The sequence below is a fragment of the Rhopalosiphum maidis genome, chromosome 2 (genome assembly GCF_003676215.2).
Source record: "Rhopalosiphum maidis isolate BTI-1 chromosome 2, ASM367621v3, whole genome shotgun sequence".
NCBI lineage: Eukaryota > Metazoa > Arthropoda > Insecta > Hemiptera > Aphididae > Rhopalosiphum > Rhopalosiphum maidis.
In genome coordinates this window covers 73567285-73639373 of record NC_040878.1, presented here as the reverse complement: position 1 = coordinate 73639373, position 72089 = coordinate 73567285, and the positions used below count along the sequence as shown (strand labels likewise).

At 26.3% G+C, this 72089-nt stretch overlaps 7 protein-coding genes and 1 pseudogene across 9 annotated transcripts; 2 read left to right on the top strand and 6 right to left on the bottom strand.

Annotated features, from left to right (window-relative positions):
- Window positions 1-1966: 1966 nt before the first annotated feature.
- LOC113553819 lies at window positions 1967-4624 on the bottom strand (annotated as a pseudogene).
- Window positions 4625-4830: 206 nt separating this feature from the next.
- Window positions 4831-10373, top strand: LOC113553771 (nucleolar complex protein 4 homolog B-like). Its single transcript, XM_026957282.2, is given in 10 exon segments — window positions 4831-4966; window positions 5098-5248; window positions 5314-5515; window positions 5518-5550; window positions 5629-5823; window positions 5897-5957; window positions 6697-6807; window positions 8575-8732; window positions 8801-8994; window positions 9837-10373. Coding segments are annotated over 9 exon segments (1188 nt in total). The 5' UTR covers window positions 4831-4966; window positions 5098-5134; the 3' UTR covers window positions 9957-10373.
- Window positions 10374-14143: 3770 nt separating this feature from the next.
- Window positions 14144-17847, bottom strand: LOC113553048. Of its 2 annotated transcripts, none has more exons than XM_026956171.1 (5): window positions 17629-17847; window positions 15964-16046; window positions 15868-15895; window positions 15512-15789; window positions 14144-15280 (listed from the first exon to the last, which is right to left on the bottom strand). In XM_026956171.1, the coding sequence occupies exons 1-5, from the start codon at window positions 17806-17808 to the stop codon at window positions 14761-14763; spliced, it is 1089 nt and encodes a 362-aa protein (XP_026811972.1). In that variant the 5' UTR covers window positions 17809-17847; the 3' UTR covers window positions 14144-14760. The 2 variants fall into 2 exon arrangements, with proteins under 2 accessions (XP_026811972.1, XP_026811973.1); XM_026956172.1 differs by having other exon boundaries at window positions 17625-17764.
- An 8030-nt stretch (window positions 17848-25877) lies between these two features.
- LOC113554324 (tektin-B1-like) lies at window positions 25878-28452 on the bottom strand. The gene is made up of 6 exons (XM_026958112.1): window positions 27965-28452; window positions 27685-27901; window positions 27395-27609; window positions 26467-26689; window positions 26180-26403; window positions 25878-26100 (listed from the first exon to the last, which is right to left on the bottom strand). The coding sequence occupies exons 1-6, from the start codon at window positions 28165-28167 to the stop codon at window positions 25968-25970; spliced, it is 1215 nt and encodes a 404-aa protein (XP_026813913.1). The 5' UTR covers window positions 28168-28452; the 3' UTR covers window positions 25878-25967.
- Window positions 28453-31581: 3129 nt separating this feature from the next.
- LOC113553740 lies at window positions 31582-33047 on the bottom strand. The gene is made up of 2 exons (XM_026957238.1): window positions 32474-33047; window positions 31582-32377 (listed from the first exon to the last, which is right to left on the bottom strand). Exons 1-2 carry the CDS (start codon window positions 32864-32866, stop codon window positions 31829-31831), a joined length of 942 nt encoding a protein of 313 aa, XP_026813039.1. The 5' UTR covers window positions 32867-33047; the 3' UTR covers window positions 31582-31828.
- A 1840-nt stretch (window positions 33048-34887) lies between these two features.
- On the bottom strand, window positions 34888-40875 carry LOC113552690 (probable serine/threonine-protein kinase DDB_G0283337). The gene is made up of 3 exons (XM_026955531.1): window positions 40691-40875; window positions 40016-40106; window positions 34888-36778 (listed from the first exon to the last, which is right to left on the bottom strand). The coding sequence occupies exons 1-3, from the start codon at window positions 40702-40704 to the stop codon at window positions 35093-35095; spliced, it is 1791 nt and encodes a 596-aa protein (XP_026811332.1). The 5' UTR covers window positions 40705-40875; the 3' UTR covers window positions 34888-35092.
- Window positions 40876-48257: 7382 nt separating this feature from the next.
- On the top strand, window positions 48258-51755 carry LOC113552763 (SH2B adapter protein 2). Its single transcript, XM_026955677.1, has 8 exons — window positions 48258-48718; window positions 48798-49065; window positions 49753-49857; window positions 49980-50095; window positions 50181-50299; window positions 50389-50570; window positions 51004-51294; window positions 51528-51755. Exons 1-8 carry the CDS (start codon window positions 48474-48476, stop codon window positions 51657-51659), a joined length of 1458 nt encoding a protein of 485 aa, XP_026811478.1. The 5' UTR covers window positions 48258-48473; the 3' UTR covers window positions 51660-51755.
- Window positions 51756-54825: 3070 nt separating this feature from the next.
- LOC113552388 lies at window positions 54826-68552 on the bottom strand. Of its 2 annotated transcripts, none has more exons than XM_026955266.1 (13): window positions 68367-68552; window positions 62794-62884; window positions 62459-62525; window positions 61861-62010; window positions 61563-61774; window positions 60471-60619; window positions 60301-60409; window positions 60077-60235; window positions 59453-59575; window positions 59169-59385; window positions 58813-59094; window positions 58486-58707; window positions 54826-58404 (listed from the first exon to the last, which is right to left on the bottom strand). In XM_026955266.1, the coding sequence occupies exons 2-13, from the start codon at window positions 62794-62796 to the stop codon at window positions 55475-55477; spliced, it is 4623 nt and encodes a 1540-aa protein (XP_026811067.1). In that variant the 5' UTR covers window positions 62797-62884; window positions 68367-68552; the 3' UTR covers window positions 54826-55474. The 2 variants fall into 2 exon arrangements, with proteins under 2 accessions (XP_026811067.1, XP_026811069.1); XM_026955268.1 differs by having other exon boundaries at window positions 61861-62007.
- Between the last annotated feature and the right edge of the window lie 3537 nt (window positions 68553-72089).

Here is a 72089-nt window from a genome sequence, read left to right as displayed (position 1 = left end):
TCGCTTTATTATAATTAATAATACCTATTTTAAATACCATTTATAATCTTTATACAGCAAAGTTTCATAATATTTTGAAATTGACACTAATAATTATTTAAGAACATAATAATAACTGAAAATTAATCTACTTGAACAATTTACCTGGTTGCGTTATAATTTAATTTAAGCCAATCACCAAACATAGATACCCAAGTACAATCTTGTACCTATTTTTCTATGTCTTTTTAATAAGGCTTAAGACAAACTCGACAAATATGTAGTCATGCAGATATCCCTACTTTGATAGGCTGACTTTTTGTGGTCTTTTTTTTGAAGTATAAGATTTTTGATGGTGATATCATTACTTTTTGCTTCAGCATAGAGGCGTTGTATTTATTCTGTCTAAAAATACTGCTGTAATGTTGTAATACTGAAGGGAGTATATCTGTCTAGAATTTTTTATTGTGTTAATAAAAAAAAAGAAACGCGAAATGGTAAAACTAATGAATCAACGTACGCCGACCTTTTTAGATGTATACCTACTGGAGGTATATTCTAAACGGCGATTGAAATTCCTCTTACCTTGATACAAGTGTTCACTTATTATTTTTATTTGCCATATAGTAAATTATTATTATTTTTTTACTATTATTTCAAGCATTTAGAGCTGTGTTAATAATAAAAATGTAAATTTTAAAACTCTCCCATATAGAAACGGCTTCCTATTATGAGTTCTAATTTTTACATTATCCTATGCTATTCAAACTTAATTGATGTTTCAAATTTGTAAGTATATTTTAATAAACCATTGTATTCAAAATAATTTTTTGAGTACATCTAAATTTGCTCAACAATTTTAAATATTTAATTAAATTTAGTATTTTAGTTTATTTTCTTAAACACATTTAATTTTTTGATATTTTCTCTAAAAAAATGTATTATAATTGTATTTAAAATTACTTCTTTAAGTGCGATGTTCATTTTTCTATCTATGTAGTATCCAGCAGAGACACATAGTAATCTTTACTTTAGAAACTGTTTTCAAGCAAATAACACGGAAAATCAAGAATAATATGACAAATGACTTTTTGCAATTCTAAATTGATTATAACTCCAATAATTTTAAGTGAATCCATATAAAATATAATATAATATTATAAATTGCTTCATAGATTAGATTATACATTTCTGAAAAATATATTATATATGTATCAAACAAAGAATCTATAAAAGTCACAATGCAAGAATTACAATAATTTATATTATTATTTAATAATTTTAGGTTTCACCGTATTAATATATTATCATCAAATTAGTTTTTGTACAGGATGTAATTGTTCATTTCAATATACATCAAAATCTATTTAATAATAAATGAAGTGCATTAAATATATTCATCATATTCACATTAGCACCTTAAAACTTGTACTTGCTTTATAAAATTGTTATTCTTATTATGTATCCTATATCAAATATTAGCTATTAAATATATTTAATTTACAACTGTACTATGGACCTACCAAAATATAATTATTTGTTTATACTTAATAAATAAATATTTATAACTTAACATACAAAGCAGCAACATACTTGGACAGCTTTTGATCTTTGTATGTTAAATACTGCAAAGTATATGGTTATCATTATGCTGCATAAAAACCATTTAACATATATACAATTCACAAGTATAATGAAATACATTTTAAAATAACTGAATATATACATTTTTTTTATCTTTGAATAGTTATTTATATTTTACATATTTGTGTTATGATGTGTTAGATAAAATATTAAGTAATATTTAGTAATTGACTATGATAAAGTGAAATTTTAAATGGTAAATCTAATAAAAATAATAATAAATAATATCTGAAGAAAACTGAACTGTTTAAAATATTTTTATTTTTCACAATAAAAATCTTAAACACAAGTAATAATTTTTACACTTGTTGTATTTAACAGTTGTACAAATACATGTATTATCTATGATTAACAAGTACAACAAAATGTAAACACAATAAACATTAATACATTATACATAATATTATTTTCAACAGGGCACAGCCAACATTTACTTTAAAAATTCGTTCATAATTGTCATTAAATAAGTAGTAAAAAAAAAAAATAAAAGGACTTAAATATAATAAGGTATAACAACAACATAATATAAGCAACTAAAAATAATCAAACTCAACTTTAATCACTAGAGTTGCTTAGACATAATTTTTTCAATATCTACTATTTCTTTAGGGCAATCTTTACTTAACACCTCAATACTATTTTCAGTAATCAACACGTCATCTTCTATTCGTATACCCAATCCAAGGAATTCTTCATGAACTCTTACATTATTTTTACTTACATAAACACCTACAATAAATAATCGTAAACAGTTAAGTTAAACACTTTATGGAAGGTTTAAGAAAATATTAGAATATCAGAACTCACCTGGTTCCACTGTGATTATAAAACCCGGTTCTGTCTTAACACTTTTTTTTACTGTACCAATATCATGTACGTCCATTCCCAAATAATGACTAACATGATGAGGACACAATGCACGAGCCAACTAAAAATACCAATAATCTATTTTATTCCTGTATTTTACATTTTGTTGAAATAAAATAATTTATATCATTTTTAAATACTTACCATATTTAACTCTGAAGGATCAACATTTTTTTTAAATACATGGGCTGCTGCCAAGGCTTTTCCTAATTTAAAACACATGGCTTCATACAATGTATCTAATGATGGATGTTCTTGACACATGTCAATCAATTCTTTTTGAACACATAGAGTAGCTTCATATAAAGTCTTTGAGCGTCAGAAAACCATCCATTTGCTGGCCATGTCCGAGATATATCACTAGAGTATCCATGATATTCACAGCCTAATTAATCAAATATGGTTAATTAATGTTAATACCGTTAAAATTTAAATAAATTAACTATGGATATTAAAATTATAACTGTAACATAAACATTAAACATTATATGGTACATAATAAATTGTACATGAATATTAATTTAATCTTACCAGCATCTACAAGAATTAAATCTCCATCCTTAATTTTTTGTTTATTATCAATGTAATGCAAGGTATTAGCATTATTTCCAGTAGCAACCACTGGAGGATAAGCAAGATATTCAGCTCCACCCATTCGACATTCATAGTCTAATCTAGCATAGAGTTCATGTTCTGTAGACCCTGGTTTTGTTGACATCATTGCTTTGATAAACGCTTTAGAAGCTATTTGACAACTTTGTCGCATTAAACTTTGTTCGGCTAATGACTTATACAAGCGTAATTTGTGACAATGATCAACCAAACTATCATCCAACTGTAAAAAAAAATATTATGAAGTATAAAATTCAAAACACCCCATAGTTTGAACAAATAAATAATATTTAATTAAATAACAGAAAATAATAATAAAAGATAATGATCAGTTGTCAATTACCTAAGATAAACTCACATAAATTGAATTTTCTGCAGCAGCATTATTAACAGTCCTATCAACAATACTTTGTACTTTTTGTTTTTGATTGTACCATAGAACAGAATTATTATGACCTTTAAGTTCAGACATTATGAATTCTGAAAGCTGTGGTAATGTTTTGCCATCATCAACACCAAAAATTGATGGTGCACACTCAGCTTCTGCAAACAAAATATTCTAAACAGTTACATGAACTGTTAAGTATATTGCAATCACCTACTTGTACTAGGTCCATTCCACAATTCAGACTGAGGATCATAAGGCTTAAGGAATAGAGTTGATGTAAAGTTATCAACAGAATTACCACACAAAACCAAAGCACAGTCAGTTTCTTGGCATCCACTAAAATATAAAAATCCGTATTTTGTCTAAACGGATATGGAATATGGTCAGACATATATTGCCTAACAGCTGACGGTATAACAATTACATGGTAAACATCTTTTCTTGTACTCAATACAGATTCTATTAACTTGCGCCTTCTAATTATAAATTCTTCTTTTTGTATACCGGGGACAAGCTGAAATATATAATTTATTTAAACTATATTTTATTAGGTTCATTTTATACAGTGGTTTCTTTAAATACTCACTTCACCCTTCATCACTAAATGGGGATGAGATTCGTCCGTGGGTTGACCACAAATCAACGGTGTTTTCACTATATTTTTTATACTCATCTGGTGTATACATCTACTACTATTTGACCAAAATTCTGTTAATTTCCCTGCATCAAAATGTCAAACACATTAAGTCCATAACATTTAATGAAAGCGATTTATAGAAAAAAAAAATCTATTAAATTATCTCACCTGCATAATTACTCAAACACAATAATCGGGTACGAGGATACATTTTTATTAAATTTAATAAATACAATACAATATTAAAAACCGCTTAGAATTGACAAATTCAGACATTCAGTAAAAATTTTGTAAGAAATTCTTTTAAAAAAATCATATTGGCAGGTAATAGTGTATCCAAACCAGCGAAAATATTATCGTAGAACACTGAAGTATTTTTTATCAACGGTTACCGTTTTGACCACCTTATGATTTTACAATTTGTTATAAATAACAAAAATATGCTTCTTATATTATACTGGGCAGTAAAATAATACATATTCAAACATTTCAAACTAAATACTCAATAAACAATTAACAATCCAATTCTTGAATGTGAATCAATAATTTTTTTTAAATTTATAAAATTAACCTTTTATCATAAATTATTTATCTTTACCTTTATCCTACCCACGGTACCTTGATCCTACCACAGAATCCTACCATTGAATATAATAAGATAACACAATAATTATCATTTATTGATGAACTGGTAACTCTACCCAGGCAATACACGTGAGGTTCAAAATTTTTATTGGTTATATCATTTTATAGAAATGTACATTGATAACAAAATATTCAAAATAATAAATAGGTATTAATATTTAAATATTCTGTGTGTATCTTCGAACAACCAACAAGTAAGCGATAAGTATTGTTGTTACATAAATTATAGCATGTAATACATTTTTCAATGTATGGCTAAACCACGATTAAATATATACTTTTTTTTAGATATTTTTTAAATATAATATCTTAAATTTTGTTGCAGTTATAAACTAACAAAATTTCAACCAAGACTTTTAAGCATGGGGTCTGTTGCAGAATTCAAAAAATTATTCGAAAAATTTTTACAGGAAAATAAATGTCCTACTGGAGAAATAGTGAAAAAGAAATATTATTTTCCTGTTGATCAGTTAAAAGTGAGTATATTAAATAAAATTTATTCACTGAAAATTAATTATACCACTTCTAAATATTTTTGTAGACAATTTACACATCTATGCTTACAACTACTAATATACAATGGTCACAATTTCAACAATTATTAACAAATTATGTTGAATATTTGGACTTTTGTTATTACTCGTGGGAATGTTTTTCATCAATCGTACAACATTTAAATACAGACAAAACAAATGTATACATGTTTACAAATCTTTTAGGATTTATTAAAATTCCCACTGAAAAAAAGAAGATGACAAATTTTTATTTAAAAATAACAGTAGGTATATCGTATATATATATAAATATTGAAAAATAATTTAATTATACTTAATAAATTTCTGAATTTGTTTGATAGAACGTCCTCAATTCAAATATAATTTTGAACAATTGAAAACATGGGTTACGGTAGTTTGGGATGATATGAAACCTTTCATGTTATCAAATATTAAAATAAGACGAGAAATGTTAACATTGTTGATTGAAAAAATGTTAATGCACTTAAATAATCCGCTGGTAACTGCAGACTTTCTCATGGATTCATTGGATACTCGTATGTTTATATTTTTATACTATTTTTACTTTATTATATTATAGTGATAACAATTTGTTTGTTAATTTTATAGCTGGTCCCATTGCAATATTAGGCCTTCAAGGCATTTTTATTTTGGTCAAGGATTATAATTTGTAAGTAATACAGAAAATTATTTATTTTAAAATCAAAATATTTTCATATTTGTTTATATGAAATTTAAAATACATTTTACAAACTATAATTTTGTTAGTTCTTTAATGTATTTACTATTGATCATATACAGTCCATTGTTTAATAGATATATGAGCTATTTTTATTTTTAATGCATTTTATCCAAACTTCTAATAAAATATTGCCAATTTATTACAATGCCCATTTTGTTTTAAATTTTGAGCTGAGCAAAGAATATTATTCATTTTATAATGATGTGTTTGGTTTTTATCTTGTATATGTACACATTAACTAGCTTTAATATTCAACTTAAAAAAAGTTTATTTTTTGGGGGAGGGGGATGAAAAAAATATTCATAAATATCATATTATTCATTTGTAGGTAATTTATTTTTTGTTCCTGATATTTCGGGAGGAGGTTAAGCACCCAAACCCCGCCTGTTCATCTGTGATGGTGGTGTTGAATAGAAAATTGAATTAAGTTTGAACTTAACATTTTTGATTTATTTTAAGATATCATCTATATCTTTATATTATTAGACACCTAATGTACCAACTATAGCAGAATGGTGTTCACTCGCCTACCTTTTTTAATTTATAATTCTTTACTATGAAAGAATGCTAAAATAAAAGTAATCTCAATTTTGAAATAATATAACAAAAAGTTAAACCATTTATTATATTTTTATTTATTTTTTTTGTTATAATTGTTTCTAAATAGAGAATGTCCAAATATTTATGGGAAGCTTTACAACTTTTTTACAACAGATATGTTTAATTATCGATATAAAACCAGATTATTTTATTTGGCTGATATATTTCTTCGTTCAACGTAAGTAATATTATACCTAAACATTTTAACTAAACTAAGTTTTTTTACATTGGTAAATAGTAACAACAAAAGTATGTAAACGTTACTATTTAAAGATAAAAATATTGTGAAAAAAATGATGTAAAAACACAGATAATTTTTTATCTTTACGTTTTACAATAGATCAATTTATTTTCATATTGAAGTTAATAACCTAAAGTTGGTTTACCTTAATCTAAATTTGGTATATTGTATTGTTATATGTTTGTAAAATAAAGACAAAACATGCATGTGTAGTGTTCTCTTTAAGAATTAACTAATGCGATTTTAATATAAATAAATTACATACTATTAATCCTAATATTTAATTATTTTTATATTTGTTTTTACATTCAATTTACAAGTTGCAATATCAACAAAATAAAGTAAAATTTATGGTATTCGTTTAGTATGCATGACCTACCGGATCTATAATTAAATAACAAATAATTGAAAAACAGTCATATTAAAAATCATAAAATTAAGTTATTTTATTATTACAGATTACATTCAATATCAGTCAACAAAATATCAGTGTAAAAAATGTCATAAAATTTAAATTATGTTTAACAATACACTTTTTGTACATCACCTTAAAATTTTAATAAAATTGTATCTTGCCTGTTAATAGATCGGTACCATGCCTCAATTAAAAGACGTGGCAACATTTTTGCTGATGTTCCATTCATTTTTTGTAGGATTTTAGTTTTTAATATTCCCCATGAACATTCAATTGCTTATGTGTGAGCTCCAGTAGTTGGATCAACAAAATTTTTTGAATGGTTTACTGTTCTATGATCATAGCCTCTATTTTTTAAACAAGAATATGCTCTCCATTCTTCTGATATAATAATAGAACCCGGTAATATTTCTTTTCAATAATTGGAATTAAAGTTTCTCTGTTACGTTTTTCTACAACAAAAAACCTTCGTTCCAAATTATCTCTAATTTCGCTACATAATTCAAATACCCGAGGTCCTTCTAGTCTGTGACCATAATTTCTGCTTGATGTAGGCGAATTAACTAGATTTATTTGATTTTTTTGATCACTGTCAGAATTGGAGTCTGCCGAGTTATCTTGTACTTGGTCATGACGCCAATTACCTAGCAACAGTCTTCCTCGGTTATACTTTCTTTTCCCTCTCAATAATGATTCATCAATTTGTATCTTTATATTTTGTATTCCCATTTTTTGACGTTTTTCACCCATAGCTAATAGTTTATTTTTAATGTAAATCTTTGTTTCACCATGACATTTATAGCATAAATTAATTTCGTCATTCTGTGGTAATAGTTTATTTTTTTATAAAAATTCTAACACAATTTTTTCAAAAGAAATAATCGCATACAATTCAACTGCTAACATTTTAAAATTTTAAACACACGCGATTTAAGATTAATGCCTGAACATATACTGACAATATTGTTGATTAAATGAAAAATCTATTGGTAAAAACCACTTAAATAGTTATATAATATTAATAAAATAAAATTATACAGATAAGCAAGCATAGGTTGTCCATACCTATAATAATAGTATAAATAATCGTTTTGGTAGATCACTTATTAAACCCGGTAATACAGGTAGGTCACATACTAAACAAATACCAAATTTATGCAAAAGATTGCAGATTTTATTTTTTGAATTGTACCATTTTTATAAAGTATTAAAATAACTTATTATTTAATGCATTTGTATATTATTCTTTATTATCTAATTTCAGTTTTATTTTTATGTATTTATTATAGTCATTTACCCGAACTGCTGGTTGCTGCATTTGTCAAACGCATGGCTAGACTTTCATTGATTGCACCACCAACTGACATACAAATTATGGCAGCATTTATAGGAAATTTACTAATTAGACACCCACCGTTAAAAGTATTGATCCAAAGCGATTCTGTTGGTAATTTTGCACATTTAAAAGTACAATATATATTTCTTATTTAATAATAATAAAATTTTGTGTTTTAGTTGGTTCTGATCCTTATATTTTTGAAGAAAAAGATCCACTAAAATCAAATGCACTAAACAGCTCATTATGGGAACTTGTCTCTTTAAAACAACACATTCTACCAAAAGTGGGAAAATCTGTAAACTTTTTATTTAAAAAATTGCCACAAGTTGAATGGGACATGAGTGAATTATTAGATGACTCTTATGAAAGTGTAAGTAAAAACTAACTCTAAAGTATGTGATAACATTGTTAACTATACGAGATGTTTGTTTTTTAACACATTCGCTGTGGCTCAATTTTGTATACTCATACCCGGGTGCTGGTCTAATTTCCCAGTTTTTTTTTATGACGCTTATTGGAGTTTGAAAATTTGAGATACAGGAATTGCACATACATCATACATATTATAGAGTAATATACTATGAACAACAATGACGAAAAAAAAAATTCAAATGCAACGCTGATCAAATTAAAAGTAATTGAAAATAAATGAATAAATGACGCCTGAAGGCGTCATCCTGCAGCGAACGTGTTAAAAATTAATCTTGTCCCACAAAAAAAGTATAAGTATATTATACACACAATATTGTAGAACATATAAGAGGATGTTAGCATAATATTTGTTATCTCTCTCTAATCCACACGCAACATAGCAAATGCCAAATTGTACGTTCACAATAATGACTATACTCTGTCCTGACTAAAAGCGCACTGCCTTGGCAGCGGCAACGCTGTCTGTGGAGGGAATGCATGCGCGAGTTTCGACCTGTTTTTGTCGGCCGCCCGGTGCGCTCTTAGTCTGGACATAGTATATAACCATATGAATTTCTCAAATTAAAGTGAAATGACCTTTTAGAAAATTTAAACTTAAGAACATTATCTAGGACATCTCATAAGCTTTTTATTTTATTTTAAAGCAAGTTATGAATACCTGACAACTTAAGTTATACAATGTATACACTTTATTATTAAATTATAATTTGTAAATTTTACTATTTAAACAGTCTAATTTTAACAAATATATATTTATTTACTTTTTTTGTTTTATAATAGATTATTGATGAAGAATACAAGACGGACTTTCAAAAAGTGAGCTTAACATATGAAAAACCTGTTTCATTTTCTGTTCCACTATCCAATCATATGGATGATTTATGGACTTTAGATGATTAAATTAAACTATGTTATTTTGATGCGTGTATATTATTAAATATATGTTATAATTTTTCATAAAACTGTACCAATTAAGTTTCTTCACCACAGAGCTTAATTCAGAACGACTATTACCAAAAAAATAAATTTTACTGTATACAATTTTTGGAGGGTTTGAGGCAAACATGTAGTAATATTGATTTCGAGCAGACTTCGAAAAAAACTTATCTATTTTCAGAATAACAACCATATGACAAGACCCAGTGGTATACTAGTATGTTATAAATAAAATTCTTACATAGTAGGGGTAAACTGTCATGTAAGTGGACAGTGGAATATTCCTGATGTAAAAATGTAAAATAACAATATCTTAATCATTATAAATAATTTTTCAAAGTGAGTTAAATTTACTTTTCATTAAAAATTTAAAAATAATTACATTTGTCTGGATTATTTCTTAAATCCTCAAAATATGTCAAAAAGTGTCCTCTCAAGAAACTTGGTCAATAAAAGGATGTACCTAATAATGCCTGTCTTCGAAAAATTAATTCTATTAACTAAAAATACAAAAACTACTAGCTGTAGATACTAGTTGTACACTTCCATAACCATTGTATGTACATTCATTATTAAGTTCCTTTTAATTCACAAGTGTATTCTTAGGACTAAATTAAATTTAAATACTATTCTATAAGTTTATATTATAGTTGTGTACCAGAATCTACATTCAACCTCGCATAGTGTATTAGTGTATCGATATTCGATACAATTATTGCCGTACACTCGACAGCCGACACTCGTTTCTATAATATATCTATTTTCATTCTGACGTCATCGCACCATTCGACGGACGTGTGTACACTATAATTACGATGACGCAGCAGTACCGCACAGTGACACACGTGTACCAAGTCTAAATTTTGATTTCTACATTTAGTCAGAGTATAATTTACTTATATTACTCAATGCAATTAGTTTACAAATAATAGACTCCTATGTCCAACTTGATAAACAATTTATTTTGATTAAAGTACAAACAATACAATTTTATACCATGCGAAAAGCATTTATCTTAAAAAAAACATAAGAACCCTGTATATTACATACCTTAGACTTTATATCAAATTTCAAAATAAAAACAATGTGCGTTAATGTTCATAATACACTATCCTAGTATCGGCTTAAATCATGTAACAGATGTATGATCTAAGGCAGATTCATTATCGTATGGAAGCATTCAGTAGCATGGCTTTGAACCCACAGTGTCACACTGCCACCCGTTAGCATAGGCCATAGACCGTTGATTATAAATATTCTACAAAAAAAAAAATATGAATCATGAGAAATAATTTAGTACCTTTTTACTAGTTTTGTAGTATTTAGTGGCTTATCCAGGGGGTAAGTTAGGTGGTTGTTAATTCCCTCCCGCAAAAGTTGTACCTATATCAATTATGTACAAATTAAGTGAAATAAAAAAATAATAGCAAATAATAACAAATAATAGCTGAACTACTAATAATTAGCGTGCATTGTTGACTACATTGTATTGAATAAAATAATTTTTAGACAAAATGTATTCCCAGTGGCGGATTAACCACTAAGCTTAGGGCGGCAAATTTGTTATTTTATTTTTATTCTCAAAAAATGAACCAAAAAAAAAAAAAATTGAACCATTACTGTTTATTACTCCCGGGGCGCCTATACCCAATTGGCGATCACCCATTACTCTTCGACGTTAGCCCATTTAAATTACGATCCTTGGATAGTATTAAAAAAAAAAGGGGGCTGTAAACACTGAGTGTGCCTCAGAGCGCCGTGAACCCATGAAGATTAATCCGCCACTGTGTATTCTATGGAGATCGTTTAAATTAAATGCTCACTGCCCAGCGGTCACCACTAAAGTGTAAACACGTCAAAAATATAACTACCTACCTATTGAATTTAAGGCATGGTAATTCATATAGTATATACAACTATATACATGTACCTAATAAATATATGATATTATATATAATATGTATTTGTATACAATTAATTATTAAAAATAAATATATACAAAGTGATTTTTTAAGCATGCTATTTATAAATAAAAACGTTGTTTTTCAACAACTCGAAACTGTGTAAAAATCAGAATTTGAATATATATACATTATTTAAGCATAATAATGGGGTGAGCATGCTTAAAAAATCACCTTGTACATTATACAGCAATACTGCAGTGTAGACTTAATTTCAAATCTATTCTGTGGCAGTACTGCCACTATACACTGACCCCTACTAACACGCATTACATGATCCAGAATCAAGATTAAATATATTTAGGTATGGCTATATCGATAACTTACAATTGCCAATTTTTGACTATTAGAGTATTTTCGAAATTCGATAGCATTTTTCACAATATTTTCAACGCCGGATAGGTAATTTATCAGATCACCCTACCGAGTTTTCACAATAATTCCCAAAGTTTTGATTACAGCTATTGATATTGTACGATTTAATAATTCGATTCGAATATTTTTTCTGCTAATGTTTGTACCTACTAAATAGTAATTAATCAGTATCATAAAATAACAAGATCACCACTAAACAAGTGTAACCGGTCCACCGAAATCTTTTCAGCACCTAGCTTTCTAACCTAATCTGGGCCTGAGCCCTGAATATTATCCACATTAGGTTACTATTTTTATTTTATGTAAATTATTTTCATTTATAATTGTTAATTTATTTATCATGTTCTATGATGCGGGTGCGGCGCGACTATATTATGAATGAATATTATAATAATATCATTTTTTCAGACGAATTCTCATACGGCATTGTTGATTTTGATTATTATCGTAAATCTAGGAATTTAAATTTCGTCGCGAAAAATGCGATAATGGATCAGTATCCACACACTAATGTTCATTTACTTTTCACACATTAACATAGCCTAAATGTACATGTAATATGAAATGCCTAAACACTAATCCTTAAAATATGGTATGCTTCAGCCCCCTTAATATAGTACATATACTTATCTATAGTCTGTACTTCTGCAGTAATTATGTTGATCGCGGAACGACTGTTACGGTGTTATGATTTGTGTTTACGTTTTACTATGTACATTCTATAACAGAAGATTTAATACCTTCAATCTTCAATAATAACATTTTAGATAGATGAACTTAACTGTTAAGAAACTAGTTTTACTTATGAATAATGCTAAATCACAAAAATCAGTGTCATAACTCATATTCCATATATGTGACATAAACAGTAAATACTATAAATGCAGATTTAACTCTACTAAATACGTATTGCATTTTAAGAGAATTTATTATTATTAATTAATTTAAATGATAAATAACATTAGCCTTGATTTTTTAATTGGTTTTGTTCAAAATCAAAATAGAAGTTCACTACTCCACTAGTATCTTAGATCATATTAATAAAATATTATATCCATACTTGATATTTCATAAGAAAAGTTGTTGCCTGTATTAGTGACGTCTCTTTTTTAGGTGTTCGATGTGGGCATGCGCGAAATTACTTATTAGATGTTTATCTTTTGGTTTACAATCTGTCAGCTAGTTATTGTGTTATATAGTATCTCAGAATTTTAGATCATACTATATACTATACTACAAAATTATACAAAACTGATTTTATTCAAAAATCAATACCTAGTTATTTTGTACTAATTGTATAATTTTTTATTATTAAGACTAACGATTGACGACCGTACCTATTATTTTATTTGTATTTAATTTTATACTCGCTAATAAACAAAATAAAGCAATTGTTATGTTAAAAAAAAATATTTAAGATTTGAAGGAAAATAAATACATAACACATTTTTCCTATAAAAAAATAATAAATGATCTAAAGCTGTTTCATTGAATAACTGTCAAATATTTAGTGATTATCCAGATAAACCATAAACATATAAATGTATAATGAGTAACTTTGCGCAGATGCACATTGAGCACCTAATAAAGACATCCGTCGCTCAATTAACAACAAAAAAATACGCCCTTGCTCCTTCAACCATTCATCAAATATGATTTAAAACTACTATAATAAACCATATGTTACCAAATAACCATATTATTAATTATAAACTAATATGACACAATGACCTGGTATAAAAGATAACTATATCTTCTATACTGTTGTTATAAAGAAAAAAATTATTTTAATAATTTTCATTTATTTTATGTGAGGTACACTGAAAATACAAAACATTATCTTAAACGTTAATAATAGTAATTTTTTATACAAAAAAAAAGCAAACCTTAGAATTTAAAGTGCCCTATATTAAAGTATCACCAACTTAACTCTCATAAAAAAGCAGCTTAAGATATTGTCGGATAAACAATCAAAAAAAAATAATAAATAAATAAAAATACACTTGCATTCAATACTATTTGATATGATTCATGAAAATTCTCAATAATGCAACTAGTTTCTATATTACTCTTTTAGCTTAACCAAACAATATCTTTTAGTGTTCTAAAATTCAATTTAATTATGTGGAAAAGGTTACAATTATTTTAATCTAAAATAAAAAAAACAATATAGGAATCAAATAAAAGTAAATATAATACGTTTGAAAGACGGCAATGGTCACATGTTGTGATATTTAATGGTAATGCACGTATGATAAAAACTTAAATGATACAAACAAAAAACTGTTATTTTCTTAAAAATGTACAACCATAAGTATCAAACAGTTTATGTTAAACCATTGTTATATAAATAAATAAATAAATAGGACTTGATACTTCATTATAGGGATTAGAGTTACCTTTATGTCATAACTCAAATGACATTTGATGGGCTAAACTTTAGCAGATTGAGTTAATGCAGCCATAAAAACGTTGTAACTACTGCGGTCAGATTTGATATGCTGTACTTGGTGCATAGTAAGTGAACATTTACTCAAAAATTGTGCATCACAAATAACACAAACATACTGATATTTTAATGGCTCGTTGTTTTTGGGAGTATATTTTGGTAAACTATGAGTAGAGCTTGATGAATGATCGTCTGAAGAAATCTGAGATAAGTCATTAGTTTTCCATTCAGTTTTTATGGTTAATGTCGCCTGATTGTCATGAGGTGAATTAGGAATAACAGTTTTTGTACTACTTGGAATGTCTTGAACTTGCACAGTATTGCAACCAATTGGTTTTGGTTTAGATTTTGTTTTTGACTCCTCTACACTTTCATCACTACTAATAAGATTTTCAGCAGCTTCTTTCTTTATTGTCTTTACATTTGTTTTTTCTGAACTTAATGAACCAGAGTCTGATGAAGATTTTGAAACAGTAACAACTACCCTAGTGTTTTTGTAACATCTAAATAACATAATAACAATATATCAATTATTATTTTATCTTACACCAATTTATAACTATAGTGAAACTTCTAAACAACGGTCACCGAAGGGACCATTAAATAATGACTATTTAGAGATGACCGTCCTATAGAGGTGACAATACATGATATAACACTTGATGGGACCAAAAAACCTAACCATTACATAGAGGTGACCGTTAACAGAAGTCTTACTGTATAAGACATTGTACCTTTTTCTTGTTTTACGAGTGTTCAAAGTTTCCAAATCCATAAGTTGTGCAGCACTTAAACGTTCATTAATTTTTTTCTTTGTCTTAGCTTTCTTTAATTTGTATTTTTTATAAACATCATTATAAGTGTTTAGCTTATAATTTGTTTCAGTTGTATGACATAATAATGTATTAAAATGCATTCGATAGTTTAACCATGTTTTAAAACTTTTATAACAACCTCGACATACCACTTGTGCATCATCATCAAAGTAATAAAAACATACTCTTTCGCATATCTAAATTACAAAACCAATTTTAGACACATATAAGACTAAATATAGCATTAACATTTAACAACAAATTATCATACTTACATTGAAATCGTTTTCATCATCTGCAGGCCTAAAAAAAAATTATTTATGATTACTTTTAAAACCATTGAATTGAGTTTAAAAAAAATTAATAAATACTTTGTATTCTTATTAGGTTGTAGACCTAAATTTTTCAAAAACTTTTGTTTTCGATATCGTTCTTTCATTTGTGGCTTCATGATCTAAAAAAATAAGTTAAAATGTCATATAAATAAGCATTTTATAAAACTTTAAAATAGTAATTAATTATTATCATTGACACATTGTTAGAAATAAATTAAACAGGTGTGACTTTAAACCAAGTCATAAATATTTTTAGCATTACTAATATAAAATATCATTATATATTATTATACTATTCTGCTCTAATTTATCAGTGTTAAGCAATTTTAAAATTCATGTATCTATTATCTTATACCAATAGCTTTAGCCGTACACATTTTATAGAAATAGATGCTTTATTAAATGCAAACGCAGACAAATTGTATACTATTTTAAATATACTAATTGTATAATAAATGTACAATTGATAGAATTGATTTCACTATTCTAGCCAGAAAATCAAATTATTTAGGTATAACAATTTTTTAATTTAATATTTATGTAATGTTACAAAACTCAAAAGTTAAAATTGAATATTTATGTTCATCAAAATTATGAAAATTAAAAAACAAAAATTATTGTTTGAAAAAACTTCATCTTCCTTATCAATATGATATGTGCTAAATAATTCATCAAACATTTAACTTTTAATTTTTTATACATAGAATAATGGACATTTGTGTTATTTGTATCTAGTAATAAGCTGGTAAAATGTGTTACACTAATTTACAAGAAATATAACTTTAAAAAAATTATTACATGAGACTCAGATAACAAATTGTCCACTAGACATTTCAATGAAAATAACACTATTTTAAACTAGACAAAAAATTATTATAAATGAACAATTTTTACTATATATTGGTGTTTACAAAGCCAGAAAAAATGTATTAATGCAAACAATCACAATTATATTGAGAGATTGAACTAATATAATGATGCAATTAACACCACCAGGGAAAATCTTTCAATTAGTAATGGGAGTACAGTTTAAACTGTTATTAATTATCATAACACCCGAGATATTTATTAAAAATTAGAGGTGAATAAAATGATGGAATTACATTAATTATTAAAAAATGATTTGTACAAATAAATGGATAAAAAAAAAAAATACGCGAATTTACCAAGTGCAACTAAAACGCGCGATAGTCGAACCAGCAAAGAAAAGCGCCTCCGAGGACGATAAAAATTAAATGGAAATGGGGGGGGAAGAGGACAAGGACTAAGGAGCTTGTGCGTGTGGCGGCGAAAAAACACTGAAGAAGCCGTGGAACTATGGTCACGGTGGTGGTGACGGGATAGTGAAACGACCCGATAATCTCAAGAGACAACCGCCGCTGGGAATGTGGACCACTCGGTGGTCTGTCGAGCGTCTATCAAACACACTGTACGTAATGTGTGTACTTAGTATTCGCGTCGATCAAGCGACTCGGGAAAACGGTCTGGCGGGACCGCGGGAACACGACAGTGAATTTGGCGCAGTCGCGCACCGGAAATACATAATAACTACTACGAGCTCGCCGTGGCGCCAGGCGCTAGTTACCCACCTATCGTATACAAGACCCTCGAGCCACGGCGCCGCCGATCGGGCGGCACGTGCGTGTTCGGGTGACGGTCGAAAACTGTAAAGAAATGAAATAAAACCTTCTACGAACCTACTCGGAGCGAGAGGACGCGGTGTCTGTCGTTACCGGAACGAGGGCAGAACTCGGCGACGGCACCGCCGCGGTTACCGTGTACAGCGTAGTCCGGCGATGGTAGCGGGTACCGTCGTCGTGGTCCGTTCCGTCCAAGAATCCAGGTGGACGATGGTCGCGTCTGGAATGGGAATGTGCCCATGCACACTCGCAGGCCGTCGAGGAGATAGTGGCATTGGGGAGCTCGTGCTCGTCGGCCGTCAGTGTTACCGGCGACGGGGATATATTGATACTGCGCGGCCGGCGCGCGCGGGGCGGTGTACTTTTGGGCCGGCGGACGGGTGGATGGGTCTGGCGGACTGGGCGGTCAGGTCCGACGGGGTGGGCGATTGGGTGACGAGTGGGCCCGTCCGACGACCACGGTACGATAACCATCGGGAAGTGCGCGCGTTTAATGTTTATAGTTTTATACCATTCGAAGAGGTATATTAATACCTGCGCGTACAATAACAAAATTGTTGACTGTTGTTAATCGTATTTATCTATATATTATTTTATTGTTATTGTTGGCGACGCGGTAGTCCCGGAATTGGGTCTCCCGACGGACGATATACATTTTCTTTTAAAATTTTAACCATAATACCTATTGTTAATTGTTATTTGTTATTATCGCGCCCGACGGTCAATGAACCGTGAGATTAGAAGCCACAAATAAGTTTTTCGTCTATCTCTTTTGATTGCGCCACAATGCAGCTGTCCACGTAGGTAGTCTAGTAAATAGACGTAGAAATCTTGTACTTTGACACAAATCTAAAATGAGTAAAGTGCAAGATTTGCATATTTTTTCTGCCCAACACCTATAAGGCCTAATACTAATAGTTCATAATAATTATTAATTGCCCATTTTGTGCCCGGCAAACGTCTACAAACACGCGTTACTTTATTGCACTCGGGTCCTCGTGCAATCGCGTTTCACATCACAGACAATACACTATAAAAACTAGTGAATGATATAGAATTTGTCAATACTTTAGCTCATTTTATGTACCAATATTAATCGCACAATGCGTGGATCGAAAGCACTATAAGCGGCTATAACCATAACAGTTACGTCGTTTTAATAAAAAAAAACTCGGGGTTGTCGGTTGCTAGAGCCAAAAGCGTGTGAAGTAGGCTTTTTTGAAGCAATTGCCTCAAGCCGAAATGGGTTTTGTGCGATAAAAACTTTTCAATATTACTATAGGCATTTAAAGTAAAAAAAAATATAGAATGAAAATTGTGGGTGTATGATGGTATATTGTGTTTCGTGTATGAGTGATCAATTGGTAGTTTGCCTCAGATCTAAAAATTGTTCAGCACGCTACTGACTGGAGTCCTTATGGTCCTATTGGGGCATAGGGCTATAGCTAGGTTAGATTCTAAACGGAGCGCAGAATGTACCTATATTGATTATAGATTATACAATGATCATCTGTCTGTCGTATATTTCAGCCATTTTTTGAGGCAGCAAAAATTCTACAATTTTCAACTTTATTTTGGATTTTTGTAGCAAAATAGATCTAGTTGATATTTTAAGGTGGGTCAAAAGTAAAATATTTCTAGTATTTTTCAAAATAACTAGGGAATAAATAAAAACTCCATTTTATGCAAAATCAATTTTTGACGAATTCGATTTTTTTATTTTTTTTGTTGAAACTCAAATAACTGACAAAGTGACAACTGTTAACATTTTTCCAAACATATTTAACAATTTAACATGTTCTAATTATGTATGATTACATTTTTAAAATATTTTGACTCTTTTTAGCCATTTAATAGACACTTGACATTATTGATTTTTTTTTCTATAAATATTGATAAAAAAAATATTGAAATGTATTACAAGTAGTAATAGTTGTTATTATAGCATTTATAGCCATTTTCAGGTATATAATACGTTAGTGGCAATGTGTATAATATTGGTATTTTATAAAATGTCTAGGAACTCTATATATAGTACCATTAATACCATTATACCAACTACAGCCAGAAATATATAAAATTATTTAAATTATCAAAGCCTTTTAATAAAAAAATATATAAAAGCCAAACAATGTATATAGGTAATGTATTAAATCCATGTTATCAGTATTGATATTTGACAATGTACCTTCACCTAATACAAATCCATTAGTAATCTGTAATATCGATAACTTTAATGAAGTATAGTTTCGACTGCCGACAGATGCTCCGATAATTATTTCGTCACAATAGTCATATACTATTTTCACATTTCAGCCTTTGACAAAATGTTGTGCGTGGAAAGTCGAGTGCAGGTTGTGAAGAGTTTTAAATTTTATTTTTAAGTACCTACCTACGTTCTACATAGATTTTTGTATTTTTTAGAATATTATTATAAGTAGTAATAATAATTAATAACTGTGTACTAGCCATACAATTTATAAATTAATTTTTTTTGTGTGCTAATAAAATTAATTGTCATTATTATGATAAAAGGAAATTTTTTTTTTGGATTTCTCCTAGTAATTTCCCTTTTGTACACATTGCCATTTTGTTATTTGTCATTTAATTTTAATAAAATACTTTAAGTTACTATACAAAATATTTAAGAAAGTATATAGAAAAAATATATTATATATACTTCTTAAAAAATCACCGGGTATGGCAGGTATTACATTGAATTCCTAGGCATTTTATATATTAAATATATTATACACATTGCCGCTAACATATACATAGATATAAACATAGACCATATAGTCTATAGGCACAATATTTTTATAAATTATCTGAAATTAAATTTTGATAAAACTAGATACTTAAACATTTTAAACGAATTATTTTATTGTAATTTAAAAATAGTCGTGACTGCGGGTGAATATAGTTACCTATAACTTGGGTACCTATATTTTATATGTATCACAAGTGCAAATCCAAAGGAGTGGCCAAGGGGCCATGCCCTACTCTCCGTAGACTCTGCCACGCAGGTAAATTTTAGGATGTGTGTTTTTGACAGCCTATAAAATACGATACCCACATGGTATTGCCCCCCCCCCTTAAACATATTCTGGATCCGCGCCTGATATATCATAAGCATAACGTTTATAACAATTTCAATATAAATTTAATATTTTTAGTAAAAAATATAATCTATTCTATTACCAACATAGTAAAATAAATTACTTTAATAGTAACATAAATATATCATAAAATAGTAAATACACTTATAGTAATTTAAATTAATAGACCATCTTTGCTCAGAATCGGTAAAATCATCGTTTTTTGTATATGCAACAACTTATCTTTGAATTTAAACTTTACATATACATGATACAGTGACTTATCTACTCCTCAATTACTAGGTGTCTAGTTCTATGTATAGGTTAACTGCACATCAAAGCGGTTACCTACTTTTCCTTTTTTTTTTCAGTTAGTCTTACGACTATATGGACTACGTATTTATACGTCACCAGCAACTCTATCTCATCGACACCCAATCAAATAAAATTATTTGAAATAATCACATATTTTAGCTGTTCCCAAACATTTTTGGTTCACGCATCCCCAAAAATAAAAAAATGTTATCACACCCGGTGACATACGATTGCGTACGATCACTACGATCTCTATCTATAAGCCTTAAAAACATTACGATTGTGTATACGAAAATGAGTGCAACATTAAAGTTTAAGAAACACTAAAATACCTATTTAATAATGGCATCAACAGCCATGTACACAAATTTATTTATTTTTTTTTTTTTTGAGGGGGTGGGGATACATTTTTATACTTATAATAAAATTAGAAGTTCATTGACAAAAACCTGCACTTTTACTAGTTTTGCTCTATAAAAACATAAATGATAATTTTTCTAAAATGTCGAAAGAAGAGTTAAACTTTTAAAACACCCCACTTGTCTACGCTCCTGAATTTCAATAATAATATTAACAAAATAAGTACTAAGTAACCACAAAAGGCAATCACTAGAGACTAGAGAGTGCACTAATTCCAGCAACAAAAACATTGGTCTGAAAAATATATTGTATTGAAAAAATATACTAATTATAATCCCACTCTTTATCTTAGTACGTGGGATTATGATTTTTTTTCAATATAATATAATTTTCGAATATGTTTTTTTTTTTAAACTGAACAATTGTACTTATATAATATATACAATTATTATTAATTATTTTACACATTCAAACACACGACAGACGACAGTTATTTTTGTATGTTTATGGTAAAAACGTCTGTGCGATTGTGCCCTGTAAAGGCTAGTCCATCACGGTTAAGCCAATATGTATCACCTCTAAAAAAATACCTGTAAGCATGTATAAGTTCCAAGTACTAATAACTAAATGTAGTTGTTATGGTAAACATTGCATATTAGTTGTTGTGTTATAAATACTTTTTTTGAATCTATGATAACTGTATAGAGTTGTATAAAACGTTTATTGCAATAATTTTAAGTATCATCTACAGACTACCTATACTAATTCAAATTGATTTAAAAATTCTATATTTGTATCACATGCAAATAATGTAATAATCTCATTTAAATCATTTTCAAAAATAAAATTTTCAATTCATCTATTGAATCTTGAATCTATTAATTTACCTTAAAATATTATACCTACTATAACTATAACTTATAGTAATTACGTAAGTTATAGTTTTGTTTGTGTGGAAACTTACTTACTTACATATGTAACCAATTACTCGATACAATTTGTGAGAAAATACGAAATCCTTAGAAAATTCTAGCTTATAAATAATAATAATTATAACTCTTATTCAAATACATTGAATAGGGAGGGTGACAAATGACAAGACAGGATACCGTAGTGGCTGTATGTGCTTTTTATTTATATAATTTTCATTAATTAGTGTTCCAAGCCAATGTCTCAATAGTCATAAATTATGTTTAGTAATAATAATCATGAATCAATATTATAAATTTATGAAATTATGTTCGAAAACTGACAAAATTATAACCAGTGAGAACTTATATTTGTTAAACGCGTTCTTACTTTTTTAATCAAATAATTATAAAACAACATTTTTACTGAGGTTTTTGGCATAGTCAAAATAGACTTTAGACTATACACATTTATATTTTTTTAAATATTTGAACCAGTAGTGATTTATAGGTGGTTCGAGCTGAAAAATCCTCAATTTTTTTACACATATTTTGTTGTGCGTACCTATTTCTATAATTAATTGTTGATACTTTGTCTGCTACAGTTTTTGATTTTTGAGTAGTTAGTGGGTATTTAATTAATAATAATACATATTAGTATATCGTATATTCATCGTATAGGTAGTACCTATGTATAAATAAACAATTTATAAGTATATAATATAAATATATATGTATGTATATATATATATATATAATATGTTTGCCAGGCGCGGAATGGTAAAAAAGGGCACGAGATGCTATAAATTTAAAGGGCAAATAATAAAACTATTTTGGGAAAATTTACCTCCCCCCTCAAAAAAAAAAAAACAAAACAACTCAATGTTACATTATGTAACTATTAAATTAATAAATAAATGTTTTAAAAAACTGCTCTGATTAATTTATTTATTTAATGGCTACCTACTTAAATGTATTCTTTATGATTGTTATTAATATTTTATAAATTAAAGATCTACCTACAATTTTAATAGAGGATTGTAACTTTTGCCTTCAAAACTCCCATTAGTTTTAAGTAAAGTAATTAAGACACATTCATACTGATAGGGACAAACATATTTTAGGACAAGAGATACTGTAGCATCCCAGCCAGTCCGCGCCTATATGTGAGAAAATTTGTTTAGCTTACCGCCCTTACTTATTACTATATTAGAAGTAATTGGTATTAGACATATGCCATATGGTAATATATTTATACAACCTAATATGTTTATACATATAGGTCAAAACTCAAAGGACTGTAAGACTTTTGCCCATGCCCATAACAGCATAACAAATTGACACTTAACCAATTATTTATTTTAAGTATTTATAAACCAATATTGTGTTCTGTAGCACAAATAAGAAATTTAAGACCAGACAGTGGTTTTAGATGCCAAAAATATTTAGGGGTCACCAATAAACTACATTTTTGAGAGTTTGTGGTCCTAAAAAATAAAAATATTCAACTCATTGAGCTCAGTATAGTATGGTATTTACTGTTTTATATTTTTATGTGTTGAATATTGATATTATTTTTAGTACTTATTATGATTAGTAATTATACGAGAAGTGACAAAGAGAGAGATTAACACAATCTAAGTACATTTCTAAAAAGTATCAGTTTGAAAATAAATTCTAGAATTTACTTAAAAATCATTATTAAATATAGCTCAACTGCCCCAACTACATACTATACTTAATTAAAATTAAATTTAAAAGTATTATTATTTACTCTGAGTGAGTGACTAACATATTATTTAAATGAGTAAATGAGTACCCCTACATTGTACATGACGTTAATATATCTAAATTAAAAATGGAAGTGCATTATTTTTATTATAACTATGAAACAGTGGCATGCTTAGATTTTTTGACAGAGAGGATTTATCTATTTTCAAACCATGGTATATTATAATAACACCAAAAAATATATATTCTTTAATTTAATGCTAGTTTATTATAATAAATTAATAATATATCATTAATCATGTGCAAGGGAAATATTTATATTATGTATGTTACTATTTATTAGTAACATCTTGGCATAAGCATAAATCACCTTGCGATAATGGTAAAATATGCTTTTATTACTTTACCATATGTTTTAGAGTAATCAATAAATTTAACTTACATAAAAAATTAAAAATCACAGAAAAAAAAATATTGAAAATATAAATTTTTATTTTAATAATAAATTAAGAGCAATCAATACTCAATACTCAACAGTCAACAGAAAAAAATAAGTCAAAGGAGGAACCAATATCATATCCATAACCCTCTCAACCTGAACATGCCATGCAATAAGGTACAATCACAGATATATAAAAATATTCTTATATATCTACAGGTACAATTATTTTTAAGACTGATATCCACCAGCTTTTATAACCATAGGTCAGTTAAATAAAAAGTGAAAAATATGAGTTAACTGAGTTCAGTAGAAACAATTTTGTATTGTTATCTATAACAGTAAACTGATATTACTTAAACTTCAAAGTAACAATATTAATTGTATTATTAATTGTTAAAGAATATAAGATTATATTCAAGTCTAGGAGTATATTATGTACCTACAAGAATAGTACCTATATTTTAATTGTATAATATATAATTTACTTCCAAATAGATATTTATAATTATAATGATTGTGATTTCATTAAGTAAATAAATATAATCATATAAGTACTAAATAGATTTCAAAACAGAACATTATATTCAAACAATTTAAATTAATAAACATAAATAAAGTTACAAATTAATTTGTATTTTTTTATATTACCGATAGGTTAAAGATAATGCTAAATTATCTACAATAAATTATTTCAAGAATATATTATACAGAGTGATTCTTTTATCAAACAACACTCATTATTTCAAAAAGTATTAATGTTTTTGAAAAAATTTTTTTACGTAGTTTCAAGTTGTTAAAGAATAACGTTTTTATTAAAAAATTATGTTTTTAAATATTTTTTATCCTTATAATTTTTTAAGTTTTTACTTTTTTGAATGACAACATAGTGTTTTAATTTCATATTCCAAAGCAGAATAAATTTCTGAGTATTTTGATACATAAAAATCGAATTTAGGGCGAGTAGTTTATGAGTTATACGTATTTAAAGTTTAGTTGCGCGGAGTGGAGTGGTACGGGGTACCCTTCAAAATGTTTGTCCACTACTCCGCTTGTCTAAACTTTAAATAATTATAACTCATAAACTACTCACCCTAAATTCGAATTTTATGTATCAAAATACTCAGAAATTTATTCTGCTTTGGAATATGAAATTAAAACACTATGTTGTCATTCAAAAAAGTAAAAAACTTAAAAAACTATAAGGATAAAAAATATTTAAAAATATAATTTTTTAATAAAAACGTTGTTTTTAACAACTTGAAACTACGTAAAAATTTTTTTCCAAAAACATTAATACTTTTTCAAATAATGAGTGTTGTTTGATAAAAGAATCATTCTGTATATATATATATTTATTTTGAACATAATAATAAATAATAATAGTTGGGTGGCAGATGCCAACAAGAAAAAATAAACAGTTGTGAGTTGAAATTGGTTTACCCCAAAATGTGTGTTCTGATAATATTTCATTAAATTTTTTTAGGATTTCTCAAGATCTAAGATGTCTATAATATTATATCCTGTTAGCCAAAAAATTATTGGATGATTAGCTACAACTCCGGTTGTCCAGTTGTACTCTATACTGTAGACATTTATGGTCGACATTTAATGTATGAGTCTTATTTTTTAATTGCTCATCAAGTACGTTTATTTGCTCAATAAGAATATTATGCAAAGCCCTAAAAAAATAAATATATTATCAAAAACATGGCATTTACTATGTACCTACTGCAGCATTAATTTCATATGTATTTTTACTTTGTTTGATTTAGCTTATCATTCAACATTTTGATGGTATTATTGAGTTGAAAATGTTCTTTTTGCAATCCAATAGTAGTTTTATCAAGGCACAATTCAATACCAGCCCTATATAATCTTTCTTCGCACCGTGTTTCAACCAACATTTTAGGATTCAATTTTCTATACAAAGCGTTTTCTAATTTTTCAATTTCTTTCAAAAATTTATCCTTATCTGTTAACATCTTTAAATAATTTTTAAATTAGGTAGGTACCTAAATAATCTTATATTGTATTAACTGCCTTACATTCGATTTTTGCCATTCTAATTCGTTCTTAATCCTTTCTGTATCATAAATACGTCTTCTGAGATTATAATTTACTTTGTCATTTTGAGCTAATAGATCATTTAAAGTTTTATTTTGTGATACAAACATAGTTTCACGCAATTTTGTTGAACTCATTAATTCATTTTCAATTCTTTGTTTTATATCAATGCACTGTTTAAGCCATTTTTCATATGTATTGAAACTGTAGTTTTATAATTTGAAGTAATATCAATTAGGACATTAGGTATACTAGATTAATTATTCATAATGAATATTGAGCTTTTGTTAATTTTATTTTAACAAGATAGTTTTGTTTTTGATTTAAAAAAATATTAACTTGAATTAAGTACACTATCTGTTAAGAATGCACCTACCTATACCTACTTATAACCCATTGTAACTTGTAAGGTTAATAAATTAATAACCATATTTATATAAAAGTGAGAAATCAATAATCCTATTTCAAATTTTTAAAGACTATCAGTAGGTATAGTAAAAAACATTTCAAAAGTATTAAAAAAAAATTAATAATTTTAAAACATATTTTTATCACAATAAAATGATAAGAACAATATATTTCACAAATTAACTTTTTTTTGTTAAATTATAAAATATTACTGGTTGAAATTAACTCATTTAACACAATATGTAAGTAAATAAGACATAGGTGTACCTAATAAAGCTATAGTTTTGTTATAATTTATAGAAACATAATTTGTAACTTATTAATACCCAATATTTTAGATTTATTATAATTATTAATTGATTATTAACTGTTAGTTAGGTAGGTACTTTTAAAACATGACATTTATAAATAAAAATTAAAAAAAAAAAAAAAAAACATAAAGACAATAAACTTCAACACAATGAAATATTTAATATTAATACTATTACTTTGAAAACTTACTCTTTTGAAACCCTTAGTGGATCTGGTTTTAGAGAGATGTTATTTGAATCTTTTGTCATTTTTAATAACTGACTATCTATATTTATTGTGTTATTTTTTTTTTCTAAGTCTTCAGCAACATTAATTTCCAACTCTTCTAACTTATTAATCATTTCCCATGCATTTTGACATACTTCAACTAACAACTTTTTCAGCTTTTCCAAAGTGTTTTGTTCCTAAAACAACTTGATATAATGTATCAATTTACTTATTATGATTGAACAGTATAATCATAAAACATTTAAACACACATTTTTTAATTCAATAGATGCAATATCATGACATAAATCTGTAGCACCCCTTTCATCTCTTATACTTAAGCAATGATTTGTAACGGTAAAGTTCAAGTTTAGAAATTCTATACATTTTTCAGTTTTCTCTTTTTCAATTTTCAAGTCTTTAATTTCTTTTTGCAAGTTTTTATAACATAATTCAATTAAATATTTCCAGCGTGTTATTTCAGTATGTCTGAAAATATAAAAGTTATTTGTTTATTTCATTATCTAAAACTAAAATTAAAACCATAAGTACCTGTCAAAGATCTTAGAATTGGTATGATGTGTACTCCAATAAGTAGTGATATCTGTATCATTCCTTAGTTTTTTCGATTCATTTCCTAATACAAATGCATAACATCTGTGTTCGTCACAAGAGTCTTTTAATTCAGTTATTTTGTAATACCAATCAGACTCAGCCACTTTGGGCACAGGTTTCTCAAAGGTAACTATAGACATTGTTTTTGCCTAAATATTTGCAAACAAAAATCTGTTTACCATGAAATATAATAAAACAAAAACCAAATATCTATTGTTTTAGTAGAAGGAAATATCATTAATTTTGTTACAATATTAATGGTATTATTTAGATAGGTACTGTAAATTTAGGTTAATTATTATTAGATAAAATAATTTATAATGTTAATAATACTATTGATCTGATTAAATTTCCATGTATAATTTGTGTTATTGAACACACAATGTAGTAAACCACTATACCAGTATATACTAATAATTATTCACAATAGCGGTTGCTATACCAACAGTCAACAGTTCACAGACAAGAAACAAATACCATATTTCATAGCAAATTTGGCAGCCATTTAGGATCAAATTTTCTAACATAAATATTATCAAGTTTAAAAAAAAAAATGTAAATAATTTATGTGAGCTTTCTACCTTAATATCCAGTGATTAATGGCCATAGCGGCTATATTATTCCGAATAATATACAAATAAAGTTACATTTACAAAATAAAAATAATTAGGTATTGTTACTGTGATATACCGATTTAGAATACATCAATGAAGGTTAAAGATTTATATTTGTCATTAATTTACCTATGTATAACTAATAACTCAATTCAAATAAACAGACAATAGTCGATACATATTAGTATATTACATAATACATATCAATTGGCAATTTATTATTAAACCAAATAATTTAACACATTGACCATAAGCGGTCTCAGGACTTTACTTCATAGTTTATAAGCAGTATATTTAATTACACATAAATACATAATATACATACACATACACACACACAACACGTAGGTATATGTACAGTAGAATCCGCTTAATTGAGACACTTTGGGCGGTGACCTATTTGTCCCCCATTATCCGACTGTCCTGATTACTGAATAACTAATAAACCAATACATTCGTTCGGGACCACAGCTTTAGACAAAGCCGTGTTCGGGACTATGTCAATCTACTCCTATTAAGCGGTTGTTCCCTTTATGTGGTGTCCCAAATAAACAAATTCTACTGAATTTATATATATATTTAATTCAATTTTCCTACTTTGAATTTTCATTTAATTCAATTTTTTAAAAACAATTTATTAAATTGTTTAATTGTTATAATTATCTAATACCATTTGGCATGTTTGTGTCAATTAGGTAGTATTTTAAACTTTTTGATGACTGTTTTCATATTATTTGTTTTATGTTGTTTAACAAATAACATCAGTGAATCCAATCTTGTTTGGGTCATTGTTCAAAGATCATTTTTACCAATAGTCATTTTTCAAAATCAGCGTTCACAATTGCAATTTATACCTAATAAGTATTGTTACAAATAATGACTGTACTTTTACAAAAGTTAGAAAAAATTTCAATCTTATTTATTTATTTATTTATTTTAAATATACGGGTTTCCCCTTTTAACATTTAAGACAGTTCAATAATAAAGACATAAAAGTAGAATATTACAATACAATTTTCTAATGGATAATAAGAAAATATTAAAATAAATTAATTAATAAAATGAGAAACATTAAAACAAACTATCATAAAAAAAGTGGTCCTCATTGGCGAGTGACATAATACATCATAGAGATTTATTTTGTAAATAATTCATGGTAGCATTAAGAATGAAAAAGGTGCTTTGAAATTGATTTGGAATAACAAAGATGGAAAACTAAATTGGTTAGTTATTAATCCACAAATACATTTTAAGTTTAACATTATTCTACAATCAGCAAGTGTCAGCAGATCAATTACATTTGTAATATTAGTTTAATTGTCAGGTAAGTGGGGGATGTCTAACATAAAATATGTGAATCTCAAAAATATTTGTTCAACCGTTCAAGTTGATCAATGACCGGTGTAGTATAAGGATCCTAGATTATAGATTAATATTTTAAAATAGGACAAACTAAAGCACAATAAAAAGAACTTAGCGGTTTTACTAATTTTAAGTCCATAGATAGACGTATCATGAATTATAAAACTTTAAACGCTCTACTAAAGAAATCATTGCAATATAATTACCAGGATTAAAAATTCTTTAATTCTAAAACTAAGATTTATTAGATCATCATTAACATATGAAATTTTTGTACAATATATAATATACAAAATCTGATGAATCTTATGACATTTAGAAGTATTGATTTTAAGACTTATTGTATAACACCAATTAACGAAACAATCAAGGTTATTTTCATACATCACACATCATCAGCTGACCTTATTTCCATAAAGAACTTTATGTCATCTGTGAAATATAGTATTTTTTAAAAAGGCAAAGCACTATGTATACACTATTAACAAATAATGAAAACATAATCGGTGATAAATGTCTACCTTGAAGCTTGGGGTACACCAGATGTTGCCAAAAAAATGTTAAGCTTGACACCAAACAATTTTACCCATAATTGCTGATTGGTTAAAAAATAACAAAATCATGAAAGGAGTAGTTCACCAACACCAGTGGCGTATATAGGTTTTAGGGGGTTGATTAAATATATTTGGATTTTTTTGGGGGAAAGAAAGCAGAAGACACACTATTTTAAAAAGTTGTACTTTTCATTTCAGAAGGAGGGGGGCTCAGCCCTCGCCACCCCCTAAAGTATGTCACTGTCAGATAGTTTGGATAAGTGAGATTTAACGGAGATAGGTCTGTAAATATTAATTACTATAACTCTGTCTATCATCTCAAATCTATTTCAATCTTATCATCAGAACTTCAAATTAGTAACAATTTTTGATCATGAAATAACAAAGATATATAAATTATACAATCTTATAATGTACCTATGGACCGCCTATGAAGTTGAACTAAACTTTAATTTCTGATTTTTCTGCAATATTATCCAAAAATAGTTATTTAATACAATAATTACAATGTAAGTAAATCATAAAATTCATTCATCATTAATTATTTTGTCTTATAGTTATCTAGAGAAATACACTAAAATAAATTTTAAAACAATCTGTTAATGTTAATTTGCAGTACCTATTATGCAAGACGTAACTAATTAAACTCTTTAATCTTTTTGTTAAAGAAGTTTATATAAGTATTAAGTTTAACCCATCTATAAACACTATATACATTTTGTTTTATAATTAAGAATAAAATTCTGATAAATGTAATGAAAAACAGTTATAATATAAGGTAAAAAAAGTTTTATAATACTTCAAAAAATGTTATGTAATTTTATTTAAAACTTTATTATAATTAATACATATTTTACTTAAACAAAATTGAACACATTGAATTCCATCTCAATTAAAATTATATGTTAGGAAATTTTAAATAAAAATACACATTACCACAATGGTGATACATACCCTTAATAAACTATATTCGAAAAATATAAAATTAATATCAGTCTTAATATTATATTTGGCATAATATTTGAGAATCATTTTTGAACACATATTTAGTCTTTTTTGAACATTTAATTTATACATGAAAAAAGTAAAAAGTAAAAAGTAAAAATAATTGTGTAACTAGAAAGGTAAAAACTTATGTACATTTGTATAAAATATACATTATAAAAAATATATATATGTATATCTAAAAATATAATTAATATTATCATAAATGATTGGGATATTTTTGTTTCATTGAGTAGGTCATGTTAATATCTTTAACGAATTATCATTTAAAGTAATTCATTGGGTTCATCATGCTTACGATTAGTCAAAAGAATTTCTGGCATATCTTCATCACGACAAGTTTTAGGACTATATTGGTTTTTCTTAGAAATTTCTTTTATGTATGGATACAATGAATGCAAAAAAAATAACAAGTGTAATACATTTTTCATGATGAACACTGAGGCATTTTGATTGAACACAATCCACATATACATCCGGATGCCCAAAAAAGGCATTTGAACTAACATTAAATGCATAAAATTATAACATACTGGTTGTGGAAGTCCCATTGGCTTGGTATCAATATCTGGTTGAGAAACATTATACAGTACCCATAATGGTAACATAAAGTTTAAAAATGCTGTAGTGTAGATTAAATACTCTATGTACCCAATTTTAATATTTGATGCTATGACTATCGATAATATTTCAACAGAATCAAAAATCTCAATAATACATGCATTTGTTGGCCATTTATCACGATCTACTTGCCGTCCAAAACATTCAGCACTGATTAACAGATAAAATACAACACCAGAAACGCCAATAAGCAACTGAAAAAATAAAACAAATAAACAATTTAAAAAATGATTAAAGGTATGTAAATATGGATTATATTACAATGGTGTAATAGGCAATAGGTACTTTACCTTGAGCATTTGAGGTCCCATGAAATCATCATTGGAAACCAACGAGATGACATTGTTGGAAAAAATCATCATGATTTTACTGAACAACATGGTCACATATGTGACCCAGGTGATGCAGTTTAGATATACAGGATACTTAGCTTTGCATTCGACTAGATTTCCTGTCTGTTTACTGCGTTCATATTTGTATTCTCTGTAACAGTTGAGGAAAGTATGGTAGAACAATAATGTCAACACTATGTTGAGCATCAGGAAGAGTATGTTTGGATATCTGGAGTACCAAGTGTTCTGGAACACAATCATAATGTAATAATCCAGACTGAAGAATTGCAATATTTGCAAGGTAAACAACGCCCCCGCATCCAAAATAAAAATCGTTCTCGTTTTATTCATTTTAAAAACGGCCACACAGCTGAACTCTGAAGAAATGTATTTACATTACAATAGTAATTTGATCATAGAGTACTGACTACTGACTACTGTAGTTATAGTATTACTCAATGCATTATAGAAACAAAACAAAGACAGTTGTTATCAGTTATCACTTATCGCATTGTTTAATGTTTATACACAAATTTAAAGTCCTTCATATTATATTTGTAATTTTTAAAAAAAACAACATCCACCCCCTCCATTGCTTAACACAAATTTTTATACGAACCATGCATCTTTGTTTCTCCTTCTTGTCCTTGATTAATATTTTTTTACTGTTAAATATCTATATCTAGTACAAACCATTTTAATTTGTATCTAGGTCAAGACTATTTTTACTCTTATTGTTACAAAAAATTGTATCTATGAAATAAATTTCATAATTATTTATTAGTTATTAGTTATTACATATGTATGAACAAATAAACAATTATTTTAATACAATTGATTAGCTTCAACATTAATTTTAGATAATTCCCAAATTCCTAAATAATTTAACAACACTTTTTTTTTTTTTGCGAGAGAATTGATTTAATAAAATAGTATAACTTACCTACCAATTAAATATAACAATTATATATATTAATTATATTTAAGAAGTCGTATAACTCGTATAGGTACTAGGTGTATAAACTTTAAAATGTTAACATTAATTTGAAATTCGTATTAGACAATTTTAATTTGGTGTAGACAAAACACTATAGTGCTCTAGTCCACGGATTAATATATTAATCCGTCCTCTAGCCTCTACTTCTAATTTCTATCATTGCGTTGTATTATTATAGTATAGTGTTATATAAGTATAATGCATGTATATGCAATTTAATAAAACAAAAATGTTATTAAAATTAGTCATTATTGACGTTTCATATATAGGTACAATTGAGTAAATATATTTTAATATTTTTTGAGAAATATTTGTTAGTTAAGTATCTACTCATGAAAAATATGTTTTGTGATCTCTCAACTGCTTTTTTTAAAGTGTATATTTTGTATATTAAATTATATAGTATAATTTTCACATCCATCTTTTGATTCTAAATAATATAATGTATTTTAGTGTTTTATATTTTAGAAATGTAAGAAATAAAATAGGTAATTCTAGACAGATTACAGAAGTAGGATATTAGGTCATAGAAAAACTATATATAACTAATATAATAGGTGTATAGGATAGTATGTATTCTTCCTACAATATCAAACTAGATAAATTAATTAGTTTATTAAAGTGATCTCTAAAATAACTTTAAAAATGGACATGTTTGGAAAATGAATTACCTGTATAGTTAATACATTTTCTATAACATTTTTAATTATTGAATAATAAAAATAAAAAATTTTAAAAAGAATGAAATTTCCTATTTTCAAAGTTGCAACAAAATAATTTTAAATTACTCAACCAAAAAGTGCTTAGCATAGTTAATTAAAAATATACATACATTATTGTAAGACCCAGACATTTCTAGGTACATTTAGTGTCAATAATATAAATCTATCATTTCCCTAGTTCCCTGCAATATCTAGATGCAGTTGACAATAATATTGGATAAAACAGCTGCAATTATTCAGTGTCAAACTGACCATCACAGGCTAGTAATTGACTCAAGACACTAGAACTGTTTTAGATTTAAAGCTTAGAGTACATAATATGAGTGTATACCTACACAGCAGTATACTGAACATTTTCATAGGTACCTGAAGCAAACAATCATCCACGGCTTTTAATCTACATTTTATTATTATTAAAAACTTTTTATCAAGCTAAATCCATTACTTGGTAACCACCTATCTACCCACCAATTGTGGTCTTGAGGCAATTGTTTCAAATATGTATAGTTTTGGCACGCCACTGCATGTGATACACAAAATAAACTTAATGGTTTTGATATCTTAAACTAAAAAATGTATACATTTTATCATTGTTATGACTTTTATTAATTTTTTAAACTAAATTAATTATAATTAAAATATACATAATATAATTCAATATTATAAAAAATATTTTATTTTAAAAAGATACCAAAACGCATAACTTATAGCAATTTAAATACAATGAATATTTTAATTAAACCATAAAATACAAAAATAATTTAATTCAAATATGGTGAACAATCTATAATGGTTTTAGAAAATGTACTATACATTAAAAATTCATGTATATATATGTCAGGAAATTAAAAAAAAAGGTTATTCATCAATATGGGTTTTAATATGGGCATAATATGATCTAAGGTAATTATAATGTCTATTACATATTTTACACACTAAGGCTTTTGAATTTTTTTTATCATAATACAATTTTTTTTGTTCAGTTTTTTTATGAATATTGATGTGTTTTGTAAAATTTTTATACATTTTGAATCTGTGTCCACAAATCTTACATAAAAAACTTTTATTTAACTTAACCAAATGTTCAGAACGATGTAATTTCCATTCTGCAATAGAAGCAAAATTTTTACTACAATTTCTACAGTTCAATATTGGGTTATAGATATAATTTAAACCAAGATCATTTAAATGGTTATTAACTGAATTGGTTATATTTGGAGTTTTATCTGCAGTTAATGTTTTTAAGTTATCTCCAAAACTGTCCTGACTTGTGGATTCTTTTTTAAAATTATCTACATTTGTACAATTAATGGATTTACAACCATCATTCATTTTTATGGTTATAGTGGAGGAAACAGTATTACTATTAGTTAACCAGAATCCTATACATTTTTCATTTTTATCAAAATCTATATTATTCATTTCAATCTCAGTTTCATTTTCTTTCTTTTTGAGTGTACATTGAATATTTTCTTTGCCTTCATCTGGTATTGATTCCTTCATATCAGTCTTCTTCAGTTTACTTTGTTTAATTTCATTACGCATATCACTAATTTTTGTCAGCATTAATTTTAATTCATCATTATTTGAATATTCATTTTTACCCTGAAACTGTTTAGAAAGTAACTTAATATCATTTTCTAGTTCTTCAATTTTAAGAAAAATTTCTTTTTCTTCAGCTGGTAAATCACCTTTTTTTTCTTCATTACACTGGGATTTGTATTTGACAAGATATTGATATTCATTAATATCTACATCTTTCGATTTACAATCATTTTTAAAAATTTTCCAAAACTTTTCTCTGAGACTTTTCATTTTGAAAGAAAATGATTTTAATTTTCCATGGTCATTGATATTATTATTGAATGCATCATCAGCCATGCAATTACTAAATTTTTTTGGTTCCTCAGACTCATCGATTTCCAGGTTACTACTTGAGCTGTTATCATTTTGACTTGAGCTATCAACTCCAACTGCAATTAACTTTTTTGGTCTGCCTCGTTTTTTTAGCTCAACATTATTATTCTCATTATTATTAATAATGTTCTTTCTAGGTCTTCCTCTTGGTTTTTTCACAGAAGGCTCATCATTATTAATTGGTTTATCTTTGACTTTATTTCGTTGATATGTTATATCAGAATAACATTTATTACGAGTCTGTAAGGTGTTCAACATTTCAGGATTTAATAAATTTTTTTTAATATCATGACCATGAAAGTCTTCTTCAAACTTTTTTTTATTTTTTTTTCGAACTTGTCTATAATTTCTGTTTTTATATTTCAGGTAGATAAGATTCGGTCCATTGTAAGTTCTAACGCAAATACCAGTTCCAACATGTGCTTTATAAGACAATTTTGAAGCAAACTTTTGACAACATTTTTGACACACAACATGTTTACCAATAAAATCAAAATCTTTAAATGGAAACAATTTTAAAGTGCCTTTTTTAATACAAAAATTTTCATATCCAGTTTTTATATTGTTATTTTTGTACACGAGATCTGCTTTATGGCCTGGTAAAACTAATAAATGATTTCTGAAAATCTGAAAAAAAATATATAAAGGTATATAAACACATTAATAAACTAAATATAAAATGTTTATTTCAGAAAATAATAGTGATTACATTTGAAAATGTATAAAATAAATTATTAAAAATACAGTAGACTCTTACGACAGGTAGATATTAGACCAATCAGACTAGAGAACTGATAAATTAATATGGGATCATGAAAAAATGCATTTTTGCTTATTTAAAAACCGTAATTTATTTTATAAAAACATATGTACAAAACAAATTGATTACTGTGTTGAATTAATCTCGGGGCTAAAAAAATTAGAATTTTTTCTGTTTTTTGTTTGAAATGAGGCTTATAAGACTTTTTCTTGTAGTTGTTTACATGGAAAAAAAAATTAAAATACAGCCGATTACTGGATATACTTCATTATTGCACGGCCGGATTAACAAGAGTCTACTGTAATTATAATTATGTTTAGTTATTAAAAAATATATTCTTTATGTATCTTAAATATTTATTTCAGTCAATTTATTTTTTTAATGATGCCGATTTATTTTATATTCCAAAAACGTAAATAAATAAATTTTGAACCAATAGTGCATTAAGAGGACGTTATACCTGCATGTGTTGTCTCTGTCTTACTATTGTAGATCATAACTAATTTGCGTTTAGCAGAACACATTTTGTGATGTTAGCTTTAATATTAGAGTAAATCTACTTGTTATCAAATTTAAAAACAAAAATATTATGTAGTAAATGTCTTATGCTTTTATTGATATTATCATTTTAAAGTGAGTTATAGCTATGCAAAATATAACAACTTTAAAATATTCATAACTCACTTTAAAATGATAATATCAATAAAAGCATAAGACATTTACTACATAATATTCTTGTTTTTAAATTTGATAATAGGTAAATTTACTCTAATATTAAAGCTAACATCACAAAATGTGCTCTGCTGAACGCAAATCTGCTATGATCTACATTAGTAAGACAGAGACAACACATGCGGATAGAACGTCCTCTAAACTATAAATTATAAAGGTTAGGGCTAAAGGTAAATAAGATCAGAACAGAGTAAATGACCACTGAGAGACAAGACAGTATGGAAATAAGTTCATCCCTCATTGTTGGTAATTATGAGTTCAGCACAGTCAAACAATTTACATACTTTGGTTCAATATTGATAGAAAAAATAAAGTTGTTAAAGAAAATACTTAAAACTATTTGTCAGAAAATAAATATTTGTGTAGCTTTAAAAAAATATTAGGGTTATGGTCTATGCCGAGAGAAATGAAGAAAAAATTATATATTACACTAATAAATCTAGTTATTACTTATGTTATGACTCTTTAAGGACAACATATAAGAACTAAATCACACAGAAGTTAGAGCTTCTTTCAGAAACTAAACATATAGGACACAAACAAAAGCTGAAGATAATTTATCTACACATGTGGCAAAATCCCTAACCAACTTTTACACATCATTATGAAAGAAAATCTAGTAGAAAAAAAAGTAATTTGGAAACCCCATTCGAGGTAGGAATTTATAATTTAAAAAAATGCAGAATCCCTGAACGGAAGACCAAAATTGGAAAACACAAGCCACAGATAGGGGAAAATCGAGGATTGAATGTGACATAGTCTTAGACCATCTTGGATCGGTACTTTATTTTAACATTTTTATCAAAACTCAAACTTTTTATTAAAAGGAATCTATTTATTTAATGTTTATATGTAAATCTGTTATTAAAAAATTTAGCTTAAAATGTTAAAACTTAAATCAAATTGATTTATTTTTCATAAAATCATTAAAAAATTAACTATAATAAATAAATTAATAACCAAAAAAATATCATTAAAAGAAAGTGCTTCAATTTAAAAATATATATTGTTTATACATATATACATTTTTTTTTTATTGAACTAAATTTTTTTTTTACAATTTGTATTTACTATTTAGACATTACATAATAAATAAATTAGATGGTATTTTATTAATGATGAGGAGTGGATGTTACCCATTGGTGGCACCCCGTGAAATATCAGTCTATCACCAAATCAAAAATAATGTACTTATTATGTATTATGTATTATTGTTATTACTTTTAACTAATATAAAAATTGTGTTATGTTATACTAAAATTATTTAATAAAATCAATTATAAATTTTATTTATCCACAAATACTCAACAAAGAATGAATTGATGAGAAGCATTGATAATAAATAGAAGTAAAATAATCAATATATTAATTCTATTTAACAAATTAATGGCTATTGGTTATTACTAAGACCGTATTTATTTTTAAATAAACAAGTCAAAATATGTAAATGTTTAGGTTATTTTTGCCAAAATACATATTAAAAAAGATGAAATATTTAACAAAAGTTGTTATTCAACTTTTTCATACCACTAAAATAATAGATTGAATAGGGCATATTGAGAAATCAAAAATCTTTTACCTATTTTATCTTATTAATAACGACATTCTCTAATATGATTTATTATAGATTGTACATATTTAACATAAAAACGCTCATTATCAATATGTCTGAATAGTTAATACAAAAAAATTGTGTTTATTTAAGAAACTGTATTTACTACAAAATATATAAAAAAATACTGTTTATTTTATTAAAAGTATTAGGAATATGCTCACTACTCATTTTTAATTAAAACATGTATTCCACAAAATTACGTACTTAAATTAAAATTTGTGCTCTGATTAAGTATTTAAAAATAAGTATGTCCTTAATGAATTTTTTAATTGATCAAAATTAAATACATAGTCATGTAAATCAAAACATCCAAAATAATTGTCTTCATATAAGAATAGAAGATTCTAATTTAATGATATAATAAAATGTACATTTTTATCATGAGGTTAAATTATAAACAATTTTATTTTAAAAACATGTGATACTTGTATGTATATCTAAAAGATAGATCAAAAAATACATTTTGGTGATATAATTATCTTAATTGAATTTAATGTTGATTAAATACTAGCAAATTTTTATAAATGTAATAACATCTAAACAAATTGTAAATTAATTATGCAAAATGTATGCTGATTTCATTAATTAAAATTATAATACATATTATATAAATAAGTGGATCCCCAAATAAGTTTACTCCATATCATTTATTAATCTTTAGTAAACTAACTTATAGTTCATTCTACAGAATAATAACACTTAAAATACTATAAATTATCTACTTAAAAGAAAGATAAAATAAATAAATTATAATTACCTTGGATGAATCATTGACTGGAGTAATAGCTTCAAGATTTAATAATTTAAAAAATGGAATTTTTTTCAAATCTGTTTCAGTCATTTTAAAACTAAAACAAAAATAATTAATAAATTAATTATAATCGCTCATAGAGTAAGGAATTAAACATTCAAAAACACTTAAAATAATAGTTATATAAGTCAATAAATCAATTGTTAATTTTAAGTTTATCACATTAATTATTGTACTTTGAATAATTAAACTATTTAATTTTGTACCTATGTTAATTTAAAATTAAATTAAAATACCTATTGAATGAAAATAACACCAAAATATAATAAACTACCTAATATTATCTATTATTTTAAGAGTAAAATAATTTTTAATTAAATTTATTGGATAGTTTGATAATAAATAAGCAATTGACTAAATTAATATTATTTATAATACCTACATTTATATTACCTATATTTAATTATTGGTCATAAGTTTTATGACTAAAATATTATAAAATACTATTTGGTAAAGCATGAAACCAATAGATAAACAATAAAATTATAAACAAAAATAATTATTTGAAATAAACAAATTAATTGTATTTTATGTATATTTATAAAAAAAAATTATGAATAATTTGGTATGTAATAATAAGTTTAATAATTGCTTAAATCTAGTTATAAGTTTATTACTCACGGTGAATTGAACATTAAATTAAAATTATATTCGGTAACTATTGTGGATAATTAAGATGGCATTTTTAAATTTATTTAAAACAAATAGCAATGTATTAAAATTGGCAAACACATTTAAAAAATAAAATAAAAATGAAAGTAGAAAAAAGGTAGAGCGAAACAGTAACACTGTTCAGAGCTACAGCTTACAACTGGCACTAGACAGTAGACAATCGAATTACGAGAAATATCGATAAGGAACAATCATTATATTGTATCCTACATTTTACGATAATAAATTATTCATTGAATTGGATAATTATTATGTTTGAGTTACTTCTAACTCCTGTAAAATTATAAAATATTCAAATTTAAAAATGTTCATACGAAATATAAAATTGAAATAAAGATTATGATTAATATTAATGTAGTAAATTTATATTACAAAATATAAAAATTATAAGCCTCCAAATTGTAAAAAATAAAAATATTACAATCGATTTATTTAATAAAATGTAACAACATCGATTAACCAAATAGTGAAATATACAACCCTAATACCCCAAGATCATGCAAACAGTGTGACCGTTGTAAGATTCAATAAATTTCTTAGATGTTTAGGAAATTATTTATTCCTGCGGAATAATTTCCTTACATAAAAAATAATAAGTACCTACATAGTATACGTATATAACATATTATCAGAACAAAATAGTTGCTGGCTTGTTGCTCTCTTTGTTCACTATTGGCCCCAAGTATGTGATTTTTAATGTACTTAATTTAACAATTAATGGTGACTAAACGTATGTCTAATCATCATAATAATATAATAAAAAATGATTTAATTTGTATCTGTTTTGTTTATACTTTTATATTATCATTTTAATTAATTAATTATTTTAAAAATAATAAAGCTCCATAAATATTTTAACCAATATTAACATGTACTTGGCTTTTATTTTATTAATTTTGATTGTAAGACGTTTATGGTTTATTATAATATATTATATAATGCTTTTATAAATATTAAATCGTTATTTACGTAATTATTAATTTTAAGTAATATTTGTGTTAACCATTAAGTACCTATTCGAATAATAAGATCAATAACTGAGTAAGATTCATATTAATTTTCTTGAATGAAACAAGTTCTTCGATATTTACATATAAGTAAAAGTTATTTTGTATAAAATAATTAAATAAATATTAGTTATTTTTGTGGGTTAAAAAAAATTTACCTAATATAGATAATACTGGTAATAGGTTGGTAATGTGAATAATAGAGAAAATAGTTAAACCTACTTTATTATATTTATATAGGCATCTTTACATATATGCGATTTATTACGATTTTATAATTGATATATTTAATACGATTTTACATAGAAATAGGTATCTAACAAGGGCCTAGGCATACCTAATTTGGTTATATGCAATAGATATATATTAAAATTATTTATAAATAATTTTTAGTATAAATATAAATTAATAAAAGTTAAATAAACAAATAACAAATGCTCTCTGATACTTTTTATTTAAATTGCTTATAGTAAAAATAGGTAGCAAGTTTTAAGTAGGTAAACTGATAGCTTATTTGTATAATACAAATATACACATAAATAATATATTAATAGTTATAGGCATTTTATTCAAGTAAATTATTTACAAATATAAAACTAAACTATTATTTTAATTTTAATATTAACTACTTTTTTTCCTAACTTAAATTTATAAACACAAAAAATAAATATTTTAATTTAATTTAAGTGAAGGAACAAATTAATTTTATAATTGTAAGTATAGGTAAGGTATTCACACTTGTATGTATACAAAATATTGCAATTATACATGTATTATAGATATATATTTATCGTATTTTGATTATTTGAAAAGGTATTTTTTGTATGATACCTAATTGAAAGTTAATAATAATTAATAAATGATATATTATGCAATAGTGAATAGATAGTAAGTACGGTTACTTATATATATAACATTATTATAATTATTTATAGGTATAAGTGCAACCTAGGTAATATTTAAAAAAAAACTTATAGTGTTATTATTGTAGTGGACAGTGGTTGAATATTCTTTTACTATAACAATTTGGTAATTTAATGAAATATTTTTAATAAAAGTAGGTACCTACATAACAACTAAATTGTATTTTTTGCATGATATATTTAGTAATATTTCCACGCATTATCATAACAAATAATAATAATTGAGTCATTGACTAGAACGGCTATAGCTTTGTGGCTATAGATACCACAAATAGTGACGTCATCAATTTTTGAATCTCTAGCTATATTATTGTCTTAAGAATATATGTATTTTTTTAAATTCTAATTTTTTTTATAATTATTGTAATTTTAGAAATTACAAAAAAAATCGTAATTATTTATGTAGTTATATAAATGTTAAATATTATTATACCATTGACCATGGAGGAATATATCGTTATCTTCATCATGATATATATTTTGATTTTTCGATTTATCAAATTTATTTGATCTATGGATGTGGATTAATGGATTTATCTTAAACCGTTCTAAATTATAATATCTAATAGTTATAATATAATTTATGGCATGGGATATGTATTGGTTTATATATTAGTGTTCTAGTCACTCTACTATACATTTTAAATTAATTTGTTTATTTTTAATTGTGATACTTAGGTACTTATAATTATTTTTTAATTTAATTTTATTAAAATAAATTATATGCAAAAATAATAAAATTACCTCAAAACTCTTCAATTCAGTATGTTAATTTTAAATATTGTATAATATAAAATAATTTTAATATTAACACATTTAAAAAAAATGTATTTAACAAGGCCAGCGGCAAGTAGCAACAAAGTTGTATGGTATGCAGTAGTAACAGAATAAAATAATAAATGAAATGGCATGTAAAATTATTACAAGATCAAGCTATCAGTGTGGCCAGCAGAATAAAAAGAAACATTTAATAAAATTTTGTTACCTACGATTAAATTTTTAAATTTTTTTAGCTTTTGTTTATAACATTTTACCTATATAAAAATTGTATTATGTATACACGAATTTTCAATATAAATAAAATATGTTCCTATTGTGAAATTAAATATAATATACCACCCTATTATTCTTATTTAAATTTGTTATAATTTATTTATTTATTTAAAATTTTAATAATTTGTACATATATTTGCTGACTAAATAATTCAAGCTATAGGTACCTATTTAAAACGATACACATTATAATAGATCCCCTCTTTTTTTACATTATATCTTGTATAGATATATGTCTAAATAATTTAACAATAATAACTGGTACTTACATAAGCAAAATACCTATTAAGTATATTAATGTACAGAAACAAATAACAATACTGAATTTATGATGATTTATATATATATATAATATCTATAATGTGCTTATTCTTTATTATCACAATATTATCAAATAATATTTGGAATTTGGAGTGTATATTATTATTATGCATAATAAATAACTAATAATTAATATTGTTATAATATTATAGTAGGTACTTAAGATGAGTGTTATAATTTAAAAAATTGTCTCTTCCTTCTTCCGAAATAATAACTATTATTACTGGGTCATATAGATAACTCCAATTTATAAAATAAAAGTAAAAATATAGGTATATTTGGTAAAAAAAAAAAAGTAATAATAATGAGCGAATCACATGTAGGTGTACATAAAAGACTTGATGGTATTGCCGTATTGGTATATATTATTATATAGGTATATCAAAAAAGCTTATTGATCAGAGGAGAAATACAATTATATAATAAGTAATAATAATTAACATAGGTACCAAAGATACCAACTTTGGCATATTACCGTCTACTATATACAACAAACACATATTTATTTATTGATTAATTATTCAAACAAACGCACACGAATTGAGGTGTACCTATATCTAATATGTATTTATTAATATAATAGGTATATTACCTAGGACTAAAATCAATGCGGATGCATTTATCAAAGGCTATATTATTATATTATTGTTATTATAGACAGTCCATACATTGTTTATTTATAATTTTAATTAATTAATTAAATAATTTAGTATCTACCTCTATCTAATAACTATTAAGTTACACAAGTATTAAATTATATATAAAAAAACTAAATATTTAATATTATATTGATAATGTATATTGTTTAATAAGTCTATTATGATTTATATCAATGGCTTATTTATGGGGGGGGGGGTGATTATAGAGAGATATATCTCCCCTTTAATCCAGCTTTTTTTTAGCTATTTTTATACGGTTATGGTTGTGTTTTTTCCATTTATTACTCTATTCAGTGGCCTATATCGAAGATAATTTCAGGTGGGGGGGTTAAAAAAATTTCTATTCTTAAATTCCAATTAATGATACAATCAAAATCAATGCCCGTACCAACCATACATTTTGGGAGGGGTTTGAACCCCTTACCTCCCCCCTTATATACGTCACTGACTCTATCAGTAGGTAATAAAATTCTGAGCCTTTTAGCATCGATAATTTTAGTCATATATATCCTCGCTTAAAGAAATTCTAATACTTTTATGGCTTTTATAAAAGTTAAATAATTTAATTAGGATGTGTTTTTAAAATTTTAAATATAACAGCAGTCAATATGTATTTATAAATTAAAACTTTTGATTTTGTAGTTTAGATTATTGATGTACACTGTCACGTGAATATTTTCAATGGGAGAGGAGGTTATATACTCAAAAATACGTATAACATATTTAAAAAAGAATGGGCGAGCAAGTGGGTATTGCTCTACTGTATAGTAGAGGTGGAGACTGGATAGTAGGTCATTATAATGGATGTGTTAAGTTTGAATGTAATGACAAGTATCATTGTATACGAAAAACGATTCTGAACGGAGATTATTTGTCAGTCTAGGATATATTATACATTTATATTACTATATTATTACCTATATTTAAAATTTAAATTGTAATTTATTTTTCTCAACTACTTGTGAAAGTGTCAAGTTTCTACAGCTTATACTTTTTGAACAACAAATATTTTAAATCGTTTTAGAATATATCATTCTTTTACGCGATTTTGTAAAAATTAAATTTCATGCGCTCATAAAATGTTTTATATATTGACGCTGGATTTTTTTTCACAGTTATTTTAAGAAAAAGTTATGTAGAACTTTGTATTGGGTTTTTTAACCTTAGGTATAAATAACAAAAATTTTATGAATTTTCAACTTCAAAATTCCTTGCAAATTTTCGCGATTTTGACATATTTTGTAAACATTTGAACTTTAAATGCTTATAAACAAAAATTGTGAGTAACGATTTTTGATTTTTTTTTACTACGATAAATACAACTTATAATAAACCTTGTAATAAATTTTAAAGATTTTTAGAACAGCCAAATATTTTTGTCGGCATTTAAAGAAAAAAAAATTAGAAAAATTTCAATTGTCTATTATTAGCTTAAAAAAATTCCAAATATTTTGAAAAATTAATCGTAAATAGAGAACGCTAATATAAACATTTGGTGAAAAATTCAAGTATTTACAATGATTTGTTTTTGAGTAACAACAAAATAAAAAAAATCGATTTTTTCAAAAACTGGTTATACATAAAAATTTCCGTTTTTTTATTACTTTTTTAGGGATTTTCCCGATGCTTTTAAAAACTACTGGACATTTTTAATTTTGACCCCCTTCCCTTCCAAAAAAAAAGTATCAACTAGATTCACTTTCCTTTTCAAATCAGGGCTGAAGCTAAAAATCAAAGCTTTATTACTATTCCAAAATGTGATGACAGACAAAAAACACACACACACATCATTGTAAAATCAATACATTCATCACTTCGTTCAGAATCTAAAATATGTTGAATAATGTAAGTATTTAAATTTTTTTTTATGTAAAAAAATATCTGATTTTCTAGTGGTTTCTTCTCAACTTGTCAATTACCTCTTCAGAGAATGTGTAGGTATTAGGTATGCCGTGGTATATAATGACAACATAGAAAATCTGTTTAATCTGTCCTATACTTCTATGTACATACTTATTTTTTAGCTTAAAAATTAAAAATTGTATACATACAGATATAAATATAAATATATACACGAATTATAATAGCTTACCCCTTTCATAAAATTTCTTAAATAAGTTTTCACCCTTTTTAAATTTGAAAATATTCTTTCTAGAGTATCTGTTGATATTTGCAGTGAACATATATTTTTTAATAGCAAGTGAATATTCAAGTAGGTCACTGGATAACAAAGCTTATTTAAATGATTTAATGCATCAATCTCATTTGATAGTCTTTCATTCAGAGAAGTAATAATTTTAGCTTTCATATTTTCAGTTTGCTGAGAGCGGTTAACACATAATTATTAAAATACAGAATAAGTAGAATGAAACAAGAGATTCAAAATCTGTTTCATTAAAGTTTTTATTGTTGAATAAACAATAAAAATCTAAATTTTATTTTATCATATATTATACATGTAAAAAACTCTTATAAAACTTACAAGAATTATTAAGTACTAGATATTATTAATATTTACTAGTATTAATTCATAGTATCTAAAAAAACAATTGATTAGGAACTAAACTTTAAAAAGTATTATGGTGTTCTATGAATCTGATCTAGGGTTAGGTTAGTTTATATATAACATCCAAACCGTGAGACAATGATATCTACTGGTTTGTTATTTATCGCCAATCCGCCATCAATAATAAAAAATATAATGGATTGATAATTTAATAATTCGATGGTACTCTGAAAAATAAAAAAAAGCGTACCAATACTGTAGGTGCTATAGGTTTTAATCGCTTATAATGAGTTAATTAAAAAATCAATAATCAAACCGACACATCAAACACTTTATTAGTATATTATACGATAACCATCTTATGGATTTTATAACTAAAATGTCATGTATAGGTTACAATGGTTTTAAAATTAAAATAAATAAAATAATAGTACTTATAATAATTCTAATCAAGAATTTTCTTAAATTATTTAATGTAATTATAATAACATAACATTTTTGGACTATAATGGAATTTTTCATCTAAGCATAGTGTACCTATTTATATTTTATAGATAATTTTAATTCATCCTTAATAATAAAAAAATTTTGATTTTAAGTTAATTTGTATATTTTTATTTTTTTAGGCTGTTTAAATATCAAATTTTTACTACCTACTACCTAGTACCTACCTAAAGAAAAAGCTCTTTATAAGATACATATAATTTAACATTAGAATATCATATATTTCATCTTTAGTTACGCTAATGCATTAGGAATTTAGGATTAAATAATTCAAATTATAGAACGTATAAATGAAGTCAAAATTATATTGTAACTCCACTTATCATTTAAAAATATTGTGAAACAGCGGGAGAATTTTATGATACACTGACTTTATTGACCCCGTTTATCATTATCTCTTATTTTTCATTGATTAGTGATATCAGATAAGCGATAATAACCAAAACACACTCACGTTGTTTACACTCCTTAAAAATGTTAAAATTTTTGAAAAATACAATACTTTATTTACATAATTAATTTTGAATTAACTTCCATAGACTTTTAATACAACAATTTTAGACGAGTATCAAATATTTGAATAATTTTTTACTTAGGTTTCTTTTATGTATTTTACTTTTAAAATTAGCACGTGTTTATGTTTATTAACAACTTAAAAAGAAATAATAATGTGTACTACCTAGTGATGAAAGGAAAACACTGTTATTTCGATCCTATTCTGTAGTTGTGTCCATTAGTGAAATTTTAAAGTTGTAAATCATGAATCATGCAAATAATTGGATTGATTTATGTGATGAACAAGCCAGGGCCAATGCTGAACTGCTAGTGTCATCATTTTCATCTCAGCCATCAACCCGGCAGGAAGTACTTGGTCATTACATTAAAGTATTTGCAGCTCATTTTAAACGCGAGTGTGATAGATATAATTGGCCAGATAATGATTCTGGTAACAGTGATTCAGATACAGAGTCAATGATCACTGTCAAGAAAAAGCCTTTTTTTAGGTAAGTACCTAAAGTATACAAGTACCTGTATCATTCATTTTTTCATCTTATAAATGTTAACTTATTGTAATTTTTATAGACGGATGTCATTTAGAGCTCTACGTCCGCTATTTCATAAACAACATTCTGATGAGGTAGAACTCGATGCTGCATCTATAATGTCTCAAAGACCTATAAAATGTAAGAAAAAGTTAGCCAAAATTATTGTGGAATGTCGCAAAGAAGGTATAGTAAACTATCGGTTGGGCGAAACATTTGATGGTGGAGAACCCAGATGGGAAAAAGCAAGACTTGCTTTGGTTAAGAATACAGACGGTTACACCCTAGAATTTTACTGTCCTCCTAAGGTATAATATAATTTTCATTTTTATTTTTAGTTTAATACTATAATATTCATGTTTGTATTTGTTAATTGTTTTTAATTTTAAATTAATAAGTAATAAGTAATACATTTAGTTAAAAAAAATATATTAAATAATAATATTTACTATTAGGCATTAGTATATTACTTATTATAATAAACAATAATACGCAATAGTGTGCTGAACAATTTTCAGATCTTAGCCAAATTATCATTTAAATATCCATGAACCCAGAGCTTTTAATCAAAATTTTTTTTTTTTACTTTTATTATATATCTTTTATTGCATTAAATCAACCAACTGCTCGGTACTCAAATATTGATTTTGTAGCAATTGAATTATAAATATAATTATATTTTCTGATGCTGATACGAAGGGAAGGATTGTCCGCAAAAAACCCTTTCATAGCATCACGATTTATGAAAAAATAAAAAATTAAATTAAATTTATAATGTATCATGTTCTTCTGCTAAGTTATTTCTAAATAATTAATGTCACTACTCTTGCTATTACCCAAAAATAATAGTAAAAAAGTTACCATAACGTTACTGAAAATTGTAACTACGTTGCAGTTATGAGTAATGCACGTTACGTTACTATCCAACACTACCTTTAGTACTATGTATATTAATATTTGTAAAATGATTAACTATAAATGTATTTAAATTCTAGTCTTTGAAATTAAAACACGGAGTGTTTTGTTTTTTGATACAAGATGCTAGAGAAACCAAAGAAATTGAAATGCCTGAACGATATGCTAATACATTTGTACTGAAAGTAATTATCTAGCATTATAATTTATAAATATTAATGTGTTACATATAACATTATAAATAACTTATTATTTAATTTGTATAAAATAAATTATAAATTATTCATTCTTGTATATATTTATATAGGATGAAAACAATGTTGAGTATATAATTGACGCCTTAAGTCCAGAAGAAATGCGTCAATGGCTTGCAACTGTAAAATATTGCATGCGTAAACGTGATGGTTTACATGATGATATAAGGTGATAATAAATTATGATATGAATATACTTATTTTCTTAAAAATTGGTAAGCGATGATTGAAACTTATGAATTTATTTTGTATAGTATTATTGGCAGTATTGATGGTGTGTTAGATTCATCAGCTGCACATTCAAATGAAACATTATTAAGCTCACCTCAGAGTTCCACTAATAATTTAGATATTATTGCAAATAATGATATTGGTAAGAATTAATTAAAATGATAGTAGATTGTTGTAGTTACAAATTACTAATTTGTGTATGAATAACTATTAATTTTTTTTTTGTCAAAGAAAATGATATATCGTCATCACTTCGCCTTTATCCATGGTTTCATGGTATGCTAGCTCGATCTGATGCTACTAATTTAGTGTCACACTTGGGCACTAATGGACATGGAATGTTTCTAGTCAGACAGTCTGAAACCCGAAAGGGTGAATATGTGTTGACATTTAATTTTAAGGGAAAACCAAAGGTATTATTAATATTTAGGTATAATATTTAAACTCATCATGCCTCATAGAGCTCTACCAGTGATATTATAAACGCAGTATGTGCTCTAACAATATAATAATAATAATAATTTAAATTGTTTTTTGTACTCCACAATATAAATAATTTTGATTTTTAGAATACATATTTATAATTTAATTTTTTTAATTTGGTTAGTTAAATTAAAATATAATTCCGTAATTCTATCGGTAAAATTAAAGCCTAAATGTATTTGGGTATAAATAATTCATTAAAAATTTTCTGATGCTGTAGAGTGCAGTTTTGGTGTGTCGCCTATTGTACAGTTGTTAGAACAAATTTTGCAGTAGAGCAAACTATACCATGATAGCTAATTATTTATACAATTAACTTCCAACATACATTTCACATTTATACATGATACATTTTATTCTTAGCATTTAAGAATGACATTAAACGACCAAGGACACTGTCGAGTACAACATCTATCATTTCCTAGTATACAAGATATGCTTGAACATTTTCAAACACATTTAATACCTTTGGAGAATGGTGGACCTGGTGATGTAACTCTCAGAGATTATATACTAAATACCCCAATTAAATATGGTGTGTTTCCAAGCAATACCAATATTGAATTTATTGTTATTACTCGTGATCCAAATGCTCCATTATCTCAGAGTATGGATCATGGACTTCGACCTTCAGCACCTCAACTATATAGAGAAGTATGTATACGTCTTATATACAGTGGCATGTATAGGGGTGGTTAGGGGTTCAAACTTCAAACTCCCCTTTAAATGTATAATTGGTACGGGCATTGATTTTGATTATATAATTAATTGAAATTTAAGAATGGAAATTTATTTTTAACCCCTCCTGAAATTAATTTCTATGTATGTCACTGTTGCTATACATTTATAAACATATCTAATTGTTATTAAAAACTATATTTTTATAGTTTAAGACAATGTTAGCTCCTATTAGAACGAAAACAAAAGACTTGCAGACAGACTTTACTAATCGGTCAACACCTGAACCAGGATTAGGCAATGTTGTAAGAGCAGTTAATAACCAGTATACACTAAGATAGTTATAATGAGACACCCACCTGTATAATTTTGTTCAGTATTAAACATGTAAATAATTTATTATTATTGTTATAAAATATATCTTATTATTTTGCCGAGTTTCTTCTCGTGTTTGTGTGTTTTTGTCTTTGCTTTAAAATCCAGTTAGATTTTGTTTATATTGTACTTCAATTTTCATGTTCAATTATTCAATCTAGTATTCTTTAATCAATTAAGTTTATTTAACAATTGAAAATGTTAAGAGATTTATTTATTCATAACTTACTAATATCATTATTTTAACATCATATTTGTAAATTTAAAATTGCCTCTTGTAACATATAAGTTAGCAATTATTAGTCAAATTTGGTTCCTTACCATGCTTTTATTGTATTTATTTATAACAAAAACAGTAGTAGCTTATGAAAATAAAAGATTTTATTGTATTATTTGTTTTCATTTTGAGTAATTACCATCAACATGTATTATTGAAATCAATATTTATGATGGTAATAAATAAATAAATGTCAAAAACTTTAAAATGATGTGAATTTGATTTGTTTATTAATGATTATATTTTAAGTTTTAAATATTTTACCCTTTATTTACAGCGCTAGTTTAATTATTTAAATCAGAAGTAAGTAGTTGTAATTTGTATCATGAATTATGGTTATTATATATTGTTTGTATGTATGAATAATATTGAATATGGTTTTGCAATGATAGGTGTCCTTTAATTAATATTTTCCATAATTTATTATGGATTTATATGTTATTACCTTACTCAATTCAATTTAAAAAAAAGGAAAGTTGCTTTGCAGTATAGAAGGTATAGACCCGGGGTCACCAACTGGCATCTGAACCGCGAACACTTACTTTTTATGGACCCTTAACCGCATAGTAGATTTTAAAATTTTTATATTATATAATAAATAAATAAAAATTATAAGTGTATTATATTAAATTTATATTATGGAAAAACAATTAAATTAATCTGTATCGAAAAAATTCATAAATAAATCAATATAAATACTAATTTGAAAAAAAATATACTTATTAACGTGTGTAAATTATTGAAACTTAGAGACTACTGCCAATATGGTAAGTTTCAAAACGGATCTCCATAGAAATTAGTTGGTAAGTGGTGACCCCTGGTATAGACTATAGTACTATACTATAGAGTGTATCTAGTCATTGATAACGTTATTTCAATGGATTTTGATCATATGAAAAAAAAGTTCAAAAATATTTAATGAACGTATGAAATTAAATTTTTTACGTAATCGTGTAAAATAACGATATACGTATTACAATTTAAATATAGGTAATAATATAATATATCCTACTAATTATCATTGACTGACAAATAATCTCCGTTCAGAATCGTTTTTCGTATGCAAAGATACCTGTCATTGCATTCAAATTTAACATATCCATTATAGTGACCAGTGACCTACTCTCCATCACTACTATACAGCAGAGCGATACTCATTTGCCCACCTATTTTTTTTAAATATCCTTTTTTTTTCTAGATTTTAAATCAGCAAAATTTTGTATTGTTTCGTTTAGATCTAATTTAGAAACTATGTCATTTTCGATACTAATTAATACTAAATTGTTAAGACGTTCTTTCTGTCATTGTTGATCTGAAATACGTTTTTATTAACTTTAATTGGCGATTAATAACTATGATAACAACTAACACAGTCCAATGGCGACTAAATCCTATATCTCAAACGTATCGGCTGTAACACATTTTTTTTTGGTTTTCCCGTGTTAATCATTATATATTATTGTATATTATTTTTTAATTATATTTGTAATATAATAATAGAAACTGGAAAGTAACGTAAATCTATAAAACAAATAATAAATGACAGAATATTCTGTCATGGATAATTTAGTCATTTAGATATATTATTGTCAATTTGAATAAATATTACACTAAAATTTATAAAATATTCGTATATTAAAAGCGCCCCTATAAAAGTAGCGCCCCGGGCAACCGCCCGGTTTGCCCGTATCTTGGGCCGGCATTGTATAGATGTTAGACAATATCAGTTTCATTTATAGTTAATGTATGCTTGTATGCAATTTTTACGGCTAATATTTTTATTGAATCGCAAAAAAATAACGAAAATTCGTAATTTTATGTGCGAATATCTAATGTCAAAATTTGAATTTCAATCACTTATAAAAAATGTATTTGTGGCTATACTTTAATAATAAAACTTTATACTTAGAGGATTATGTAGTTCCGCTCAGAACAGTTAAGATTCTACATACGACACATGAAAATCAGTAAAATAAAACTAATTGATAGAAATAATATTAAGGGGACGTTATATCCACATATGTTTTCTGTCTTACTAACGTACATCAAAGTAATTTTGCGCTCAGCAGAATAGGTACGTTTTGTAATGTAAGCATTGTAAGCTTTAATATTAGAGTAAATTTGCCTATTATCAAATTTATATTATCTGGAGTCTGGACAATGTACCTAATATGCTTTTATTGATATTATTTTAAAGTGAGTTATGGAAATTTAAACATTTTAAATATTTTATATAGCTATAACTCACTTTAAACTGATAATATCAACCATGACAATTAATTATTTATTATTAATTTTGTCATGATGTCAATAAAAGCATATGAAATTGTCTAATAATAACAATGTAATAACTACAATTTAAATGTAGTTTAACCAGTTTGATTTATATTTTATATTATAAATCATTATAATTCATAATAGCTGATATTATGAAATTCAATATTTAGAAATTATAAAAAAAAAAAAATTGTATATTGTAATCATAGTATTCATTTCATGAAAACAAGTTGAGTCATGGATATGTTTATTATAAAACAATAACAAATGTGAAATTAATTTTTATTATCATTAACACATATTAGGTATAGAACTATAGAAGTGCAAACTGCAGACACAATTAGGCGACGCCGCGGTAACGCGAAATTATTCAGAAAATATTGGAAGAAAATATTGTGTATTTATTTTTATAGTTACCCGTATCCAAAACATTATCCATTATAAATGTATAAAAAAAATAACAACAACTATTGCTGATAAAAATGTTTATTATTTACAAATAATTAATATTATAAATTATAATTCATAATATAATAATATATTAATGTGAAATAACATATTTAATACCTATTAATATATTTTATATTTTGTATTTATAAATATTTCGACTTACTTCTGTACTTGTAAAATTAAAAATAATAATACAAAGATGTTGCTCATTAGTGTAACCCGCTTTAACGTTATATTGACATAATTTTAGCTGGTAAATATGTACAATATTGTTAAACATAATTTCTAGTAAATTATTCTAAATAGTTTAAGGTACTTTTTCCTCCGATAATTGTATTTTATTAACTACTAAATAATAAAAACAGATTTATGTTAATTTTAGTATTATAATAGGCATGTAGGTACATTTAATCTATATTACATTTACATAGGTAGGCAATACATTGTAATATTCACTGCGTTTGAATAAGTAGATATTATTTTGTAATTGAAAACTATAAAAGGTATACTTTATATTTGCGTGAAAATTTAGAGATAAATCAATTCATATATTGAACCTTTATATAAGTATTATACCTACCTAACTTTTTTATATACATAAGTTATTATGTTTCTTATAACATGTATGTGAATACTTACATGTTGAGAACAATTATCATAACTTAAATAATATGTATGTGTACATTGTTTACAAGTTAATATTGTTTTCAAAAACACTGAAACGTGTTTCATATGAAAAATTATGTGCATTTTGAATTTCCTTGATTTTATTTAAGATTAATTCGAGTAATTAATGAGCGTATCGTGTGAGCATGCCGGTCCTTTAGACGGCCAGTTACAAGCACTTAGATTTTCGTCAAAAGCAAGGTGAATTGGACATTTAAATTCACTAAGTTCATATTTTTGTGTCCATTTGTCCCAATTACACGAATAGAATTTATTACATTGCTTAGGATCTCTAAATAATCCTGCTCGGGTACATAACTTTTTATTTGATGGTTTTTTTACTTCATCCAATACTACTTTGGTCTTTGTTTCTACTTCCTTTACGATCGATGTTTTTTCATCGTCATCGTCATCGTCGTTTTCGATTACTGTCCTGGTTGTAGTTGATACAATTGTCGGCTTCTTCTTTTTTGCGCAGTCACATTGAGCTCCCAATTTACCAACAATTAGAGGGCTATTGTCACCAATTACGAGCACTTTTCCGTTTTCTTCGCTCTTCAAGTTCTGTCTTATTCCAGCTGTATAGTATCGTTCAAACTCTGCATTAAGCTCTGGACTAACTGATTCTACAACTATTGGTTTTAGAGGGTACGCTGGATAAGCTGCATGTAAATGATGTCCACCGTCTTTTTCATATTCTCTGGGTAATGTATAATTATTAGTGTAAAGTGAATTTCCCATTGGAGCAGCATAATATCTAGGCAATGGTGAACGATACGCAGAATCTAAAGATGAATGAATATTGTGATAATAATTTATTAAGTCAGAAGCCGTGCTAGAATAGCCAATCAATGGTTCTGGTCTTTGTGTGTATGTAACAGGAGGTCTTACACTAAAGACAGATTCGAGTGATGGAATGTATGGTACCTTAGGGGATACTATTTTGATTGAAGCTTCAGGTTTACACGTTGTTGATTGAACAGGAAGTGCTGAATATGATTCATGATCAAATGTCTTAGGTTCTTCAGTTGAAGATAAGTAAACTGAAGTGGGTAGTGGTTGAGATGAATAGTCATTTGAACTGTATGATACCACATATGGTTTTTGAGAAGTGCTTGAGTATAATGGTTTTGGTGTAGAATTTTCAATAGATTCAGATAATTTTGATATGTATTCATCAATATTGAAAGAATCATTTGGTATATAATCTACAGCTTGTTGTGATGGATAATTATCGTATATTGGTTTTGGAGTACTAGTTGAATATGTATAAGGAATGGGATTTTTTGACAATTTGGAAATTAGTTCTTCGACAAAAACTGAATCATCGTTAGCAACTGTAGACGATGGAGTGTAATAGTCAACCGTTGGCTTGAATGTTGATGTATATGCACTTGGAGTAATTGAAGGACTATACGCTGATGGAGCATAAGTTGAAGAAATAGGTAAATTGTAATCTACTGATTTTTCAGTAGTTACAGGATATGATAAAGAAGAACCATAACTCTCAGAGTATTCATTCACTTTTGGTAATTTTGGCGACGGGGAACTATAATAAAATACAGATGGTTTTGGAGTGGTGGATGAATACGTAGATAGAGTTTGTGCAAAGTTATTATCATAGCTATTTCCATGAACAGACGGTGTATAATCAACCGTAGAAGTAGTAGATGGATATTGGTGATTGGAAAGCCTTGATATATAATCTTCAAAATTAAATTGAGTCTTAAACTTTTCTTTATACAAGCTAGTGTCGTGTAATGTTGGTTTTTGCGTAGTCGAGGAAATATGGTAGTCGTTAAAGTCAATAATTGGAGACGAAGATAAATAAGGTGAACTAGTTGTAGAGTATTGCAATTTTGATTCTTCGCTTAATTTTGAATGAGAAATATCTTGTAAATATTCATCAAATGGTTTAGAAGTAGGCTTCAAATAAATATTTGATTCTGAGTAATTTGGTACATCAGGTAATTTAGCAATGGGTTTTAGAGTTGTTGAATATGTTTCAAAGTTATATGAAGGCTGATATTGTTCATTAACTTTGTGGGAATCATATCCATTGGTTCCTCCCAAAATAGAATAAGAATTTTTGTACGCATTATTTTCATAAGGTATTGATGGGTTTGAGTAAATGTTAGAAGAAGAATAACTTTCTGAGTAGAGTTTTGCACTAGGTATTTTATTTAAAGGTCCTTGTGTTGTAGAATATGTTTCATAATCTTTTATTGGTGGGTATTGAACATCATTTTTATGAGAATCGTAGTTTTTATTTATTGGTATACTTTGGAAATTGTTTTGTTGGTGAAGAAGAATTCCACTATTACGTTTTGGTTCTATTTCAGAATCGTGGTGTTGATGATAAAGTACTCCTAATTGTCTATAATTATTCAAATCAAAGTTAGGTAATCTAGTTTGATAATTTGGTGTTACATAAGCATCTGTTTTAATGTATGGGAATTGTGGTTTAATTGTACTAGAATAAGACTCCGAAGATTCATAAGAAAATTGAGGTTTGCTTGTGGAAGAATATGATTCTGAAGAGCCAAATGAGAATTGAGGTCGGCTTGTTGTAGAGTACGATTCTGAAGATTCGTAAAAGAATTTGGGTTTGCTTGTTGTAGCATATGATTCCGTAGTTCCATATGAGAATTCTGGACTTTTTGTGGAAGCATAAGTTCCAGTTAATCCATATAATGATTGAAATTTATTATGGTCAACATACGTTTCTGATGAACCATATGCAATTTGAGGACTATTTGGTGGTGCGTAAGATTGTGCTGAACTGTATAAGAACCGAGGTGCATTTGGCGTAACATAATTTTCTGTAGATCCATACAATAAATGAGGTTTGCTAGTTGTAGAATATGGGAAATCGAATTTACCCGGAGCAATATAAGAATCACTGGAATCAAATGAAAATTGAGGTTGATCTTGATTATATTTTCCGTAGTAAGGAATAGATGGCTCTTTTCCGTAGAATGTGTTGAATTGGTTTGTTTGGTAAGATTGTTCTCCGTAATTATATGATTTTCCTGAGGTTCCTAAAGTAAAATAAAACATTAGTGACAATATTGGTTAGTAATAATAACACAAATAAAAAATAAAATATTAATTCGACTTACCACAAGTTCCCACTTTCCATTGCCAGTCACATTTTAACGTTTTTTCGTCAAACACTAATCCAAATGGACATCTAAATTCGTATGCTGTAAGTGGAGTATAACCATCCTTAGCATGATCAAGACAAGCAAAAAACCACCGACAGTTTTCAGGATCAGCGTAGTAACCTTCTATCGGCGGACAGACAAATTGATTCCGAGGAACAGGAGCAATTTCACTTGAACCTAAAAATAATACATAAAACAAATAAATTGGTCTTCACACGTCTTGAATTATAAAAAAAAAAATATAGAAAAACCATCTACGTTGAAATGTGTAAGACTAATTACCTTGACAAGCTCCTGTATTAGATAAAGATCCAGGCCATACGCATACCTCAACTTTTTCATCAAACGCCAAACCATCAGGACAATCATATTCGTAGACCGTAAAATAGTTGGATTTTTGATCAAATTTTACACAACGATAAAATCGATTACAACCACTTGGATGTCTGAAGTACCCTTGTCGCGAACATTCAAATTCGGTTTTTGTATCTTTTCGAATTGCATGAACTTCGCCGTCCCTAGTAACCACCCTCTCAATATAATATGGCGAATAACTGATTTCATCTAATATAAAATTTATTAATGAGCATATTATGTACTTGAATATTTTAAACTTAAATAATTTCTTAAAACAGTACTGTTAAAATAGAATCCCTGGTCAGCCGGCCGTTGTAATTGTTCTTGTAAACTTAATAATTGAGCTGATCTAGATTTCCTTGCAGTTTCAGTAAACGTTTTCGTAAGTTCTTTTAAAGGTTCTACTGCAGTTTGGTTTAAGCATGTTAATTTCCAATCCAACGCTTCGACGTCAGTAATAACTGCTCCAGCTAAATCTCGTAATAATATGTATTTACCCTACAATATAGGTAAATATTTTAATTTTAACTCGTTAATATTTTTAAAATTAAATTTAATGCAATGCCTTTATTGAAACGCTGACGTTATCATCGAATGACATCCATGTTTTATTCATGAATGCATATGGTGCTGTTAGATCTTCATCTCTTTCGATGGTCCAATTACCTTCTTTCATTTCTTCGCACATCTAAAACATGTTAAATATTTATATTATGCTTAGTTGAATGAAAGGAAAATAGAGTACAATTGCATATTTTTATTATATAATACATTTCTGATAAGATTAAAAAATTTAACTATTTATATAATAGATTTTACTAATATCTTCAAACAATTAAAAATAATAAGAAAGGTATTTATAGCTAAGCGAAAAAAATTGTAACAGCGCTTGAGTAAAATGTTATAATTTATTTTTTTTCATTTTTAAAAAATATACTTAAATCTATTTAAGTATTCTAAAATTGAAAACAAAACAAGGACAATTAAATTAAACAAAACTTAAGTAACAGACAAAAATAATATACCGATTACATTTATGTATATTGTTTGACTTTTAATCTTTTAAATGATTTACACAATTAATGTTACACCTAAACAAATAGAATTTTCATAAAAAAATTAAATGTTACAATTTTCTCGTTTAAAATTTGTAACCAATACTTCTGTAATAATTGTAAAATTGATTTACTTTTGGACGTGTAATTGTTGTTGGTAGTCCGTTAACTGGTGATCGAGGAGTGTTCTGGGTGGGATCCTTGAGATTAAACTTACTTGCAGTAGAAGGCAATGATAAAAGTATAGATGAATGATCAACACCAAGTCCAATTACAAGATCAATTAAAGAATCCTAAAATGTTTAAAACATTATGAATTAATCAATGTATGCGTTTTCAAATTTTACACATTTCTTACAGCATTGAGTAAATCATCGGCTCCCATAAGACGACTGGGGTGGTATGAATAACCTTGTTCAGAATTGTCTACAAGATTGTGAGTTGCAATTATAAAATAATTTACGTACCTAAAATTTTAAAACGTATAGTATTTCATTTGGAGTTTGTTTAGATTATTGTATGTCTTACTTGGAAAGTTTTTTGAGATCATAAAATTTTGTCATTATGGCAGCATTTGGAGGAAGCACTAGTTGGATTTCTTTTGGGTTTTTAATTATTTTTAAAGAGTTATTTGTTGACTCTATTTTAAATTTATTTTCAATTTCAAACGATAATTCCTATGAAAATTATAATTAAAAAACTATTAATAAATAAGTAGGTATATACATAATTCAAAAGAATATAATATAAACTAAAAATAACAAATCTAAATAATAATAAAAAAATAATTAAAAATTGTAGTTTATATAATTTCCAATTTCTAATATGCAGTAATAACTAATAAATAATAATATTTATATTGTTTTATGTTTTATTCCTTACATATAAATAAATATTTTAATTAATAGATAGGTACCTAAGTATAGTAGGTACCTAGCTAGAATTAAAGTATATTTTTGATGAAAAATATTAATTTGACAATATATAATTTATTTGCGCTATAAAGGAATTGTATTTTTGTCTATATAAAATTTTACGTACATCGATCGTATAATAATATACACTAGGTAGGTATATTACAAATAACTGCTATTCTATTACATCAGTTAATATAGGTGTGTTCTCGTTTCAGTTTCGGTTTCGGATCAGATTATTTATTATTATGAATGACCGGTTCCTATTGTGACCTTGAACTTCCCGACATTGTGTAAAAATGACGAACATTATATTCAACGTTACTTGTGTGTGTGGGGACTAGGATTTAATTTATCTTCTGCTGTCAATAAACGGTCAAATTAACATGTCTATTATTAGGTCGGACGTCAAATTGTAACTATTACATCACCGTGGTGTTGAATTCAAGTTTAAGGCCACTATATCAGTTATTTATTATGTAGTCGTGTGAAACTTAAGACGGTCCGTCATATTAATACTATTAAAAAAAAAAGGAAACGACCATGTTTAGTCGGTTATTATCGTCCGTATAATACTTAAATGCATCATAATATTAATAATAACAGTGTGTACGCAGTTATGATGAGATATAAATTATTGTGATATAGTTTTTCTAGAATGCTCAGAACATTAGTAGGGTGTGCCATATTATATTTACCAACTCACCTTGAAGAAATGCACAACCAGTGATTTATCTACGGACACATCAGATTGCCTTAGATCTAATTGTACGCCATCGTAGTGAGTCAACACATCGACGATTTCATTGCAAATCTGGTTTGTCTTCTTTGCGACGTCTTCCGTGTACATGGATATTGCAGCCAATGACTTGAGATCGCCATTGGTTTGTTTGTATGATTTGATCGTCGACGTCAAGTCTTACAAACAATGAATGATATAAAAGTAAATGAGTGGTTCATGCGGATATCACATTATCGATAATTTATTATATTACTATATTTACCCGTAGTTTCATCGTCTTTTTCCGATTCTAAGGTAACCGGAACTGCGATATGTGTACATAGACAACTGTCGAAGTTTGGTATTTCTTTGGCGGTTCCAAATTCGCAAATGATTTGTTTCATAGGCGTATTCTCACATTTTTGAATACCTTCTAAAATCATAAATTTAGATCTTTGTATGAAATTAATCAATGTAGGTAGGTAATGTTAATTGTCATGAGATTTTAGGTATCCATGTTAATTAATTTAAATCGTATAAATTAATAATTGCCTTTTAGGTACCTAAGTTAATATTCATAAAATAAACTAGAATCATTATTAAATAATATTTAACAATAATGAAATTAATTTATGACAATTAAAAGTTGCTCTAAGTAAATTTCATTTTTGTTTTGAATCTAATAAGTATTTAAATACTCAATTTGTATTAACTTACGAAAATTGTTTTTAGGTAATAAGTTACAACTACGAAAAGTTACTGTAAAAATAAATTATATTTTTCGTTAACACCTATTCATAATTTCCTAACTTGACTTTAAAATAATATCGCGAATAATAATTCAAAGCAAAAAAAAAAAACCAAAACGGAAGTTGTTTTACCGGAATATGCCGAGTTGATTGTGAGGAACACGATTAGCAGAACGGACAATCTCGGTCCTTCGGTCATCTGAAATAAAAATAAAAATCTATATTGATATAATATAACCAATATGACTATATGAGGGCTTTCGACAGTCCATCGGCTTAAACCGACCTTCTGACTATATGCCGATAATTCATAAATCGACCTTCTTGAAACATTCGAGTCCTGCGAGTATAGGTAAGTAGTCATTTATGTATACTAAAATATACTAACGATAATAATATAATGGAAGAACAATATTTCTGGGCATTATGTATATCATATATATATCATATTATTATATTATACAAACCATTTTTTTTTTTTAATTTTCTTTCACTTTTTGTTCACAATTCTTTCATATGTTATGTCGAGCAATACAGGTACATTTTTGCGTTGGCGCCCTTGGAAATAAAAAAATAAAAGTTGTCATTAGTGTGTGCGTATACACGTGGGTAGGCTTATAGTATAAATGTAGAGCGGTCTGCAGTGGAACGCCCGAGGCGGTGTTCTCGATATTATACATAGATATATATTTTTTTTCCGAGAGAGGTTGAAAAATCCTTCGCAAACCATATTACATAAGTACGTATGGACATCTCTCGGCGAATATAAAACTGGCAATCGGGTTTGACTGGTCTTGCAAAGAAACCTCACCCGTTTGACAAACATAATAGCTTATTAATTTTGAAATAGTTTTTGCGCACGCATAACGTTCCTATATCGACGCGACAGTATTATTTTTATGTCACAGACCTACCAGACGTTTATGCATAATATATAGCTTTAGTTTTTATGAGCGGGTGAATATCTACAGGTAGCTTATTAAGGAATTTAATGCCTACAACGTATTAGGTATTTTATTATAGCAGAACTTTAACAATTATTGTCAGTTTACCATTACTATAATATTACTACAACACTATTGTCGTTTCACGCGTTATTCTGTGTATAAGCAGTAAGCACGTCCGCATTATTATACTATTTATACTGCGTAGATTTTTAGTCATCTGTTGGTAATATTGTGTGCCCGAGTGTAACACTATATTACTAAATGTAATAGTTAATTTATAAAAGGTTACATATTCTCATAATGTGTTATTAAATTATTAGCCAAACGAAACATTTAATTTTTCATTATTTCACAGAAAATAATAGAATAATATACGTTGTGAGAACTATCTAAATTCTGAAATGTATTAATCGGAATTTTATCACAGTACCTATCGGCTATCATGAATTCGTGATCATTATAACATAGTTTATTATTAATAATAATAATAATAATAATAATGATAATTAATAATAATGTTTAAATTATATTATATTACCTATTATGCTTCAATGATTTTTAATTTCATTTTTGTTATTAATATTTACTTCAATAATAAAAGTTTCTACCATTAAGATTTTCGAAAAATAATAATATTAGTATTAGTGTTTAAATACTCAAAAAAATTATTTTATTCTATTAAAAACTTACTAGTTTCGAGAATCCATTCATTCAAATATTTTAAAGGATATATATTTTTGTTATAATTTATAGCATAAAAAAAATAAAAACGATTAATTCAAGTACTTTACCTACTTTATAGCTGCAAGTAAAATAAAATAACAAATACATTGAAAAAAAAATACAATATTATTTTAATTTTATAATATACCCTTATAAAAGCTATAAAATATATTTAAAACGTTTAGAAATTATGTTGTATAAAACAAAACAAAAAATTTATACGATGTAGTATTTATTTTCAAAGACGATCTTACTATAATGAACAGAAAGTAAAATAAAATGGAATAAGGTATGTATAACTGAGGCGGAAATTCAAGAGATTTCATGTGACAAGTTTTAACGATGCGTAAACTACTATATTGCATTGTTCTACAACAGTTATACTGTATAATATATAGATCATATTATATAAATTGATGTCTCTTAAATCAAGTATAAAATAAATCCATTTCTGAAAGTTTAATATTAAAAATCAATATTTATATATGCCAATAAAGAAAGAAAATCATTTAATGAATATTTTGTTGGTAGTAAGAAAAATAAGTTGGTAAGTGTATCGACTTTAATTGAGTTTTATTAAATTGTATCACAATTAATTTATGTCATATTTAGGTACATTTTGAATCATATTTTTGTGGAAAATTATATTGTCATGTAACAAGTGTCTGAGTGATTACTATGAAATGACGTCAGCAATAATAATGATATTATTAACAGAGCATTTACATAAATGACTTGCGTTTTAGTCACGTGCATAGTATTTAAGTTTATATATTCACTAATCTTGGTTTTATCTTCTTTGGTTCAAGAACATAAAGTAACGTTAAGTGAAATATATTGTGGAAGAAATTTTGAAGAAAATAAAATGCATACATCATATAAGTATCACACAATAATATAAAATATGTAATACTCTTTAGTCAATAACAGTTCTGTCAGTGCAAATAGTAAGAATATATGTAGGTACTATGCAGGCGCGAAGAGTGTTACGAAATATCAAAAATTCAATTTTATTAAATAGTATTAATATTCCTGCTAACATACACGAATGCAATTCTATGTTTGTTAGGTATATATATAATATGATTTGTACAATGCAAAAATCGTGATAAACGATGAATACAAATAACAGCAATAAAGTATCTCATTAACATTTTGTAATAGATATATGTAAGTTACATGCAATATATGAAATCTGTGTATTGTGTACAATTGATAAGTTATTACTTTATTAGTAACACGAATCCCGTGTTTTTATGTAACATTTAAAAATTCAATTTAATATGAAAATGTATATTTAACTGTTATTAGAGCCGTTTTAAATTTAATTTTAATATTGTAATGTTACACAAATATTCATCAAGGCATTTGTACTATTTGCAATTGCATATTATACACGTATGTTCTACAATTCTACATATTATATTCATACTCGTAAATATATACATTACATACCTACTATGTGTATCTATGTTTAAAATGTAATCATCTATAGAATAACTTTAAGCTTAGATAAACTAGAATAATATTAAGGCAGTGTTCACTGTTTACTGTTTGTTTACCTAATCTGAATTAAATAACAGAAGAATAACGAACAACATTAACTGGTCGTGTCCACTTTCACAAAACTGTTCAGAAGAGGGGAAAAACTACCCAATCGTTGATTATGAGTACTGATAATAACACAATTTTAACTGAACGATATTCAAAAATTTAATTTTTATTTAGTTAATAATATATGTTACTTACGGTACCTAAAGCATACCAAATAAATCCGATAACATAGTTAAAACGTAGTCACAACTGTTTGACGTAATCAGATACTAACCTTTTAATTTTAAAAATATTGTATCATTTGTTTAAAAATATAGATTAATATTAATAGACTGAATAAATTATACAGACTACGTTATCTAATATTTATAAATATCATTATGCAATAAATGTTTCAAATTCGTCTCAACTATTTACTTCATACTGTTTTCAATAAATTGTTGCACGAACTTATGAAAAATCAAGTTTACATACAAAAATATAAATTTAATTTTTGAATTATCTATATTTATGCTAGACACAGTTACGTGCGTAACATAATATTATTTCATTACTATTTCACAATAAATCATATATATATTTTTAAACGTTTTATCCTTATAATTATGTGAAAACTGATAATTTTTTTACTATATAATTTTAATATTTATAGAAATAAGGATAAATATTTTTTTAGGTAGATACTAAGAAATAATTTAAGAGTTAGGACCTAGATTAGGATAATTTGTAATATTTAAAAAACCGGATTATTAAATATACCTATATTACGTAAACTAATTTAAAAAAATAATATTACATTATTATTTAATTTGTTGATATTCTACGCATTTACTTGAAGCAGTATAATTAATTTATAAAATTCATCAATAGTTTTGGTTAATAAAATAAATTTCTTGTAAAATTAAATTTTAGATGAAATATATAAGAATATACTAAATTGAATAATTATATCTATTCACTACTTAATAAAAAGGTACTTTTATATGTGATAAAAGTTATATATTAATTTCAGAACAATTAACACCGGAGAAATGTTTATATAAATAGGATCACCAAAGATATTTTTTTTATGTCCATAAAAATCATAATAAAACATTTTTTTCTAATAAATATAGGTATAGTATTTATAACACATAATAATGTACTTTTACTTTTATTTAATTAGATATTTTTTAAGGTTATCAATTGATTAGTCCATTTAAGGTCTTTTAGAAATGCAGGTAAGTGTTTTAAATTAATATATTATTATATAGGTGATTATTATTAACCGCACATGATGTATTTTTCTATTACTGAACGTTAAAATGCTATCAATGTAATCGAGTTCTAGTTCTAGTATTTTTTAAGAATATTATAAGTTATAACCTTGGAAAAAATTGACTACATCATTTAAAATAGTAAACCTAATTATATATATTAACAAGTAAAGGTATATTGTATGCATTAATAAGTAAAATGAAAACTATTTCAAATATATTTTAAATAAAGCTTGTTATTTTATACATAATTTTTAAATTAAACATAATATTTTTGCATTAATTACAAGACAAATATTACAATGAATTGCTCTACTTTAAATCTTTCAAATCATAAACAAAATTAAAATACAATAATAAATAATTAGTTATAATATTTTTGAAGATTTAAATGAAACCTTAATGTCTCTAAGCTATTGTATATCTTTAATTTTATACAAATATTTCGTTATCTTAATCATCGTTGTTTTTCTCTTTTAAAATGAAGAAATTTAATATTCTTCTAATAATTATTCTTTGCCACTATTATTGAGAACATTAATAGTATCATTTATTTACTTACTAAAATTAAATTAATAAGCTGAATAATGTTATACCAATTTTTATTTTTATTTAAAATAAAAATTTGACGTAGTGTTTAATTATGGTCGTGAAATATCATGTTATTTGTGGAAGTGGCTTTCATTTTTAATTAATCATGTTTAAACTAATTTGTGTGCTTATTTAATAATTAAATAGGTAGTTGGTATAATTTTTAAATTTTTTTTTAGCTAATTACCAAGAAGATTTAATTTTAAAAATAGATACATATAACGTAATAATAGAGATATTTTAATGATAAAATTGTATTAATAAATATAAATACTAATCAAACCATTAATAAGATTAATAATTTGTAGATTCTAAATAAATTATATTGTTTATGTGAATTATATAGCAATGTTAAAAGTAGTACAATAAAATATACTGTTTTAACTATTTAGTTAAATTGGCGATAAAAAGAAATCCTGTCGTAGATGATTAAGAAATTAGAATTTTATACAAAAAATTTTGTTTTTTTTTATACTATTTTTAGCTTAGAGATTATTGAAATTTTATTAACAGTAAAAATGTATTATAACAAAGATACAACGTGGAATTCAAATCTTTTTATTAGTTTTATTTAGTTGAATAAAGTTTGGAAATGATCATCATAGGTGCATAATGAATATAAATATATTTTTAAATATTGAAAATTTACTTTTTTTTGTTAAAATAAATTAAAAGTTTTCGAATATTAAGCCATTTTTACACTCGAATCTTTTCTAAAAAAAAAAAAAAATAGATACGTTTAGACGAGTGTCGATTACGATTCGCGATATACTTATTAGCAAAGTATAATATAGGTTTTATTATTCTTATTAAAAATGTATTATATATATTATACGGATATACATATTTTGTTGTTTTTTTATGACTTATAATTTTACGAATATGATGCATAATTAATATAACAACTAATTAAGAGCTAGTTAGATAATATAACAAAACATAATAGATATCATTTTTTTTAATACTTACGTGTAAAAAAAATATGCATATATCACTGTTCGGATGCGTATTGTGTTTAATACGATCTCCGCTGATATGCCGGGCGGTGGCGACAAGTGGCGTGCACTAACTGTGCCAAAGCTCTTGGTCCAATATCGCGAGAGGTGAAAGTGATTTGTAGGATAATGTAGCGTTCAGACTGGGCGGCCCAGGTGCGCACTGCCGGCGTTTGCATGCAATACGAAAATATATAATATATAATATTGCTGTTGATACATGCCCGTATTATGTTATGTACGTGTTATGGTTAATATCATTATTATTTTGTACTTATGAATTTGGACGATGCAAGGTCGACAGGATTCAGAACCACTACGGGTTGACAGTGTTCAGTCGACGTCGTCTTCATAGCCGCCGCCACCGCCGCCGCCGTAGTCGTCGTCAATCACAATCTTACCTACATTTCACCGTTAAAATTTGTGTTTCACATTACACCGAATACATAATTGATTAATTCGTTTTTACCATAAGAGGATGACCCGTTAATAATATACAATGCGTGCACGTGAATAGTCTTCTTTTACTTCAATATCATACTACACTATGTCGCTACTGTCCTGCTATCATCGTTAGCCCACCAGCGGCGCGGCGTTCTGTATATGCAAATCCAATGCTCTCATGTCGCACAGGCCTGAAAACGAGATAAAGTCGAGATAATATTATATTTTTTAGAGGTACACGCAAGAGGTATAGGAAAAAAATACATTTGAAATATTAAAAACTGTATTTTATTTGCAATTGTTAGTGTTTCCGAAGATTACGTTAAAACAAGACCAGAAATGTTATGGATTTTTTAAATAAAAATGATTGTAGAAGATGCATATTATATAATAGTATGTTTTATTCATGTAGCATAAAAAAATACGACTTTAGGCATTATCATATTACAAAATTAATTGAATTTTGTATAAAATATTTAGAAAATAATAGATAATGTTTCAATTATATTTGGATAAAAATAGCTTATATATCCCAATTACAATCAAATTTTGAGTAAAATTGTAATTATTTTATTTTATTTAAAAAAATAAGCAACTTTTGTGTAATTATCTAGAAATACATAAGTTGAATTAATTAACATGTATGTTTTAAAGCTGGGGGCCTGGAGCCACTCTGTACATTTGTGCGATATTACGGAGAGGGTTATCATGTAGTCATGAACCACCTCACACCTGTAGATTCATGTTTAGGGTTTTGAATTTGAAATATTGAAAGATATTTTTTCTTCTTTTAAAGGTATTTGGTTATAGATGATTAGAAATAATTAATTGATTACACTGAAAATATTGATAATGAATGCTATCGGTTATCAACCAAGGTTTACAAATTACTATAATATGTTAATTATTATTATAAATTAAATTTGTTAACTGTTCAACTGCTTAAAATATGGTTTATTGCCATATTGGTAATAATTGTATTATATTATCGGTTATCACTTCATCAGCTAGGAATCGGCACTTAATACTCTTAAAAAGTATTAAATATGCATTTACTCATGCGCTTAAAAAAGTACAAAAATGTTTTAAAAATATGCATTTATATTTTTTTTCTATTCAAAATTTTTATTTGTACAAATAAAATAAATATTTTATTAAATTACAAATAATATACTATAAAGAAAAGTAATAATTAAATAGTTAATTCTGATTTTTAATAAAAATTAAATTAAATTAATAATTAACTTTAAAAATGTTCTTCGAATAAAATAAATCTATTTGTAGAATATTTCTGTGGATGTATTAGTCGAGACGACCTACGACGGTTAGGTCTATTAATGCCATAAAATATAACCATTGAATTATTTTCCGGGAAAAGTATTTATAAGAAATAATCGTAGTGACTTGTATTGTATAATAAACATATTTTAGATTCATCTACAAATTTTAGCTATTAATATAGGTATATTAATCAATGTAAAATATAATACAAGAATATATAGTAAGACATCTCAGTATGAATGTATATTAATTAATTGATTTATACATTTTCAAACTTTTTCATCGTAATTTATAAAACATGCTCTTTTACATAGAAAATAAATATTTTAATAAACTTTAAAACCCTATTCGTGCCCGATATATCTGCATGCAGTGGAGATTTATTTTTATTCAAATATTCAATCATATAGAAAAAATAATTAACTATTTAACGTTTTTATCTACGTCGTACCTGCATGTGTTGTCTTCGTCTTACCATACCAAAATATACATTCAGAAGTTTTAATTTTATGTATTTAGCTTAAATATCTGAGTGAAATGATCTATTGTCAATCTTAAAAATAAGAACATTATCTGTGTTCTCTCGTCGGGTTTTTTATGGTATTTGAATTTTAAAGCGAGTTATGATGAGTATGTATGGCTAGTATCATGGATTTTATATCACAAAAGGTCCAATATTAGCATATAAATAGTTAAAATATCAGTTTAAAATTTTAAAATGTAAGCTGTTAAATACATATTTGACTAATAATAACAGTAATAAATCATTATTTATGATATATCGTATTTTTATGTATGCTCCTATAAGTTTATAATTGCATAGTTTAATATCTGTACAGTGTACATGGTATGGATATCCTGTCATGCTTACAAAGTCAAAATAAATGTATTCTGAATCCTTTTCGTGACTATCATAATATAATGTAAATAGCTAGTTAAATTTAATGTATGTACTTACCAAAAATATTTTGTTCAATGACTGCAGTACCATTTGCTATCGGCTATCAGAGATTGATTTTTCGCTTATAGATAATGATATAATTATGCATACCTATTTTAAACAAGTTTAAAATGTACTGGACTATATTATGATAATAAATACATTGATTTGTTTATGCAAGTTCATTATGTGGTCTTATTATTAAAGATACTGATCGAATTGAAATTACCTTGACTGATGAATGAATTCTCGTCATACCGTCAAATAGTTAATAAATAAATATTTTTTAAGGTCATAACTAAATTTTTTTTAAATTTACATAATTCTTAAAGGTGTTATTGATTAAAATAGACGTTATAAATGAAGATCTAAAATGAAATGAATAAAAATGAATATTCATCGGGTTAATTAAAAAAAAATTAATCGAGTTATTATTTTTATTTACAATTAATAATAACCAAGACGTGACGTATGTTTATTAACTCTACGTGTATAATGCTTTGATGTTTAATATACAACTAACATTATTTTTTTTTACATAAAAACAATATAAAACCTATATCTTCTTTACACTGTTATTTTCTTAAAGTCTATCTAATAATATTGCTATGTGTTATTTTATTCCATTTAAAACATTCGTGTAAAACAAAATCAATAAGTTTTAGTCCTCATTTTTATAAATTGAATATTACATACAACTGGTATTATACATAAATACATAATACAGATAGTATTAATGTATTATGTATAAATACGTTTTTTGAACTTTTCTTTATTTTTCGAGATGATATTGTGTAAATGAACATAAATGGAGTAATTGTTTTAATTTAAAATGAATTGTTGAAGAGCTTGGATTCGTTTTCCTAATTTGTTTCTAAAAATGAATACACCAGTCCTATGTGTGATTTCAACCACAAACGTGTTCGTGAACCACTATATCTCATCTATGAAATCATTAGAATTTTTAAATAGTATCCATTTACCTAATGATATTTATTTTGAAATTCACTTAAATATTTTCTAAACGTTAAA

Coding starts and splice junctions, on each gene's coding strand:
- LOC113553740 (XM_026957238.1), bottom strand. CDS start 32,866: ATGAATAAAACGAGAACGATTTTTATTTTGGATGCGGGGGCGTTGTTT. Junction 32,378..32,473: donor TGGGACCTCAAATGCTCAAG/GTAAAGTACCTA, acceptor TTATTTTTTCAG/TTGCTTATTGGCGTTTCTGG.
- LOC113552763 (XM_026955677.1), top strand. CDS start 48,474: ATGAATCATGCAAATAATTGGATTGATTTATGTGATGAACAAGCCAGG. Junction 48,719..48,797: donor AAGAAAAAGCCTTTTTTTAG/GTAAGTACCTAA, acceptor TAATTTTTATAG/ACGGATGTCATTTAGAGCTC. Junction 49,858..49,979: donor CTAATACATTTGTACTGAAA/GTAATTATCTAG, acceptor ATATTTATATAG/GATGAAAACAATGTTGAGTA.
- LOC113554324 (XM_026958112.1), bottom strand. CDS start 28,167: ATGTCTATAGTTACCTTTGAGAAACCTGTGCCCAAAGTGGCTGAGTCT. Junction 27,902..27,964: donor AATTCTAAGATCTTTGACAG/GTACTTATGGTT, acceptor TTATATTTTCAG/ACATACTGAAATAACACGCT. Junction 26,690..27,394: donor CCACTAAGGGTTTCAAAAGA/GTAAGTTTTCAA, acceptor ATAAAACTACAG/TTTCAATACATATGAAAAAT.
- LOC113552388 (XM_026955266.1), bottom strand. Junction 60,620..61,562: donor TGGTTGTGCATTTCTTCAAG/GTGAGTTGGTAA, acceptor TAATTTTCATAG/GAATTATCGTTTGAAATTGA. Junction 59,386..59,452: donor ACGTCAGCGTTTCAATAAAG/GCATTGCATTAA, acceptor CCTATATTGTAG/GGTAAATACATATTATTACG.
- LOC113553048 (XM_026956171.1), bottom strand. CDS start 17,808: ATGGGCACATTCCCATTCCAGACGCGACCATCGTCCACCTGGATTCTT. Junction 15,896..15,963: donor CAACCTAATAAGAATACAAA/GTATTTATTAAT, acceptor ATTTTTTTTTAG/GCCTGCAGATGATGAAAACG. Junction 15,790..15,867: donor ATGATGAAAACGATTTCAAT/GTAAGTATGATA, acceptor TTTGTAATTTAG/ATATGCGAAAGAGTATGTTT.
- LOC113552690 (XM_026955531.1), bottom strand. Junction 36,779..40,015: donor CAGTCAATGATTCATCCAAG/GTAATTATAATT, acceptor ATTTTTTTTCAG/ATTTTCAGAAATCATTTATT.